General features: G+C 37.8%; 1 protein-coding gene across 1 annotated transcript; it reads right to left on the bottom strand.

The window, feature by feature from the left end:
* Window positions 1–24411: 24411 nt before the first annotated feature.
* LOC130071095 (E3 SUMO-protein ligase ZBED1-like) lies at window positions 24412–27110 on the bottom strand. Its single transcript, XM_056235714.1, has 3 exons — window positions 25893–27110; window positions 24772–25270; window positions 24412–24470 (listed from the first exon to the last, which is right to left on the bottom strand). The coding sequence occupies exons 1-3, from the start codon at window positions 27108–27110 to the stop codon at window positions 24412–24414; spliced, it is 1776 nt and encodes a 591-aa protein (XP_056091689.1).
* Between the last annotated feature and the right edge of the window lie 44979 nt (window positions 27111–72089).

The following is a 72089-nucleotide window of genomic DNA, read 5'->3' as shown; positions in this document are numbered from 1 at the left end:
GACATCGACGAGCAGATTTCCCAGGAGAACCTTCGTCATCCCGCTCCGCCGGGAGGTCCAGAGGGGCGCGTCTTCGTACCTCTCCATCTTCGTGCCGCCCTTCTGGACTCAGCTCATACCGCTCCGGGCTCTGAACATCCAGGTAGCAGGCGTACCCTCTCGCTCCTCAGTAATCGGTACTGGTGGCCGTCCATCTCACGGGATGTTTCAAGGTAGGTTCGGGGATGCTCAGTCTGTGCCATTACCAACACCCCCAGAAGACTCCCGGAGGGCAAGCTCGTGCCACTTCCTATCCCACAACGACCGTGGTCCCACCTTAGAATTGATTTCATGACGGACCTTCCCAGATCCAGTAACCACACTTGTGTCCTCGTCGTTGTGGATCGCTTTTCGAAGGCTTGCAAGCTGATCCCATTGCCTGGACTTCCAACTGTGTTTGAGGCCGCAGAGGCCCTCTTCAATCATGTGTTTCAAAACTTCGGCATCCCCGAGGACATAGTGTCAGACAGAGGTCCACAGTTCATTTCAAGGGTTTGGCAAGCCTTCTTCAGACTCCTCGGGGTTACTGTCAGCTTATCTTCTGGATACCACCCTCAGACAAATGGCTAGACTGAGCGGAAGATCCAGGAGATTGGACGACATCTCAGGATCTATTGCCACCAGTACCAGGACAGCTGTAGCCGGTTCCTTCCCTGGGCGGAGTACGCCCAGAATTCCCTTCGGCAATCCACCACTGGGCTCACCCCCTTTCAGTGTGTCCTGGGTTATCAACCTCCACTCTTCCCTTGGTCGGGTGAGCCCTCTGAGGTTCCAGCTGTCGATTACTGGTTCCATCAGAGCGAGAGGGTATGGGACTCGGCTCACGTGCACCTCCAGCAGGCAGTGCGGAGGCACAAGGACCAAGCGGATCGTCGACGTGTTGAACCTCAGCAGTACCAGCCTGGACAAAAGGTGTGGCTTTCGACCAGGGACATCCGCCTCCGCCTGCCCTGCCGTAAGCTGAGTCCTCGATACATCGGTTCTTTCACCGTGCAGAGGCAGCTGAACGAAGTCACCTTCAGGCTTGACCTTCCTCCACAATACAGGATTTCACCATCTTTTCATGTGTCACTGTTGAAGCCCTTCATTGAACCTGTCACTTCTCCTCCCACAGAAACCATCCCAGAGGACGTACCTCCTCCTCCGGTTCCAGTCGAGCAAGAGCCCATCTACCGAGTCAGGTGAGTGTATCGGCCACTTTATTAGGTACACCTGTCCAACTGCTCGTTAACACTTAATTTCTAAGCAGCCAATCACATGGCGGCAACTCAGTGCATTTAGGCATGTAGACATGGTCAAGACAATCTCCTGCAGTTCAAACCGAGCATCAGTATGGGGAAGAAAGTTGATTTGAGTGACTTTGAACGTGGCATGATTGTTGGTGCCAGAAGGGCTGGTCTGAGTATTTCAGAAACTGCTAATCTACTGGGATTTTCACGCACAACCATCTCTAGGGTTTACAGAGAATGGTCCGAAAAAGAAAAAACATCCAGTGAGCGGCAGATCTGTGGGCGGAAATGCCTTGTTGATGCCAGAGGTCAGAGGAGAATGGCCAGACTGGTTCGAGCTGATAGAAGGGCAACAGTGACTGAAATAACCACTCGTTACAACCGAGGTATGCAGCAAAGCATTTGTGAAGCCACAACACGCACAACCTTGAGGCGGATGGGCTACAACAGCAGAAGACTCCACCGGGTACCACTCATCTCCACTACAAATAGGAAAAAGAGGCTACAATTTGCAAGAGCTCACCAAAATTGGACAGTTGAAGACTGGAAAAATGTTGCCTGGTCTGATGAGTCTCGATTTCTGTTGAGACATTCAGATGTTAGAGTCAGAATTTGGCGTAAACAGAATGAGAACATGGAACCATCATGCCTTGTTACCACTGTGCAGGCTGGTGGTGGTGGTGTAATGGTGTGGGGGATGTTTTCCTGGCACACTTTAGGCCCCTTAGTGCCAATTGGGCATCGTTTAAATGCCACGGCCTACCTGAGCATTGTTTCTGACCATGTCCATCCCTTTATGGCCACCATGTACCCATCCTCTGATGGCTACTTCCACCATGTCACAAAGCTCTAATCATTTCAAATTGGTTTCTTGAACATGACAATGAGTTCACTGTACTAAAATGGCCTCCACAGTCACCAGATCTCAACCCAATAGAGCATCTTTGGGATGTGGTGGAACGGGAGATTCGCATCATGGATGTGCAGCCGACAAATCTGCGGCAACTGTGTGATGCCATCATGTCAATATGGACCAAACTCCCTGAGGAATGCTTCCAGCACCTTGTTGAATCTATGCCACGAAGAATTGAGGCAGTTCTGAAGGCAAAAGGGGGTCCAACCCGTTACTAGCATGGGGTACCTAATAAAGTGGCCGGTGAGTGTATATATATATATATATTTATATAAATTACATAATTTAAAAGAAGATAATTCAATGCCTGTGTGACTGAGTATTCGCTGAGTTACAGTTCATTTTCAGATGCGTTTCAGAATGGACTTCACTGACAGAAAGAAGGCAAAACTCGCATCATGTTTATTTTTCTTTATTTGGCAAAAATCACAACACTTTGTTTTTATTGTGAGTATACACAAAAAAATAGACACTTAACGGGATCGAATGATGTATAACACTTGTGTGATGTATATCACATGTTAGATCAAAATCAACGGAGTATTTTGAGTCTCTTTTGCACTGTTAAGAAAAAAAGCGAGCTGGTCACGCCGGCATGATCACCGACCACAGTGGGTTAATAGGGAGCCAATGCAGTGTTGACAGAACCGGGCCAATATGGTCATTCTTCCTGGTGCTGGTAAGAACTTTAGCGGCTGCATTTTGGACCAGCTGTAGTTTATTTATTAAACGTGCAGGGCAACCACTCAGTAGAGCATTACAATAATCTAGCCTTGATGTCATGAACGCAACTAATTGTTCTGCATTTTTAATTGAGAGCATATGTAGTAATTTAGATAATTTTTAGATGAAAAAATGCTGTTTTACAGATACCGTATTTTCCGCACTATAAGGCGCACCGGATTATAAGGCGCACCTTCAATGAATGACCTATTTTAGAACATTTTTCATATATTGGGCGCACCGGATTATAAGGCGCATGAGATACTGCAGTCAAACGTTTGACTGGGTTTGCGTTATGCATCCACTAGATGTGCTAAAGGGAATGTCAACAAAACAGTCAGATAAAGTCAAACTTTATTAAGCGTTCTGACAACTCCGTTCACACCCATGGTAACGTTGTTCAAACGTTAAAGGAGAACTCCGGTCAATTTTAACATTGAGCTCATTTTTTTGTAAATTTGGAGTGCTGTCAGTACAGATAACAACGACAAAAACCGGTGTTGCCTACATCGTGTTATCCTCTTTTTAAAATATGCACCCTGTTGACTTAAACGGGACAAGTTTTAAACCTGCTTTTAGCCTCTTAACAACCTTAACGTGTCATTACAAGCAATGATGTTTTCGTCAGTGATGACGATAACGAAATGATTTCGTTGACGCACTTTTTTTTTATGACGATAACGCGACGATGACTAGCTAAAAATGGCTCTAATGTGACTAAAACATGACGAGACGTTTTCGAGTTTTCGTTGACGAGACGAGACGGAACGTAAATGATAATAAGTCTGACGTTCACAATGCATGTCATTTCTGCCTGTTTTGCGTGCAATCTGTCTGTATTGAGCTAAAAAAAAAAGTATCAGCAATGCTGCCGTTTCCTATCCTTGTTTTGGGTAACGCGCAGCACCCGGCCGCAACGCGCGCACCAGATTCAACACAACAACAACACAGGTTTTATCGTAGTTTAGTCAAGTCAATGGAGTCGGACAAAAACTACGATAAAACCTGTTGGAAAGCATCTTTTGCAGCGATTTTTGTGTGAGCATATCAGTGAACATCCCTGACCACTCGGTGAGTTTCACGTCTTTGTAAAGTAAAGTTTAATGCGTTTTATATGAATGATTGTTCCAGTGCACAGACGTGTAGGTGGGGGGTAAACCTAAAATTCTCGGGACAACAGCATTTGTCCAAATTTTAATCTTAACCGTTCTATTTCATCAGAAACTATCTTAAAACAGGGCTTTAAGTGTAAAATACCGAACTAACCATTTAAATTCCAAATTGTTTACAGTATTCAGGAATTGTCTTATTCATTTTTATGTTCAACACACTTCAAGTGTCATGTTTGTTTCATACTTTATATTCAAGTATGCATTCCTAACAACCTATGTTCAATGCACCGTATTTTTTTTATTTATTTTTTATTATTTTGTTTCAGAATGTTTGCAACTTTTCAGTTTGCACAAGTTAAAGATAGACAGGGTTTTATGATGTTTGTGTTTACAAATAATATGCATCTTGTTGTTGCACTGGCAGACAAGTTGAAGATCATAAGTATGTGTTCCTCAATAGCTTATATTTTGGGCACGTTGTTCATTGCACTTTAGCAATTTCTCAAATAAAGCCACAATTGCCAAAGTAAGTGTTTTTATTCCTGGCTTTTTTGGAGTAAAACAGTGATTCCACTGTTACCACTTTATCTGTGTGTAATGTTGTAGTAGCTCAATTTTTTTTGCTGTTTAAACTTTAAACCATTCCTTTATTACTGTGATTACTGGTGAAAATAGCATTTAATATTCATGGAAAAAATATAACTTGAAATATGGGGATAAAAGGTTTCTGCCCAATGTGACAATGAAGTACAGCTTGGCAATGGCAGCACTGCATCTCCATCAATGAGAAAGTCTAGTTTATTATGCAAAGGTTTAAGGTTAGCTGTTGTTTTATGAATTGCAACACTTGCTACAACATGTCAAACCTAAGCCCATTTCCAATACTTTTTGACCTAAATGAATTTTTTAAAGACTAATTTTTTTTTTTTTTTTTTTACTTAAATTGACTAAAACTTTACTAAAACCTTTTTGTGTTTTTGTCGACTAAAACTTGACTAAAACCTTTTTGTGTTTTCGTCGACTAAAACTTGACTAAAACTATTAAGTTTATAAGTGACTAAAATGTGACTAAAACTTAAAAGCATTTTCGTCCAAAACACTAAGACTAAGACTAAAACTAGAAGGGCTGCCAAAAACAACACTGATTACAAGTGCACAGCCATGTGAGTGAACACGGTGAATCTGACTGCAGTAAATGTGAAAGATATGAATAAAAATGATGTTTATTCAGCCAGCTCACATACCCGTATTTTCTTCCTGTTTTCGGTCGAAGTCCACAGTAGGCGATTGTCGAGTGCGCGCGCGCGATCATTGGTAACTAAGCAACAGTGGAGACTCAGACTGTCAGCTGTCAGCCGATGACGGTGCTGTGTGGTGTTCTGAGAATATCAGCTCAAATGGATAGTTCATCCGAATCAGATGTTGAACACACGGAGGAGGTTTGATCGCGCGAGCGCGAACTCGACGATCGACTACTGTGGACTTCGACCGAAAATAGGAAGTAAATACGGGTATGGGAGCTGGCTGAATAAAGAGATTATTCCTGCCTTCGTGAAAACTCGGATCACAGTTGAGACTGATATATCAGCCCAGGCATCCACGATCCATTGGCAGATAGTGGCGTAAGTCGCCCGGCGCTGTCTCCCCGTCTTGGTGAACGTGTGTTCACCATCCATATATAAGGTGCTCCGGATTATAAGGCGTACTGTCGTTTTTTGAGAAAATTAAAGGCTTTTAAGTGCGCCTTATAGTGCGGAAAATACGGTACTAGATGTGGCTTTCAAATGAAAGATTGGTATCAAAGAGCACACCCAGGTTCCTAACCGACGACGAGGACTTGACAGAGCAGCCATCAAGTGTTAGACAGTTTTCTAGGTTATTACGTGAGGAAGTTTTTTGTCATCTTCATTTATATAGCGCTTTTAACAATGGATTGTTTCAAAGCAGCTTTACAGAGATAAACATATCATTTAAGGTAACAGATTGTTTTTGCGTTATAGCGGTTCTTGAATAATGTTACTTCCAGCTAAAGTTAACTTTGATTGATTCACCTCCGTCGAAATGATCAGACTTTAAACGCGAACCTGTGATTAACGCAGACGGCGTTCACATGCTCATTCAGAATTCTATAGTTATGTGCTTTTTAAAATATGTGCGCAGGTTTGTAATTCATACAACCCAGCCTAAACAAACTACTTTTCTTGCCTAAAAATTTTGATACAGAATTTTGTTTTATTTTATCACTTCGGGGTACGCGAGCCGGAATTCACAATGCTTTATCTGGAGAGTGGGAAAGGGATCCTCCATAGGGAGAGGATAGAGGATACTTCAGCACTGCATTGTCATCGGGTCCAGGCAAAGCCCTCTCGTCAGATCTGGACACGGCCTGGATCCGGCAGGCTGCGGGAAAACCTCGGGATAAACAAAGACACTAATATTAGCGTAGATGCCCTTCTTCTTATGATGTAGCGAGTACATCAAGATTTAAGGGAAGTGTTCCCAGTTCCGGCTGACCTAATCTATGCAGCCTAACATTGAATTTATAGAAGTCTATAATGTATTATGTGTATGCTAGGTCAAAGAGATGTGTTTTTAGTCTAGCTTTGAACTGACAGAGTGTGTCTGCTTCCCGGACAATGGTAGGAAGACTGTTCCAAAGTTTTGGTGCTAAATAGGAAAAGGATCTACCGCCTGCAGTCGATTTAGATATTCTAGGTATTATCAACTGGCCGGAATTTTGAGATCGCAATAGACGTGAAGGACTATAATGCGTTAAGAGCTCGCTCAAGTACTGCGGAGCTAAACCATTTAGTGCTTTGTAGGTAATCAACAATATTTTAAAATTTATACGATGTTTAATAGGGAGCCAATGCAGTGTTGACAGAACCGGGCTAATATGGTCATATTTCCTGGTTCTGGTAAGAACTCGAGCTGCGGCGTTTTGAACTAGCTGTAGTTTGTTTATTAAGCGTGCAGGGCAACCACCCAGTAGAGCATTACAATAATCTAGCCTTGAGGTCATGAACGCATGGACTAATTGTTCCGCATTTCCCAATGAGAGCATATGGCGTATTTTAGATATATTTTTAAGATGGAAAAATGCAGTTTTACAGATACTAGACACGTGGCTTTCAAAAGAAAGGTTGGTATCAAATAGCACACCCAGGTTCCTAACCGACGACGAAGACTTGACAGAGCAGCCATTAAGTGTTAGACAGTATTCTGGGTTATTACGTGTGGAAGTTTTTTGTCCAATAATTAGAATCTCTGTCTTTTCAGAATTTAGTAGTAGGAAATTACTAGTCATCCAATTTTTTATATTAGCTATGCATTCCGTTAATTTTGTGAATTGGTAAGTTTCGTTGGGTTTTGAAGAAATATACAGCTGAGTATCATCGGCATAACAGTGAAAGCTAACTCCATGTTTCCTAATGATATCTCCTAATGGTAGCATGTACAGAGTGAACAGCAGCGGTCCTAGTACTGAGCCTTGTGGTACGCCATACTGAACTTGTGATCGATAAGACATCTCTTCATTTACTGCTACAAACTGATAACGGTCAGTTAAGTATGATTTAAACCATGCTAATGCAATTCCACTAATGCCAACATAGTTTTCTAGTCTATTTAAAAGAATGTTGTGGTCAATGGTGTCAAATGCAGCACTAAGATCGAGTAACACTAATAGAGAGATACAACCACGATCGGATGATAAGAGCAAATCATTTGTGACTCTAATGAGAGCTGTCTCAGTGCTATGGTACGGTCTAAATCCGGACTGAAAATCCTCGCAGATATCATTTCTTTCTAGAAAGGAACATAGTTGTGAAGATACTGCTTTTTCTAATATCTTTGACAGAAAAGGCAGATTCGAGATCGGCCTGTAATTGACTAATTCTGTAGGATCAAGTTGTGGTTTTTTTAACAAGCGGTTTTATCATAGCCAGTTTAAAGGTTTTTGGTACGTATCCTAGAGACAAAGATGAATTAATGATATTAAGAAGAGGATATATGACCTCTGGAAACATCTCTTTCAGTAGCTTAGTCGGTATAGGATCTAACATACAAGTTGTCGATTTAGATGAATTAACGAGTTTGCAGAATTCTTCTTCTCCTATAGCAACAAATAAATCAAATTTTTCCTCAGGGAGACTACAATGCACTTCCTGATGCGATACTGTGGTAGACGGTTGCATAGTTTTAATTTTGTCCCTGATATTATCAATCTTATAAGTGAAGAAGTTCATAAAGTCATCACTGCTGTGTTGCTTTGACACTTCTGAGCTTGAAGCTTTCTTTTTCGTTAGTTTAGCCACTGTTTCAAATAAATACCTAGGATTATGTTTATTTTCTTCTAATAGGTTTGAAAAATAAGCAGATCTAGCAGCTTTTAAAGCCTCTCTGTAAGCAATCGAGCTCTCTTTCCACGAAATCCGAAATACCTCTAGTTTAGTTTTCTTCCAGTTGCGCTCCATTTTTCTGGCTGCTCTCTTAAGGGCCTGAGTGTGCTCGCTGTACCACGGCATTGGACTATTTTCTTTAATCTTCTTTAAGCGCAACGGAGCAACTGCGTCTAAAGTGCTGGAAAAGAGAGAGTTAAACGTTTCTGTTGCAATATCAAGTTCTTCTAAGCTATCCGGGATGCTGAGATGATGAAACTGATTAAGAAGATTATTGATAAAGCAATCTTTAGTGGCAGAAGTTATAGGTCTAACGTATTTATAACACGGAGTCGGCTTTGCAGCCTTGGCTAAATGTAATTTACATGAGACTAGATAATGATCTGAGATGTCATCGCTCTGCTGCAGAATTTCAACGGCATCAATATCTATTCCATGTGATAATATTAGATCTAGAGTATGATTACGACAATGAGTAGGTCCTGACACGTGTTGTCTAACTCCAATTGAGTTTACAATGTCTTTAAATGCCAATCCCAAAGCATCTTTTTCATTATCTACATGTATATTAAAATCACCAACAATTAGTACTTTATCTGCAGCCAATACTAAATCTGATAGAAAGTCCGCAAATTCTTTGATAAAATCTTTATGGTGCCCTGGTGGCCTGTATACAGTAGCCAGCATAATTCTCAAATGTGATTTATCGTTTACACTATATATTTTTACATTAAGCACCAATACTTCAAAAGAAGTATATTTAAAGCTACATTTCTTAGTGGTTTTGAAAATATTACTATAAATTACAGCAACACCTCCCCCTTTGCCTTTCAGACGAGGTTCATTTTTATAACTGTAATCTTGTGGGGTTGACTCATTTAAAATAATGTAATCGTTTGGTTTTAGCCAGGTTTCTGTCAAACACAGCAAATTAAGATTATAATCTAAAATCGTATCATTAACTATGAGAGATTTTGAAGTAAGGGATCGAATATTCAGCAACCCAAGCTTTATCATTTGCTCATCTGTATTATATCTGTTTTTTATTTGTTGAACATCAATTAAATTTTTAACCTGACGTTTTTTGGATTTCCAAATTCGGGGAACAGACACAGTCTCTATATGATGATATCTAGGTGAAAGAGGCTCTATGTGATGGGATTTATCTGACCTTGGTGACGTGAGGCCGCTAGCAGACGGTCGGTTTAGCCAGTCTGTCTGCTTCCTGACCTGAGCCCCAGATTGTCATGTTTTATCTCTAAGACTATGAGCCAAATTACTAGAGAGAAGAGCAGCACCAGCCCAGGAGGGATGGATACCATCTCTTTTCAACAGATCAGGCTTGCCCCAAAAACTTTTCCAATTGTCTATGAATTTTATATTATTCAGCGGACACCACTTCGACAGCCAACCATTCAGTGAGGCCAATCGGCTAACTATCTCATCACTCCTGCGTACAGGAAGGGGGCCAGAGCAAATTGCAGTGCCTGACATCGTACTTGCGAGTTCACACACCTCTTTAATATTAATTTTGGTGATCTCCGACTGGCGGAGTCGAACATCATTAGTGCCGACATGAATAATGATCTTAGAGAATTTACGATTAGCATTAGCCAGCACTTTTAAATTTGCTTTGATGTCAGGCGCTCTGGCTCCCGGCAAACATGTGACTATGGTGGCTGGTGTCTCTATTTTCACGTTCCGTGTGATCGAATCACCAATTACCAGGGCACAATCAACAGAATTCTCAGTGGGTGTTTCACTGAGTGGGGCAAATCGATTTGTTATGGGAATAGGAACGGAAGAGTGGTTCTTTGATCCGCGACTAGAGCGGTGATCTCTCACGGTCACCCATCTGCCCTGCTGCACGGGCTCTACTTCAGCCGGAACCGAATCATGTAAAGAGTTCACTATGCTAGGCGCATCCAAAACACTATCTAAAGCTCTAGCATTCTTACCATCCTCAATTCAAGTTTGGATGCGTGTCTCTAGTTCTGAAATCTTCTCCGTCAGCCTGACTGTCTCCTTGCATTTATCACATATAAATCCTATATTGCCATCGGAGAAGGCTATACTAAACATATGACATGTGACACAGGTGACAATAACAGGACAAGAAGACATTACTCACCGTGTTTGTTAACTGATTTCTTACTTACCTGGACTTTATGAACTCAAAGGCGCGGGCGCGCGAGAGAAAATAAATATATAAATGAGCGCACGGGTGGCGCGTTAGCAGGCTAACGTTAGCGAGTTACTAGCGTGCTGTGTTAAAAATAACGGAAGCTAGAGATGTAAGGTTAATCTGAGATGTTGGGTAAGCTGTATTTAGTAGTATAAACAACTAGATAGTAAATGATGGCTCAAAACATAAAGAAATACGAGGCTCAGGCGGAGCTTACAGCCTCGAAGCAAACAAACACACAGCAGGCAGCGAGGCAGACAGGAGCAATCGATCCTGTGTCCAATAATTAGAATATTTATTTCAATATTTTTCAGAATTAAGTAGTAGGAAATTGCTAGTCATTCATTTTTTTATATCAGCTATGCATTCCGTTAATTTTGTGGATTGGAAAGTTTTGTCAGGGCGTGAAGAAATATAAAGCTGAGTATCATCAGCATAACAGTGAAAACTAATGCCATGCTTCCTAATAATATCTCCTAAGGGTAGCATGTACAGAGTGAACAGCAACAGTCCCAGTACTGAGCCTTGTGGTACGCCATACTGAACTTTTGACCGATAAGACATCTCTTCATTTACTGCTACAAACTGAAAACGGTCATATAAGTATGATTTAAACCATGCTAGTGCAATTCCACTAATGCCAACATAATTTTCGAGTCTATTTAAAAGAATGTTGTGGTCGATATGTCAAATGCAGCACTAAGACCGAGTAACACTAATAGAGAGATACAACCACGATCGGATGATAAGAGCAAATCATTTATGACTCTAATGAGAGCTGTGTCAGTACTATGATACGGTCTAAATCCTGATTGAAAATCCTTGCAGATACTGAGATGCTGAAACTGATCAGGAAGATTATTTATAAAGCAATCTTTAGTGGCAGAAGTGATAGGTCTAACATATTTGTAACACGGAGTCGGCTTTGCAGCCTTGGCTAAATTAAGTTTACACAAGACTATATAATGATCTGAGATGTTATAACTCTGCTGCAGAATTTCAATGGCATCAACATTGATTCCATGTGATAATATTAGATCTAGAGTATGATTACGACAATGAGTAGGTCCTGACACGTGTTGTCTAACTCCAATAGAGTTAAGAATGTCTTTAAAGGGTCATGAAACCCTAAACCAAATTTTCTGAGATTTTATCAGAGGTATGTGTGTTGAACACCATTGAAGACAATGTTAGCATCTGTTAGATTTAATAGTAGGGTGAAAATGGTTAAATTTTAGTTTCTTTCTGCTATTTTCGTCTTCCGGGTTTAAAATCTTCATCGCAGGCTGTGACGTGGCAGAGCACAGTATAGTGCGTTGATGACTCATCGGTGTCTCATAATTATTTATGAGAATTATTAATGATCCTATGAGAAGACACTGTCTCTTAATTATTCATGACACCACGTGGATCTTTCCAGTGACAGACATGTCAAACTGTGATATCGCGTAGTAGATGAGAGATTTGTTTTCGTGGTGCAAAAGTCCAATTGGGTTGAATGTTTCCCCGCGATGCTGCCCGGGCTAGACTCTGGCTCCGGGCGGTTGGTTTTCCATCAACCACGGACACATCTGAACGTGTGTGCCGCAAACATTTTTGAGCTTCGAGAATTGGAGAATGGTGGACTTCGCCTTGTTGACAACCAATGCAGGTTGCGTCTTGCGAGTGATGCGGTACCAAGTCCCGAGGACTTTTCTATCCCTTCAGAGGTGTGTGTGTGTGTGTGTGTCTAAAATGAGAAGTCATCCACCTCCACAGAGCCATATTATTATGGGGGTTCAGGGGGCGCGTAGATCTAGGCTATGCACGGAACTTTTTTTTAAGTGGAAAATTAATAATTTTCAAATATATGTATAGTGTCTATAAACAACTATATATTTTATAATGACATTATAATTATACATGTAGCCTACATTAATATGTTCTCAATAGAATTATGATTACTGTAGGCTTACTAGGCTAATATAGCAGGGCATTCAGTTACTTTTGAAAGGACAATAATAAAGTGTCATATTTCATAAGACTTTAACTTTGCCAGCTATAAAAAAAAAAATCTAGCATTTCCTCACGTTTTACCACTGCTTTTAGTGACAGTCGATATGCATGGGATACTGGCGATGACAGTGATGGCCTTACCACACCCCTTCTCACAGCCATCCACGCCCATTTAAATTGCATTTTTCAAAAAGATTGTGAGCTAGACTTGAGCTGAAAGAGGGGGGTTTCATGACCCTTTAAATGCCAATCCCGATGCATCTTTTTCGTTATCTACATGTATATTAAAATCACCAACAATTAAGACTTTATCTACAGCCAGTACTAACTCTGATAGAAAGTCAGCAAATTCTTTGATAAAGTCTGTATGGTGCCCTGGTGGCCTGTATACAGTAGCCAGCACAAATCTCAAACATGATTTATCATTTACACTAGATATTGTTACATTAAGCACCAACAATTCAAAATAATTATATTTGAAACTAGACTTCTTAGTAATTCTGAAAATATTACTATAAATTACAGCAACACCTCCCCCTTTGCCTTTCATACGAGGTTCATGTTTATGACCGTAATCTTGGGGGGTGGACTCATTTAAAGTAATGTAATTGTTTGGTTTTAGCCAGGTTTCTGTCAAACACAGCACATCTAGGTTTATAGTCTGTAATCATATCATTAACAATAAGTGCTTTTAAAGTAAGGGATCGAATATTCAGCAACCCAAGCTTTATCAGACTGGCTAAACCGACCGTCTGCTAGCGGCCTCACGTCACCAAGGTAAGATAAATCCCATCACATAGAGCCTCTTTCACCTAGATATCATCATATAGAGTTGATGTTCCCCGAATTTGGAAATCCAAAAAACGTCAGGTTAAAAATGTAATTGATGTTCAACAAATAAAAAACAGATATAACACAGATGAGCAAATGATAAAGCTTGGGTAGCTGAATATTCGATCCCTTACTCCAAAATCACTCATAGTTAATGATATGATTTCAGATTATAATCTAGATGTGCTGTGTTTGACAGAAACCTGGCTAAAACCAAACGATTATATTACTTTAAATGTGTCCACCCCACAAGATTACAGTTATAAACATGAACCTCGTCTGAAAGGCAAAGGGGGAGGTGTTGCTGTAATTTATAGTAATATTTTCAAAACCACTAAGAAATCTAGCTTTAAATATACTTATTTTGAAGTATTGGTGCTTAATGTAAAAATATATAGTGTAAACGATAAATAACATTTGAGAATTATGCTGGCTACTGTATACAGGCCACCAGGGCACCATAAAGATTTTATCAAAGAATTTGCGGACTTTCTATCAGAATTAGTATTGGCTGCAGATAAAGTACTAATTGTTGGTGATTTTAATATACATGTAGATAATGAAAAAGATGCATTGAGATTGGCATTTAAAGACATTGTAAACTCAATTGGAGTTAAACAACACGTGTCAGGACCTACTCATTGTCGTAATCATACTCTAGATCTAATACTATCACATGGAATAGATGTTGATGCCGTTGAAATTCTGCAGCAGAGCGATGACATCTCAGATCATTATCTAGTCTCATGTAAATTACATTTAGCCGAGGCCGCAAAGCCGACTCCGTGTTATAAATATGTTAGACCTATTACTTCTGCCACTAAAGATTGCTTTATCAATAATCTTCCTAATCAGTTTCATCATCTCAGCATCCCAGATAGCTTAGAAGAACTTGATATTGCAACAGAAACTTTTAACTCTCTCTTTTCCAGCACTTTAGACGCAGTTGCTCCTTTGCGCTTAAAGAAGATTAAAGAAAATAGTCCAACACCGTAGTACAACGAGCACACTCAGGCCCTTAAGAGAACAGCCAGAAAAATGGAGCGCAACTGGAAGAAAACTAAACTAGAGGTATTTCGGATTTCATCGAAAGAGAGCTCGATTGCTTACAGAGAGGCCTTAAAAGCTGCTAGATCTGCTTATTTTTCAACCCTTTTAGAAGAAAATAAACATAATCCTAGGTATTTATTTGAAACAGTGGCTAAACTAACGGAAAAAGAAAGCTTCAAGCCCAGAAGTGTCCAAGCAACACAGCAGTAATGACTTTATGAACTTCTTCACTTATAAGATCGATAATATCAGGGACAAAATTATAACTATGCAACCGTCTACCACAGTATCGCTGAATCAAATGATTTTAAAGCATTATAGTCCTTCACGTCTATTGCGATCTCAAAATTCCGGCCAGTTGATAATACCTAGAATATCAAAATCGACTGCTGGCGGTAGATCCTTTTCCTATTTAGCACCAAAACTTTGGAACAGTCTTCCTACCATTGTCCGGGAAGCAGACACATTCTGTCAGTTCAAAGCTAGACTAAAAACACATCTCTTTGACCTAGCATACACATAATACATTATAGACTTCTATAATTCAATGTTAGGCTGCATAGATTAGGTCAGCCAGAACTGGGAACACTTCCCTTAAATCCAGATGTACTCGTTACATCATAAGAAGAATGGCATCTACGCTAATTTTAGTGTCTTTGTTTATCCCGAGGTTTTCCCGCAGCCTGCCGGATCCAGGCCGTATCCAGATCTGATGAAGGAGCTTCGCCTGGACCCGATGACAATGCAGTGCTGAAGTGTCAACTATCCTCTCCCTATGGAGGATCCCTTTCCCACTCTACAGATAAAGCGTTGTTGAAAATCCGGTTCGCGTAACCCGAAGTGATAAAATAAAACAAAATTCTTTATCTAATGTATAGGCAAGACAAGTAGTTTGTTTAGGCATGGATTGTAGGGAAATTACACAAACCTGCGCACATATATTCAAACGAATATAACTATAGAATCAATTCTTAATGCGCATGTGAACGCATGTGAACACCATCAGGTCACAGTTTCGCGTTTAAAGTCTGTTTAGAGAGAACGCCGTCATCTTAGTGGCCCCTAATTTGATAACAAATGATAATTTTGCTGGAAGTGAATCAATCAAAACTAACTTTAGCTGGAAATAACATTATTCAAAAATCGCTATAAAGCCAAAACAATCTCTGTTACCGTAAATTGTATGTTTATCTCTAAAGCTGCTTTGAAACAATCTACATTGTTAAAAGCGCTATATAAATTAAGATGACTTGACTGCAGAGGAATAATCGAGACTGATTTAATTAAATTTTTTATATTATTTTTAGTGCTGGGCAAGTTAACGCGTTATTATCGCGTTAACGCATTTATTAATTAATGCCGACAATTTTTTTATCGCGCGTTAACGCAGTTTTTTTTATTATTATTATTTTGAAAGTCCGTTGCTCACTGGCTCTGAATACACATAGGCCTACAGTCAAACCATGATCACAGGAGGGGTGGGATGTTGGTCAGCCAGCAAATAACCCACCCAAACAAGCAGTGGAGAGGCTTTGGCAGGTTCTCTCAGGTGAACAGAAAGGGAGACAGCGCCCCGCGAGTGAATGACAGGCGCTCTATGGATAGTAACCATGCAACGGCTTCTGTGCGCTACGCAGCTGTAGTCTTTTTAACTTAAATTAAAATTATACATAACTTTACCTGATAGGCCTGCGTTTAGTTTAGCGGGGATGCTCTGCCATGTGAATTCCCTCCTGTTGATGTCCTGATAACTATTTAGATTCTGGAAACTCACAAACAGCGAGCCAAGGATCAGTCTCTCTTCCAATGATTTGTGCTGCGCGTCGTGTACAAAAAGTTAGACAATTCAACTTCGGCAACGCGCGGGCGCGTGCGTGAGGCAAGCATGACCGCAACAGTTTCACAGGAACGCACCCGCTTGTCGCTGCACCTGTGCTCGACCACTTCACCTCACTCTAGGCTGATTTATACTTCTGCGTCGGACTTAAGCCGGAGCCTCTACGCTATAGACTACGCGTTGGTTTTCATTTATAAATCTGCGTCGTTGACGCGCAATTACACATGCAGAGGGAGAGTGTGAAACCCGGGGAGCGGTTCTAGCAATCACAGCGCTTGCAGTACGCGTAGAATTGACGTTACATTTTTGGAGAGATGCACGTCAGGGTACGCGCGCTACACAGCTACGGCGTGAGTTCGATGCAGAAGTATAAATTGGGCTTTACCTCTGTTTAATGTAATCTTACGTGGGAAACCATGGCATGCCATGACCAAACCTAAGCTGCTATCAGAGAAGTAACGTTGGTCGACTTATATCTGTAGTAGTGATCATGACCCTTTGACTACATAGACTGTTTCTGCTGCTCCCTGATTCAAGATACCTGTTCAAAAAAAAGAAAAAAAAAGAAAAGAAAACTGGACTCTTTTTAACAAGCTAGATAAAAGGTAATGCCCTGGCAGTGGCAAATAGCTTTGTTTAAATATTTGATTTGATTACGTTAATGTTTAAGTTGAGATTTACAAGAAATATTTTATTGATACTGTGTAAAGGGAATACTGCTGGTATAAAAGCACCTTATTTGTTTAAAGTTTTTGCAAACCACATGTTATTGCACTTTTGTAGCAGTACATTTAAATCAAAAGTGCGCAATACACTACTTTAGAATTCATTATTCAATATTGCGCGTAACAATGCGATTAATCGCGATTAATCGCAAGAAATCATGCGATTAATCGCGATTAAATTTTTTAATCGTTGCCCAGCACTAATTATTTTGTTTATTTTTGTAAAATTTTTGTCTACAGTATAATGCTCTCCAATCATTCCACTTAAAAACAGAATGATACGACTCATTTGTGATGATCAAACCAATTATTTTTTTAATAATCGTCTATAGGCTGGAAATATACTTTTATTTAAACAACTTCAATTTGATCTAATTATTTATGATTGCAGTGTAAAGTAAGTGTTCACAATACTCTATTAATGGTTGTAAACTAAGATTTGTGTCTTTAGAAGAAGTATCTGTGCTGAATTTTAAATGCACTACAAGTAAAAAGTTTTGGATCGGTAAGATTTTTAATGTTTTAAAAGGAAGTCTCTTCTGCTCACCAAGGCTGCATTTATTTGATTTAAAAAAAATAAATTAAATAAAAAAAAAGGTCACAGTTATGGAAAGGCAGGACATTTACCGAACATGCGCTAAGGGCTGCCAATCACAACACAGAACGTTTCATATTTCGGAAGGATTGACTTCATACACTGAACAAAATTATAAACGCAACACGTTTATAATTTGGGGGGTCCAAAAAAAGTCAGTATCTGGTGTGACCACCATTTGCCTCACGTAGTGCAACACATCCCCTTCGCATAGAGTTGATCAGGTTGTTGATTGTGGCCTGTGGAATGTTAGTCCACTCCTCTTCAATGTCTGTTGCATTGTTACATGCATCCTGCCACTGTAAATTGGCCTGTCAATCATTTGTCACAATTAAAATCCTCTACATTTAATTTAATTTCCAACCATATTGGAGAGAAAAGTAGTAGCACGTTGCTCTACCAGTCGCAGGTCTTTCATGCGTAGAACTCTCCTCATGTGTTTGAATAATGAAGCATTTAAAAGTTAATGGCCAAACAGATAGTGTTGCTTTCGTCAACGAAAATTATGACTAAATATCGTCGTCAACGAACCTTTATCACGTGACGAAAACGAGACGAGACGCAACGTAAATGCTGGTCATGTGACGATGACTATAATTAAATGTATAATGCAATATTGTTGACGAATAAAAACAAGACTAAAATGTCTCTTAATTTTCGTTGACCAAAACGAGACGAAATGTTATTCAACGTTATTTCGTCTCGTTAACTTGCATTATTATTATGCAGCATTTCTGTTTCGTGTGTCACTTCAGGGGCTGCATCAGATCGCACTGCGCAGACGCAGGCGACTTCACATCCTCAAGCCCCACTCGCGGCATTATTTAGAAGATGCAGCTGCGTGAGTTACAGCTGTTTCACACATACTCCGTGTGTAGTGCTTATGCGGTGCGTGTCGCGGTGTTTATGCAGGAGCAGCACGAGCCATTGTGCTTTCACATGTGCTCCGTTTGCAGTGCGAATGAACTGATCTACGGCTGTACCACAATCACAACATTTATTCTCTATTTTTTATTTCAAATCAATATTTTTAGCCTACATCCATTATGTCGCGTTGTTGAGGTACTGTGTAGATCTCTGCTCTGCTGTTATGCACGCACCGCTCCTTGCCGGACCGTATCCGCGTGCGTGTGAGCGCTCTAACCATAGGCTCTACATGGGTGCGGGGAAAAAATACGCACCACATACGCACTGCAAACGGAGTATGTGTGAAACATGCGTTAGCATAAACGACAACAAACAAAGTTAAGTCTGACACAGAGAAAGGGATTCGTCTTTGGGAGAAAAAGAAGAAATGACATTTGGAAAAACTTTCATTTCATCATGTGTGTAGGCTACTTCTAACATGTTTGGTTGGTAAAATAAATATGTTGTAAATTCAAATCAGAGCGTCTTCCGTGTCTGGAATGGATGTATTCTTGAGTCTATAAGGTAACAATAATATAATAAGATAACTATAAGACGATAAGATTGTTTGAAATGGGTTTGGCTAAAAGAAAATTTTGGTTTCGCTTATACTACTAGGTACTTATACTATATTGACTGGGTTAAATAGAATTGCATTACTAAAAAGAGACTAAAATACAATTTTCATTGACTAAAACTAGACTAAAATGTCATCAGTTTTCATCGACTAAAACTAGACTAAAATGTCATCAGTTTTCGTTGACTAAAACTAGACTAGACTAAAAAGAGTATGAACGTGACTAAAACTAATAAAAACTAAAATGACAGCTTGACACAAAGACTAGACTAAAACTAAAATTAAAACAGGCCGCCAAAAACAACACTACTAACAGATCTTTATAAAAGTCCACATTGTTGTTGCGGATGAAATATAACATGGATAACATGAAAACTATTTTTTGTCAGATAAAATGTTGATTATTAGTCACTCAAACCCCTTTATCTAAACCTCTCTATTTAACAGTCGGACCCGCACACGCACCATGTTTGTAGTTCTGAACTGAACATCCGGGGACTTCTGGCACACTCTTTTCAACATTTTATGCTTTGGGACACACTTATTGTATCTCACATACTATTTAAGATGGATAGTATGCACATTGGGACGCAGGGTTTACTATCCCATAAGGCCGCTGGAGAAGATTTGTAAATGGCCTTGAAGCGACGCAACTGACGTTGGTAGGTCATGTGATAGGGGCAACAGGGCGAATACGCCCAGATTCACCCTATACACACTTTCATAATATATAGAACATACTACACTCACCGGCCACTTTATTAGGTACACCTGTCCAACTGCTCGTTAACACTTAATTTCTAAGCAGCCAATCACATGGCGGCAACTCAGTGCATTTAGGCATGTAGACATGGTCAAGACAATCTCCTGCAGTTCAAACCGAGCATCAGTATGGGGAAGAAAGGTGATTTGAGTGACTTTGAACGTGGCATGATTGTTGGTGCCAGAAGGGCTGGTCTGAGTATTTCAGAAACTGCTAATCTACTGGGATTTTCACGCACAACCATCTCTAGGGTTTACAGAGAATGGTCCGAAAAAGAAAAAACATCCAGTGAGCGGCAGTTCTGTGGGCGGAAATGCCTTGTTGATGCCAGAGGTCAGAGGAGAATGGCCAGACTGGTTCGAGCTGATAGAAGGGCAACAGTGACTGAAATAACCACTCGTTAAAACCGAGGTATGCAGCAAAGCATTTGTGAAGCCACAACACGCACAACCTTGAGGCGGATGGGCTACAACAGCAGAAGACTCCACCGGGTACCACTCATCTCCACTACAAATAGGAAAAAGAGGCTACAATTTGCAAGAGCTCACCAAAATTGAACAGTTGAAGACTGGAAAAATGTTGCCTGGTCTGATGAGTCTCGATTTCTGTTGAGACATTCAGATGTTAGAGTCAGAATTTGGCGTAAACAGAATGAGAACATGGAACCATCATGCCTTGTTACCACTGTGCAGGCTGGTGGTGGTGGTGTAATGGTGTGGGGGATGTTTTCCTGGCACACTTTAGGCCCCTTAGTGCCAATTGGGCATCGTTTAAATGCCACGGCCTACCTGAGCATTGTTTCTGACCATGTCCATCCCTTTATGGCCACCATGTACCCATCCTCTGATGACTACTTCCACCATGTCACAAAGCTCTAATCATTTCAAATTGGTTTCTTGAACATGACAATGAGTTCACTGTACTAAAATGGCCTCCACAGTCACCAGATCTCAACCCAATAGAGCATCTTTGGGATGTGGTGGAACGGGAGATTCGCATCATGGATGTGCAGCCGACAAATCTGCGGCAACTGTGTGATGCCATCATGTCAATATGGACCAAACTCCCTGAGGAATGCTTCCAGCACCTTGTTGAATCTATGCCACGAAGAATTGAGGCAGTTCTGAAGGCAAAAGGGGGTCCAACCCGTTACTAGCATGGGGTACCTAATAAAGTGGCCGGTGAGTGTATACTCTTTTATACTCTTTTAAAACTTAAAAAGAGAGAATGCTTTTTCGGGCACAGCCTTACGCCGGGTTCACACCGGACGCTGAAGCGACGCGGAACGGAAAATCACGCGCGGTCTGGCGCCTGCCTGTTCACACCAGACGCGTATTCTTCGCGGAGGTCGACAAGCGCTTCTGCTCAGTTGTTGTTTATTCAGAGCTATTTTTTTACATCATGGGTAAGTAAATAACCTCATAATATAAATACACCATGTTTCTGTAACCAAGAAGTTTGTACACTTATTTTATTAATCCGTTGTTGAGACACACACGCAGCCAGAGAGAGAATATGGTAGACAGTTATAGTAGTGTATATATACCGTTGAAATATACATCCTCTCTTCAAATTTATTAAATCTATTTTCCTCTTCCTGTTTCCCAGTGCGAGTAGACAGGAGGAGAGCCCTTGCCCTATAACTTTTGATTATAGGGTATTATAGGGTATTTTAATTTAAAAATTGCTTATATTTTGACAATTGACCGGATGGTCGAGTGTTTCTTGGTGTAACTTCCTGCCGGAATTGACGCGGATCACTCGCGGCTCGCGAAAAAAATAGACCAGACGCCGAAACTGGCGCTTCACGGCGCGTGCCGGCTGCGCCGCATTGCGGCGCTCCGCGTCTGGTGTGAACGACACCATAGGTTAACATGGGCGCCGAAAGGAAGCGGCCTCCGTTCCGCGTCGCTTCAGCGTCCGGTGTGAACCCGGCGTTACTCTTCTTTAACAGTCGGAAGCAAAGCATGCTGGGAATTCGAACTCTGCTGTAAGTCATTCTGTTTGAGTTCTATTTAATATAATCAGTTAATGAGTTCACATAACTTTTTTTCTATTAAGCACAATTAACTAAGTAATGTCTGAGTAAAATGAACTAGTTTCATTTAGTAAATTTGACCAATATGGCTGCTGCAAAAGTTCCCATAGGATTTATCTTGGTTTCATTTTTACATAACAAAAACCAGCTGTTTTAACAGGGGTGTGTATACTTTTTATATCCATTGTATGTTGTTTTTTACACTTGCCAGAAAGAAGCAGAGAAACAGAAACACAAATATTCTTTGTAAAGATTTAAAACCAGTTCAAGTGAATGAATTGGCTGGGCTGCAGGTGTCAGAGCTCAAGAGGGCATGGAGGACAGAGATAAAAAGTTTTTTTTTTTATGTAAAACAGTTTAAGCTTTACAGAATAGGCTAAATCACATAAAGACTAACAAAGACATATCTTAATACAGTAGGTCCTATTTTGTTTAATCTACTGTGAAAATGTAAAAAGTGACTGGCTAGTATGAAATAAGTCTGTAATGTCTACCAAGTTATGTTCTAAAACTGCATTAGTATAGTGTAGATGCTGGCTCTGTGAGTTCCACCCAAAAAAAGTTGTTTAAAATCAACAGGATCTGATACATGTGGACAAGAAAAAATATCTCTTACTTCACACCCTTAACTATTTTTATTTGTATATCTGAAATATCTTGATGTCAAGCCTATCTCCTCCCTGCCCTATTAACTGTGACTTTACTTTTATTTCACTTTGCCCCTATTCTAAAAAGCCTATGGGATTGTATACAAATGCCTTGGTAAGATAGTGAAGCATGAATGAGTCACTGCAGTAACACTGTTCACTCATGGACTCCACATAAATCAAACAATAGCATTTATAACCTCTTCATTGCCCCTTCTATCAAATAAGAACAGAGAGTAATCCAGAATCCAGATAACAAGTGCCACAGCACTTTACTGTGAAGTTGTGAAATAAGCCCATGCTTTTGAGTAATGTTTACTGTAATAATGTGATTAGATAGTTCATTGTAAAGCTGCCAAGTATGGTATGGACAGGAAGTTGTTTACACCACTCATTATTACATCACGTTCAACAATAAAAAGTAGTAAACAATAAAACAATAAATGGATGGTGATTCAATCACACCTTGTGATTCTCACGTGGGCCCTTGAATACCCTAACCTGAAGGGTCACTCATTTAAAAAGAAAAACTCAATTAAAAAGCCATGTAAATCACACTGTTACGCTTTTAAAAGTCTAATTACTAAAGCTTAACATCTTTATGCAACATATATACATTTTGGCAACTTAATTGCACTTGAATAATATACTCCACTCTTATTTGTACAGTAGACGAAACAAGGAAGCAATATGTGCAAGACCCCTAAAGACGTGCATTTCTAAAACAGCAACAAACTAGTGTCCAGCAAAAATGTGCTCCTTAAAGGGATAGTTCAGCCAAAAATGAAAATTAGCCCATGATTTACTCACCCTGAAGCCATGCTAGGTGTATATGACATTCTTCTTTCAGACGAATACAATCGGAGAGCTATATTAAAAAATGCCCTGTCTCCTCCAAGCTTTATAATGAGAGTGAATGGCTGGAGAAAACTTGAAGCCCAAAAAAAGTGCATCCATCCATTATAAAAGTAATCCATATGGCTCCAGGGGGTTAATAAAGGCTGTGAAGCCATGCGTTTGTGTAAGGAAAATACCCATATTTAAAACTTTATAAACTATAATCACTAGCTTCCGACAGACGGTGGACGGTGGACTAACCCCTGACCCAATGCAAAACGTAATGACGAACGCGGAAGCTCAGAGGAAAGAGCAAAACAAAACACTGGTCGTGAATTTTGAAGATAAATGTTAGAGGATTTCTGTATAATAGAAGAGGAGCTTCAGTTTGTTGCACAGCCCTCACTCAAAAAAATGATATGTTGGCTTTAATTAACTTTTTTATGTAACCAGGTTCCATAAATTAACTTTTTTATGTCAACTGGTTCCACATAACTGGGTTACGTTAAACAAACATAATTTGTTCATGTAACTTCAACATCATGGAATTAAGTCATTTTAAGCGACCCAATTAAACTCTGAGCAGAGTGTTAAATGAACACTGAAGCAGTGTTAAAGTTAATGACATAATTAAGTGAATAATTTAGTGATGATTGAGCATTACTGAAGACACCTGATGTTAACAAGCAGAATCACTGAAGGAGAAAACCGGAATTTTAGGTCACCATTAGGTTGATCAGTGTTTGTTTTAGTTGGGCTCTTGACTAGGGATGGGCATTCGATTAAATTTTCTTAGTCGATCGTCGGGAGAATTAACGATCGACTATCGATTAATCATTAATATTTTTTATAATAAAATTAATTATTTAACTTTTAGAATTCAAAGAAAACAAAAATACAGCGTGTTTTTCCTCGATGAGACCTTTATTGCAAAATCAACTTGTGGAAGACAGTTAAACTACGTTCAGTCAGGCAAAATGAACATATATGCGCGTGCATATGCGGTGCTCTAAAGCAGCGGAACCTGCAACTGCGAGCCGGCGTTCTTAAACCGAGACCTCATTTGTTCTAAAATAATAATAATGAAAAATCATGTTAAACAATAACTTAACCAAAAAAACATAATAATACTTAGATCTGATAGGTTTTGTCAAAATGTAACTCAAAACTATCCAAGCCAGAAGAAAGAGGATGAGATAGCCTTCCTAACAATTAGGCTAACTTAACAAATTAGGCTACTTAAAGCCTCGTGAAAAATAACTAACGTTAGTAACTCGCATACAAATTCTGCACCAGTCTACTGATTTTTGTTGAGAAATATTAACATGTTGACATGATCTGGCGTCAGACGCGACCGCAACCTGGTGACCGTCAGTCCTGCAGCCGAAAACACCCGCTCTGCGGGGACTGATGTTGCCGGGATGCACAGGGTAGCTCCGCGCTAACTTGGCCAGCCCGGGGAATCTTAATTCGTTCACTTTCCACCAGTCTGTAGGTGTGCAATTCAGCGGTGGGGGAGTCTCCCTCAGAAAGTTCTGAAGTTCTGCTTCGATGCTTGCCTCGCATTGAGTAGTAGTAGGCCTACTATAGTGATCCCCAAGGAGTTGTGCCATAGCAGATGACTGGGAGGTCGTGACTTCAGTGTTAGCGCTCCCCTCGTCCGTGTCAGACAACGCAGCCTCGACCGCCCCAGCCTGTGGGATAGCCGCCCTATCGGTCCCCTGACTCCCCACCGCCTCTCCCAGTTCAACCAGTTTCACATTAGCAGCCAGTCTCTGTGCTGGTGTAAGAAAGCCCAGGTGCTTGTGACGAGGGTCCAGCATTGATGAGATCATGGGGGCGAATGACACAAACTCATCAGACTCAATCTGTATAAATATATGATGGGAAATCAATAATCAGGAAAAAAATGCTTTTTACAAAACGAAATATTAAAATGATTATTCTTATGGAGTAACAGTTTTATTCTTTGCGGGGCTTGTTGATTAAATCTAAATAGGTAACGAATAAACGAATAAATGTTGTTATATTTTTGTTGTTTATTTTATGAATAAAAAATATTAAAATGAATATTTTATGGAGTAAGAGTAACAGTTTTATTCTTCGCGGGGCTTATTGTTTAAATCTAAATAGGTAACGAATTAACGAATAAATGTGTTATAATAACTTCTTTTTTATGAATAAAATAAATATTAAAATTAATATTTTTATGGAGTAACAGTTTTATTCTTCACGGGGCTTATTGCTTAAATCTAAATAGGTAACGAATTAACGAATAAATGTGTTATAATAACTTCTTTTTTTATGAATAAAATAAATATTAAAATAAATATTTTTATGGAGTAACAGTTTTATTCTTCGCGGGGCTTATTGCTTAAATCTAAATAGGTAAAACAACGCAGATAACAGGAAAGTATCCATGTAATTATGTGTAAACTAAGATAAAAAGATGTAGCTTACATTCATTCGTTGGATGAGAGAGGAACGCACTTTTGTCTTGAACTCGATGAGTCTGGGCCCGTCTCCTTCACTGCGCATGAGGTGGATATTGATGAGGCCGAAGGTGACGGGATAAGTGTTCGAGATGGAGACGTCTTTCTCTGCAGACATAACCGTGGTGGCACATTTAAGTGCTGACAGTACGGGCTGTGTGTCCTCCATCAGCTGCCAGTACTCGTCCTTCAACTCCAGGATCCTGGCATCTTGAAGCTTGGTCACGGTTCGGTCCGACAGCACAGCAACAACAGCCCACCGCTGCTCCACCAGCCGATCAAACATCTCGCACACGGAGTTCCACCGTGTTTTACACGACTGGGTAAGCCGGTGAGTTGCGAGGCCCATTTGCTCCTGTTTCTTTTGCAGCGCTTTGGTTGCTGCAGTGCTGTGATTAAAGTGGCTAACGAGTTTACTAGCCGCTGATATTACCCGATAAAGATACAGTGCAAATCCGTCATTTATGGCCAACTGGAGGGTGTGTGCAAAGCAGGCAACGGAAATCCAGGGCACTCTGGTGTGACTGTTGGCAGCTACAATATTGGCCGCGTTGTCATGAACGCATGCAATAACTCGGCCTTCAAGTCCCCACTGCTCTACCGCTCCATTCATTTTCTCAGCGAGGTGGTCAGCTGTATGCCGGCCTGGCAGACTTTCTGTGAGCAGGACCGCTGAGATCATTTGCCAGTCATCACTAATGTAGTGGCAGGTTATGGTGATGTAGCTCTCAGTTGTTAAAGCGGTCCAGCAGTCTGTAGTTAGAGCAACTCTCTCAGCTTTGCTCAATTCTTTTAACAGCTGCTGCTTTCGTTCTTCGTAGCGAGTTTCTACCAGTCTGGTGATGGTACGTCGTGATGGAATTTGATATGCTGGTTCTAAAAAATGTATCAGTTCTCGAAAACCATTGCCCTCAACAATACTTAAGGGCAGAATATCCATCTCAATGAACTTGCAGATCCCTTGGGTAATTTTCTCTGCTCGTTGTGCATCACAGCTCCGAGTCCGAGCTAACGCCGACTTGATGCTAGGTTGAGACTGAGAGCAGGATGCACCGCCACCGACATTAACCAGGGACGGATGCACTTTGTTTAAGTGGTACATCATTTGAGTCGTGGACGTGTTGTACTTATACACAGCATCGCAATGTTTGCAGTGAACTATTTCGCTTTTTAAATCAAAATGGTCCCACGCCACACTTCGCCGTGACCTCTTCATGATTATTGTTTTGAAATTAAAACGGAAGATCACAGATAACCGAGTAGCCTATATGGTGTGAAATATTGCCCCCGGGTGGTAAAATGTTTAATTGCTGCCACACAGTGAAATTCATTTAATTGCATCAAGACTCACACTACGAAACGCAACCTGCATCAGATTTATATATAAAAAAAAAAAATCATTCGATAATCGATAACAAATTAACGGGATCGACGAAATCCTTAACGATCAATTATCGATCGTCGATTAATCATGCCCATCCCTACTCTTGACCCTCACATTATTAACTTTAGATTATATTTGGCTGTTGTACATGAGTTATAACAGCCAGATGATCAAATAGAAAAGGTGATCCGATGGTGTTGGATGGGTTTTAACATAATCATTATATCACAATCATTTGACCTGAACCACTGAACTCATATAGAACCCAATTTCTGAATTAAGTTTACTTTATGGATTATAGCAGCACTGTCATTGTAGAGCATACCATTTTTAGCCTTTTCAATTAAATCCAAATGATCAAATCAATAAAAAGTAAACAAAGAGGAACTTCTAAAATAAAATAAAAATTAGGCACACACAGACATCAAGATTCAGCCTGTGAATCTCAACAATGGTGACACTTATAAAGCATGTTGCAGTTCATTCTGGGTGCCATCAAAACTCATTCATGGCTCCCATCATGCATTGCTGCATGAATAAATAATGAGCTTAGGGTGATCTGTTTGTCACCATTGCTGAGATTCATACGTTAATTCTTGCTGTCTGTGTGTGCCTGCATACATTTGTTTTTTAGAAGTTTTTTTTTAATTGATTTGATTATTTGGATTTCATTAAAAATGCTAAAAATGGTATGCTCTACAATGATAGTGCTGCTATAATTCATAAGGTAAACTTAACTCAGAAATTGGGTTCTATATGAGTTCAGGTCAAATGATTGTGAAATAATGATTATGTTAAAACACAACCAACACCATCAGATCACCTTTTCTATTTGTTCTTCTGGCTGTCATAACTCAAATACAGCAGCCAAACAAAATCTAAAATTAACGATTTAAGGGTCAAGAGCCCAACTAAAACAAACACTGATCATAATAATGGTGACCTAAAATTCCGGTTTTCTCTTTCAGTGATTCTGCTTGTTAACATCAGGTGTCTTCAATAATGCTCAATCATCACTAAATTATTTACTTAATTATCTAATTAACTTTAACACTGCTTCAGTGTTCATTTAACACTCTGCTCAGAGTTTAATTGGGTCGCTTAAAATGACTTAATTCCGTGATGTTGAAGTTACATGAACAAATTATGTTTGTTTAACGTAACCCAGTTATGTGAAATCTGTTTACATAAAAAAGTTAATTAAAGCCAACATATTTTTTGAGTGTATTTGTTTAAACCGCGAGATGTGTCTAAGCTTACGATACTCCTACGTCATACATGCGCCACGGGTTAGTCTTGTGGCGCAAGTCGACTTGCGTAGTATGCGTACGGTCGTCTGGCGGAAGCTAGTTATTTTAGATTATAAAGTTATAAATATGGGTATTTTTCTTACAAAAACCCATGGTTTCACTTCTGAAGGCTTTTATTAACCCCCTGGATCCATGTGGAGTATTTTTATCATGGATGGATGCACTTTTTGGGGCTTCAAATTTTCTCCAGCCATTCAAGTCAAGTCAAGTCACCTTTATTTATATAGCGCTTTTTAACAATACAGATTGTATCAAAGCAGCTTCAAAGTGATAACATGAAAATAATACAACAAAGTTTGTTTCTAGAAGAAAATTGTGTCATCGTCCACCTTAAGTAAGGCAAATCAATAATATAGTTTATTAAAGCTGCAAGCAGCATTTAGCGGTGTTCAAGCAGTTAAGGCCTTTAAGGCCGTTAAGCACAAAAGCATCAAAAGACATTAAGTTTTATTAAGCATACATTTAACCACTGACATAATAGATGGAAAACACCATTTAAAGCCAATACAGGCAATTTACCATAGGAAATATATAGTTTTAAAGCTTTTTAACAGTTATAGCGCCACCTATGGTCCAATCTCCATAAAACTTTGCATGCTTGTTAATGATGTTATGTCACATATGCTCATCAATTTTTGTCAAGTTCTGAGTTTTCATTTATGATTTATAGGCTTTTGAGTGTATTTTGACACGCCCCTTTTCTAAATGACCCTGTTACAGTGAACCAAAGGGCAAAGTTCAACTTTTTTTTGATAATTATTGATCTAGAGAGTCCAGAGAATTGTCCTAGACTGGTCTGGTTTTGATCGGGCGAAAAACCAGGGACTAGTTCGCAAAAGTAGGTTTTTAACATATTCGTGAATATTTAATGAACGATTTGATTGACAGCAATGGTTCTAGAGGCAAAGTTGTTCACCATGAGGAGATCTATCAAATGATATGCATTTTGGGGGGATGTGTACAACACCACGTGATTACAGAGCCGTAAAACTCGTTAGCGCCAACTAGTGGCCGATTTCTTTCAAAACTCTTACAGACCTCTTAGGCCATGAGTCGAACATGCCCATCGAGTTTCGTTCCGATTGGCCTCTGTTAACCTCGTCTCAAATTCATTGGTCAATGGCGGCCATGTTTTTTGAGATACGTCAATGTCCTCATAGACATACATGGGGCCTTGGACCAAGACACTGCATACCAATTTTCAAGTCAATCGGACTAACGGTCAGTCCTTTATATGTTTTTTTCATGTTATAGCGCCACCTAGTGTTCGATCATCGCGATTTTTTTACTGTGACCTCAGATTGAACTCATGCACACGTGTACCAAGTTTGGTGAGCCTATCTAATTTACTTCTGGAGTTATAGCCATTTTAGAAAAATAGGCTCCTCCCACAACGTTATTTTTGCGCCCCCTAGCGACCGGAAATCGAAATTTCAACTTTTTTTCGATTATAATTTATGTTCAGACTCCACAGAACATTTGTGCACTGGTTTGGTTCCGATCGGGCAAAAAATCAGGGACTAGTTTGCAAAAGTCGTTTTTTGACAAAATTCAAAATGGCGGAAAATTTATCATGACGCAAATGAAATCGGAGATATACGTTTTTTAAGTCAGGAGTCCAGCTTTCCAATGATATAAGACACTTGAGTCTACGACTTACGGTCTAGGAGTTATGAGCAGTTTTGCGCAATTGGTTGCTATAGCGCCACCTATGGGCCAATCGGGCTCATAATTTGATAAGCTCTCCTCGATTTTTGTACTACCATCTGACAAAGTTTCAAGTCTCTAGCATTTACGGTTTGGGCTGCACGATGCGTTTTACGGCGGAAGAATAATAATAAAAATTAAAGCTGCAAGCAGCATTTAGCGGTGTTCAAGCAGTTAAGGCCTTTAAGGCCGTTAAGTACTTAAAGCATCAAAAGACATTAAGTTTTATTTAGCATACATTTAACCACTGACATAATAGATGGAAAAGACCATTTACAGCCAAAACAGGCAATTTACCATAGGAAATATATGTTTTTAAAGCTTTTTAACAGTTATAGCGCCACCTATGGTCCGATCTCCATAAAATTTTGCATGCTTGTTAACGATGGTATGTCACATATGCTCACCAATTATTGTGAAGTTCTGAGTTTTTATTTAGGATTTATAGGCTTTTGAGTGTATTTTGCCACGCCCATTTTCTAAATGACCCTGTTATAGCAAACCAAAGGGCAAAGTTCAACTTTTTTTCGATAATTATTGATCTAGAGAGTCCATAGAATTGTCCTAGACTGGTCTGGTTCCGATCAGGGAAAAAACCAGGGACTAGTTCGCAAAAGTAGGTTTTGGACAAAATTGGCCATAACAAATTTTTTTTTGCTCAAATCGAGAATCCGAGATATATATCTTGTCCGTCTTGAGCCAAGGAACACAGTGGTGCAAAAAGCTTGATTCCAAGTCAAACGGTCTAGGAGTTATGAGCAATTTAGTACTTTTGGTTGCTGTAGCGCCACCTATGGGCCAATCGGGGTCATACTCTGATAGGTTCTCCCCAAACTGAGGCCCTAGCACCTGGCCAGGTTTCAAGTCTCTAGGCCTTACGGTTTGGGCTGCACGATGCGTTTTAGGTTTTTTTTTTTTTTCAAATAGCAATTACAATAGGTTTTCAGCACTTCGTGCTTGAACACCTAATTAAAGCTGCTAGCAGCATTTAGCGGTGTTCAAGCAGTTAAGGCCTTTAAGGCCGTTAAGCACAAAAGCATCAAAAGACATTAAGTTTTATGTAGCAAGCATGATTTACCATGATATACTACATTTCAGTGTGATTTTTCATGATTTACCATGTTCCAGTATGATTTAACATGAATCTAACATGATTTTCCATAGTTTACCTTGATATACCATGTTATATGATGATTTACCATGATATAGCACATTCTAGAATAATTTACCAGGATTCTAGCATGATTTACCTTTTTTACTATGATTTACCATGTTTCTGGCATTATTTACCATGATTTACCACGTTGATAGCAATTATATGAAGCATAAGAACAATTGAAGTGATAAACTCTGACAAAATATGAATGTGTTATAAGAGTAATTGTTATATAAGTGATTTTATAGTGTCTATACAAAAAAAAGACTATTAATAAGAAGAGTGGCCAGCAGAGGGCAGTAGAAGACCACTTATTGGCTCACTTTCATTTTCAACTACTTTGTTTCTCCAGTATTCTCCACTGAAGCAAACCATTTTTTTCATGTTAACTCCATAATGCATGCTTACACACACACACACACACACACACACACACACACACACACACACACACACACACACATTTTTGGGATATGTTATTGTAAAAATCAGTTTTAATGGTATATGAGCATTTCACATATTTCTTTGCAATGTAATAATATAAAACTAATTAAAGAAAATGCTTTAAGCATTTGTTTGTTAGCCAATGCTGAAAGCTGATAAAAAAAGATTAAAAATGTCTAATGCTGCTGCTCCATCTAGTGGACAACAGTGCTATTACAGCCTACTTATACAATAGGCCATGTTTTTCATATAATTTAATCTACACACGCTCATTCTGATGTAGATAGAGACATTTGGAACTTCAGGAGCCAATGTGACTCAATTGTCACTTCAATAGACGATTTTTGACTAAATGTTATTGTAAATGTTAAAATAGTGAATTTATAAAGTCTAAATATTAATTATAGTTGAGTAGTGTGACAAAATGACTTTTTTTAAACAGCAGGGGGCAGTAAAATACCACTTATTGGCTGTTAGCCTTTTTCAAGCTGTTATAGCTGTTCTTGACCTTTTTTTAAGAAGCTATGAGCATTTATTGAAAAGATATTGGCTTTCGCTCAAGGCTACATATTGAAGTGACCCTATTATAGTCATCCAAATGAAGAAGTTATACATTTTCCTATAATTATTGTTCTAGAGAGTACAGAGCAATAGATGAATTTTGACAAAATGTGATTGTAAATGTTAAAATAATGATTTAATAAAGTCTAAATATCAATTATATATAAAAATATTAGAGAGTAGTATGATGAAATGACAGCAGGGGGCAGTAAAATACCACTTTTTGGCTGTTATAGCCATCCAAGCTGTTATAGCTGTTATAGCCATCCGATTTACACTCTATTATAGCCATCCAAATGAAGTAATTATACCTTTTCTGATAATTATTGATCTAGAGAGTCCAGATAATTGTACTACACTGGTTTTAAACATTAAGATATGAAAATTATACGATCATAGATGGAAAAGACCATTTACAGCCAATACAGGCAATTTACCATAGGAAATGTATGGTTTTAAAGCTTTTCAACAGTTATAGCGCCACCTATTGTCCGATCTCCATGAAACTTCGCATGCTTCTTCACCATGGTATGACACATATGCTCATCAATTTTTGTGAAGTTCTGACTTTTTATTGATGATTTATAGGCTTTTGAGTGTGTTTTGACACGCCCCTTTTTATAAATGATCCTGTTATAATAAACCAAATGGCAAATTTCAACTTTTTTTCAATAATTATTGATCTAGAGAGTCCAGAGAATTGTCCTAGACTGGTCTGGTTCCAATCGGGCGAAAAACCAGAGACTAGTTCGCAAAAGTAGGTTTTTAACATATTCGTGAATATTTAATGAACGATTTGATTGACAGCAATGGTTCTAGAGGCAAAGTTGTTCAGCATGAGGAGATCTATCAGATGATATGCATTTTGTGGGGATGTGTGCAACACCACGTGATTACAGAGCCGTAAAACTCGTTAGCGCCAACTAGTGGCCGATTTCTTTCAAAACTCTTACAGACCTCTTGGGCCATGAGTCGAACATGCCCATCGAGTTTCGTTCCGATTGGCCTTCGTTAACCTCGTCTAATAGGTGCTCAAATTCATTGGCCAATGGCGGCCATGTTTTTTGAGTTACGCCAATTTCCTCATACACATACATGGGGCCTTGGACCAAGCCACTGCATACCAATTTTCAAGTCAATCGGACTAACGGTCAGGTGGCCACACCCCTTTTTATGTTTTTTTAATGTTATAGCACCACCTAGTGTTCGATCGTCGCGATTTTTTTACTGTGACCCCAGACTGTCCTTATACACATGTGTGTCAAGTTTGGTCAACCTATCTAATTTACTTCTGGAGTTATAGCCGTTTTAGTAAAATAGGCTCCTCCCACAACCTTCATTTTGCGCCTACTAGCGACCCTGAATCGAAAATTCTACTTTTTTTCAATAATTATTAATATTCAGACTCCAGAGAATATTTCTGCACTGGTTTGGTTCCGATCGGGCAAAAAACCAGGGACTAGTTCGCAAAAGTAGTTTTTTGACAAAATTAAAAATGGCGGAAAATCCATCATGGCGGAAATAAAATCGGAGATATACGTTTTTTTCGTCAGGTGACCAGCTTTCCAATGATATAAGACACTTGAGTCTACGACTTACGGTCTAAGAGTTATGATCCGTTTTGCGCAATTGGTTGCTATAGCGCCACCTATGGGCCAATCGGGCTCATAATTTGATAACCTCTCCTCGATTTTTGTACTACCATCTGACAAAGTTTCAGAGCTCCAGCACTTACGGTTTGGGCTGCACGACGCGTTTTACGGCAGAATAATAATAATAATAATTAAAGCTGCTAGCAGCATTTAGCGGTGTTCAAGCAGTTAAGGCCTTTAAGGCCGTTAAGCACAAAAGCATCAAAAGACATTAAGTTTTATGTAGCAAGCATTTAAACATTGACATCATAGATGAAATAGACCATGTTTTAGCATGATTTACCATGATATACCAAATTTAGTGTGATTTTTCATGATCTACCATGTTCCAGTATGATTTACCATGAATCTAGCATGATTTACCACAGTTTACCATGATTTCCCATGTTATAGGATGATTTACCATGATATACCACATTCTAGAATGATTTACCAGGATTGTAGCATGATTTACCATGATTCATCACATTGCTAGCATGATTTGCCATGATCCACCATGTAATAGTATTTTTTACTATGATTTACCATGTTTCTATCGTGATTTACCATGATTTACCACATTGCTGCATTGATGTGAAGGGCCAATAAAAATGAAGTGATAAACTCTGACAAAAAATGATTGTGTTATAATAGTTAACATGGAAAAACTGGTTTGCTTTAGTGCTTTGATTTACTGTTGAAAATCAAGTGTGTCAAAATGAGAGTGAGACAATAAGTGGTCTTCTACTGCCCTCTGCTGGCCATTCTACTTATTAATAAAGTGTTTTCACAGGTGCTTTTACACTCATATGTAGACATTTGATCACACACACACACACACACATACACACAAAGTCATTATATAAATATATTTTAATGGTCTATAAGCATTTAATGTCTTTGCAAGCTATTAATCAGATTATTCAGCATTTATTCAGAAACCTAGGACTACACACACACATTCTGTTGTAGATACAGATATTTGAACTATGTGATGGAAAAAAGAAATGTTTACTGCAATTGTCCTTCAGGATTCATATTTCTCAATGTACTACAATAGTCAGTTTACCATGGTTTGTCTTAGTTTACCTTGATGTTACCTTGTTGTGACCGAATGTTACACAATAATTTATCATGATATACCACATTCTAGAATGATTCAGCAGGATTGTAGCATGATTTACTATGATTTACCACGTTGTTAGCAATTATGTGAAGCTTCAGAACAGTAAAGTGAATTGAAAGACAAAATATGATTGTGTTATTATAGTAATTGTCACATAAGGTTATTTTTTAGTGTCTGAATATATGAATGCAAAAGCACATGTGAAAAGACTATTAATAAGTATAATGTCCAGCAGAGGGTAGTAGAAGACCACTTATTGCTATAGTACCACTTTTATTTTGAACTACTTGGTTTAATCAGTATCAGGGTTTCCGCGGGGTCATAAAAAGTCATAAAAACGTCCGGCTTTTCCATACAAGGTCATAAATTACATTTAGCCACATCTTAAATTGATATGCTCATTCATTCATTATCGCGATATAATGTTTTCTCTATAAAACGATATCAAGAGTTCGATAAATGTTAGATCATGTTTATGCGCCAAAAGCGGAACGAAACTCATTTGAACCGCGCGCGCCTCACGGAGCGTTTAACCGCTCGGCTCAAAGTCCAAACGGCAGCGTAGCGCGATCAAGCTCACTAGAGCAGACACGTTCTTTTACTGTCTATGGTTAACTTTGATCAGTCTCGATCACGAGATCCAGTGAGAAGCACTTGAATTCAGCGAAGAACACAAATGTCTCAGTGATTTAAACCAGTTTAAAGGCAGATGAAACAGCGCTGACGAACAGGAGAAACACTGTGCGCAACTATACAGTCAGAAAGCTTTTCCATCTACACATTTACATCCTTTACCATGGTTTTACTGTAACGTTAGCCTAGTAATATTAACTGCACCATGAAATGTGGGATACATATTGAATTGTATTATATTATTAATGTAGACAATGTATTAAAGGACTAATGGAATATAATTACAGTATTTATGTATTTAGGCTATAGCCTACTGTTTTTCATACATTTCATAAAGATACGTGCCATCAAAGCCAGGCAACACAAACCTGTTTCAAGACTTGAAACAATATCCCCCATTAGCACATGCAGAAACTAAGAAATTAATTTTGAAATAAAGATATTATTTTTGTTAAGGAAAAAATACAAATGTTTGAATGTTCTACCTCAGATTTGTGAAATGTTCACCTGTTTGGCAAGTGTTTGTCATGATATGTTTTGACAATAAAGAGTAGTTTAAAACCACAATTAACGCTCTGGTTTCTACAACTTTCAGTTAGGAACAAAAATCTGCCTTCAAAGTTCAAAGAAATAAAGAATTGACATTTATCGTCATAATTATCGATATTGACTGATATTATCGTGATAAGTGTTGTGTTGTTCCTGTGTTATTGATACTTAGGAAAAGGGAGCCTTCAGTTTGTTACTCTTAAGAAAATGGAACCTTTAAATAATTAAACTTATTACTTTTAATGAAAGTCAATAAAAAAAGACTTTTGAAAGGAAGTTATTTTTCGTAATTCGAGTAGGTCATAAATTTAAATAATATTGGTCATAAAAAGGTCTTAAAAGGTCTTAAATTTGACTGACTAAACCCTGCAGAAACCCTGAGTATTGTGCACTAAAGCAAACCAGTCTTTCAATGTGAATACCATTATGCATGCTTACACACACACACAAACACACAATTGTGGGTTATGATATTGTGAAAATCTCTTTTTGTGGTCCTTAAGCATTTCAGATATTTATTTGTGATGTAAAAATATTAAACTTTCTAATAAATCATTATTTAATATTATATTATAAGCATTTGTTTGTTAGCCATTGCTGAAAACTGGTTAAAAAAGATTAAAAATATCTAATGCTGTTGCTCCCTCTAGTGGACAACAGCGGTTTTACAGCCTACATAAACGGTTGAAATGAATGACAGGAAATTCGTTTTTTTTTTTACTTATATCTCGGGAACGAGAAAGTGAAAAAATCTGAAACTCAGAACTTAGATAGGGTTAGAGGAGCCCTCTTGAACAAGACCATTCCCGTGTTGCTGAGTGATTGCTGTCGGGAGTAATGTCCGTTTAAATGCATATCTTTGTGGGCTTATATCTCGGGAATGCCCAGGCCAAATCGCACCAAACTCGAATCGAAGCTAGATGAGGACGAGCCCTTTCCAACAAGCTCTTCCACAAGGATCTAGATGGTCTGGATCAAGAGTTACAGCCGTTTCAAGTTGGGGTTCTCACAGATTAGCGATCCGCGGGGGGGCGCTCCCGAGCCCCGCGACGAAAGATTTGGATCAAGATCCCCGAGAGGACCTTACCATCAAAATTTCAGCGGGCAGAGACTTTCCGTTTTCGAGTTATGAGTGAATTCGTGCTTGGGGGGGCGTGGCCCAATGTTTTACTTTCGTTTTGAGGCTTCCTGTGACAATTAATTATAGAGGCAAATTTTGTCTGATTTGTCTGAAATTTTTCAATGCCGTACAGAGTGATATTACACATGTTCTTGACCTTTTTTAAAGAAGATCTGAGCATTCATTTAAGAGATCAGCATTTACAGCCAATACAGGCAATTTGCCATAGGAAATGTATGGTTTTAAAGCTTTTTGACAGTTATAGCGCCAACTATGGTCCGATCTCCATGAAACTTTGCATGCTTCTTCACCATGTTATGACACATATGCTCACCAATTTTTGTTTAGTTCTGAGTTTTTATTTATGATTTATAGGCTTTTGTGTGTATTTGACACGCCCCTTTTCTAAATGACCCTGTTATAGCCATACGAAAAATGCAAAAGTTCAACTTTTTTTCAATGATTATTGATCTAGAGAGTCCAGAGAATTGTCCTAGACTGGTCTGGTTCCAATCGGGCAAAAATCCAGGGACTAGTTCGCAAAAGTAGGTTTTTAACATATTCGTGAATATTTAATGAACGATTTGATTGACAGCAATGGTTCTAGAGGGAAAGTTGTTCATCCTGAGGAGATCTATCAAATGATATGCATATTTTCGGGATGTGTGCAACACCACGTGATTACAGAGCCGTAAAACTCGTTAGCGCCAACTAGTGGCCAATTTCTTTCAAAACTCTTACAGACCTCTTGGGCCATGAGTCAAACATGTCCGTCGAGTTTCGTTCCGATTGGCCTCCGTTAACCTCGTGTAATAGGTGCTCAAATTCATTGGCCGATGGCGGCCATGTTTTTTGAGTTACGCCAATTTCCTCATACACATACATGGCACCTTGGACCAAGACACTGCATACCAATTTTTAAGTCAATCGGACTAACGGTCAGGTGGTCATAGCCCGATTTAGGTTTTTTGTGTGTTATAGCGCCACCTAGTGTTAGGTCGACGCGATTTTTTTACTGTGACCTCAGATTGAACTCATACACATGTGTTCCAAGATTGGTGAAGATATCTCATTTACTTCTCGAGTTATAGCCATATTAGTAAAATAGGCTCCTCCCACAACGATCATTTTACTCCCCCTAGCGACCGTGAATCGAAAATTCAACTTTTTTTCAATGATTATTGATATTCAGACTCCAGAGAACATGTATGCATTTGTCTGGTTTTGATCGGGCGAAAAACCAGGGACTAGTTCGCAAAAGTAGGTTTTTGACAAAATTCAAAATGGCGGAAAAATTTGCATACCGGAAATGAAATCGGAGATATACGTTTTGTTCTTCAGGCCTCCAGCTTTCCAATGATATAAGACACTTGAGTCTACGACATACGGTTTAGGAGTTATGAGCAGTTTCGCGCAATTGATTGCTGTAGCGCCACCTATAGGCCAATCGGGGTCATACTTTCTGAGGCTCTCCTCGATTTTTGTACTACCCTCTGACAAAGTTTCAGAGCTCCAGCACTTACGGTTTGTTCTGCACGATGCGTTTTACGGCAGAAGAATAATAATAATAATTAAAGCTGCTAGCAGCATTTAGCGGTGTTCAAGCAGTTAAGGCCTTTAAGGCCGTTAAGCACAAAAGCATCAAAAGACATTAAGTTTTATGTAGCAAGCATGATTTACCATGATATACTACATTTCAGTGTGATTTTTCATGATTTACCATGTTCCAGTATGATTTACCATGAATCTAACATGATTTTCCATAGTTTACCTTGATATACCATGTTATATGATGATTTACCATGATATAGCACATTCTAGAATAATTTACCAGGATTCTAGCATGATTTACCTTTTTTACTATGATTTACCATGTTTCTGGCATTATTTACCATGATTTACCACGTTGATAGCAATTATATGAAGCATAAGAACAATTGAAGTGATAAACTCTGACAAAATATGAATGTGTTATAATAGTAATTGTCAGAGATGGGGGACTCGAGTCACATGACTTGACTCGAGTCAGACTCGAGTCGCAAATTTAAGGACTTGAGACTTGCTTGACTAAATTAAGAAAATGACTCGACTTGACTTTGACTTGAGATCCAATGACTTGAGACTTGACTTGACTTGAACTGTATGACTCGAGAATGACTTGATATACATTTTTATATAAATCATCGCAACATCCATTGATAAACAAAATGAAAGCAACGGAACCATTGACGTCAGTCATCAGATTCTGCGCGATTGCGTGACGCTGCACAAGCCCAGAAATAGCCTACATCGCGGTGAGCGTGCTAAATACAAAAACATCTCCCTGCATCGTTTCTTTTTGGATATAAACACTAGAAAATGACCATTTTCATGCAAGAAGATTTGTTGTACGCATAATAACTGGCAAGGGATATCGGACGACCATCACAACCTCGAACAGTCGAACTTCATTCATCACGTCTAAAAGTAAGCTATGGCTTGTTTAACCTGTTTGTTATAGTTAATTTGACTATCTTTAAATCTAGAGAGAATAATATTGGTCAAAACAGCATGCCTCTTTATACACAATTATGTTTTCAAATGTAGCTTAATGTTGTCAATATTCAAATGATAATTAATGATGGTATATGTTTTGTATAACATTTGCCACATTTCTTATTAAATCATGCTTTAAAGCCAAAAATGTTGTTCTTTCCAATGACGAAAAACAATATAGAAAACTGTTAGTTTTGTCGTTTATGTTTCTCTTAATGTTATCAGGGGGTTGGTGGCAAAAATGCCAGCAGAATTAATATGCACCCAAAATTCAAAATGTGGTGGAAAAATGGCCCTAGTATGAGTTATTTTCATAATTATAACATATATAAAAAAATATTTCCAGATTATTGGCGCGATTGCAAATGTGATGATTTTATAAAACAGTTCAGTAAACAAAGAGTGAATATTGTGATGTGACATTTTAGACATAATATTCCAAATATTTTCTGTTTTTGCTCTATTTCTCCAATGACAATAGTTCCAAACAAGCCACAGAAAGAGTTATGCGTATTTGTGATTCAGGGACCTAGTTGCTTAGTTCCACAACGAATCTGTCATTTTGAACAAATCAGTTGACTGCTTCTATGACTCGTACATTAAGACGGTGATTTGGCGCCACCTATTGGCGGCCACCTATAACTTCATAATAGGCTAAATACCAACGGCTGTTATATAACTAAAGGGGATGCCAGTTTGAAGAATGCCATTTGGTGGCATAGGAACCATTATACTTGAATTGTGAATTGTTTAATACCTTTTAATGGTCTTCTGCAATGTTTGAGGCATATTTATTTTTTCATGCTTTAATGTTGGCCTAATTTCAGTTACATTTACATTTTAGGCTATGTAGTTTGAAATTGTATTTATTTTTTATTTTTTAGATTTTTATTGTAGTAACCACTCAGCTGTATGTGGAAATGCATATTTAAAAAAATATATGTTGCAAATAAAACCATAGTCCACAACTTATGTAGTTTTAACTTATTTTAATATATAAATTCAGTGAAATCATCAAACGTTTGTATGACTTGCCAGTGACTTGTGACCCAAGCTATGACTTGACTTGACTTGCTTGACATAAGGCAGTGACTTGACTTGACTTGCTTGCTTTTATAAAAAATTGACTTGGACTTGCTTGAGACTCGAAGGTTAAGACTTGAGACTTGCTTGTGACTTGCACATGTGTGACTTACTCCCACCTCTGGTAATTGTTATATAAGTGATTTTATAGTGTCTATATACAAAAAAAGACTATTAATAAGAAGAGTGGCCAGCAGAGGGCAGTAGAAGACCACTTATTGGCTCACTTTCATTTTCAACTACTTTGTTTCTCCAGTATTCTCCACTGAAGCAAACCATTTTTTTCATGTTAACTCCATAATGCATGCTTACACACACACACACACACACACACACACACACACACACACACACACACACACACACACACACACACACACACACACACACACACACACACACACACACACATTTTTGGGATATGTTATTGTGAAAATCAGTTTTAATGGTATATGAGCATTTCACATATTTCTTTGCAATGTAATAATATAAAACTAATTAAAGAAAATGCTTTAAGCATTTGTTTGTTAGCCAATGCTGAAAGCTGATAAAAAAAGATTAAAAATGTCTAATGCTGCTGCTCCATCTAGTGGACAACAGTGCTATTACAGCCTACTTATACAATAGGCCATGTTTTTCATATAATTTAATCTACACACGCTCATTCTGATGTAGATAGAGACATTTGGAACTTCAGGATCCAATGTGACTCAATTGTCACTTCAATAGATGATTTTTGACTAAATGTTATTGTAAATGTTAAAATAGTGAATTTATAAAGTCTAAATATTAATTATAGTTGAGTAGTGTGACAAAATGACTTTTTTTAAACAGCAGGGGGCAGTAAAATACCACTTATTGGCTGTTAGCCTTTTTCAAGCTGTTATAGCTGTTCTTGACCTTTTTTTAAGAAGCTATGAGCATTTATTGAAAAGATATTGGCTTTCGCTCAAGGCTACATATTGAAGTGACCCTATTATAGTCATCCAAATGAAGAAGTTATACATTTTCCTATAATTATTGTTCTAGAGAGTACAGAGCAATAGATGAATTTTGACAAAATGTGATTGTAAATGTTAAAATAATGATTTAATAAAGTCTAAATATCAATTATATATAAAAATATTAGAGAGTAGTATGATGAAATGACAGCAGGGGGCAGTAAAATACCACTTTTTGGCTGTTATAGCCATCCAAGCTGTTATAGCTGTTATAGCCATCCGATTTACACTCTATTATAGCCATCCAAATGAAGTAATTATACCTTTTCTGATAATTATTGATCTAGAGAGTCCAGATAATTGTACTGCACTGGTTTTAAACATTAAGATATGAAAATTATACGATCATAGATGGAAAAGACCATTTACAGCCAATACAGGCAATTTACCATAGGAAATGTATGGTTTTAAAGCTTTTCAACAGTTATAGCGCCACCTATTGTCCGATCTCCATGAAACTTTGCATGGTTCTTCACCATGGTATGACACATATGCTCATCAATTTTTGTGAAGTTCTGAGTTTTTATTTATGATTTATAGGCTTTTGAGTGTGTTTTGACACGCCCCTTTTTATAAATGATCCTGTTATAATGAACCAAATGGCAAATTTCAACTTTTTTTCAATAATTATTGATCTAGAGAGTCCAGAGAATTGTCCTAGACTGGTCTGGTTCCAATCGGGCGAAAAACCAGGGACTAGTTCGCAAAAGTAGGTTTTTAACATATTCGTGAATATTTAATGAACGGTTTGATTGACAGCAATGGTTCTAGAGGCAAAGTTGTTCATCATGAGGAGATCTATCAAATGATATGCATTTTGTGGGGATGTGTGCAACACCACGTGATTACAGAGCCGTAAAACTCGTTAGCGCCAACTAGTGGCCGATTTCTTTCAAAACTCTTACAGACCTCTTGGCCCATGAGTCGAACATGCCCATTGAGTTTCGTTCCGATTGGCCTCCGTTAACCTCGTCTCACAGGTGCTCAAACTTCATTGGCCGATGGCGGCCATGTTTTTTGAGATACGCCAATGTCCTCATAGACATTCATTGGACCAAGACACTGCATACCAATTTTCAGGTAAATCGGACTAACGGTCAGGTGGCCACACCCCCTTTTATGTTTTTTTAATGTTATAGCGCCACCTAGTGTTAGATCGACGCGGGTTTTTTACTGTGACCCCACACTGTCCTCATACACATGTGTGTCAAGTTTGGTGAAGATATCTCATTTCGTTCTCGAGTTATAGCCATTTTTGTAAAATAGGCTCCTCCCACAACGTTCATTTTGCGCCCCCTAGCAACCGAAAATCGAAATTTCAACTTTTTTTCAATAATTATTGATATTCAGACTACAGAGAACATTTCTACACTGGTTTGGTTCCGATCGGGCAAAAAACCAGGGACTAGTTCGCAAAAGTAGTTTTTCAACAAAATTCAAAATGGCGGAAAATCTATCATGGCGGAAATGAAATCGGAGATATACGTTTTTTAAGTTAAGAGTCCAGCTTTCCAATGATATAAGACACTTGAGTCTACGCCTTACGGTTTAGGAGTTATGAGCCGTTACGCGCAATTGATTGCTGTAGCGCCACCTATAGGCCAATCGGGGTCATACTCTCTGAACCTCTCCTCGATTTTTGTACTACCATCTGACAAAGTTTCAGAGCTCCAGCACTTACGGTTTGGGCTGCACGATGCGTTTTAGGGGAAAATAATAATAATAATAATAATAATAATAATTAAAGCTGCATGCAGCATTTTAGCGGTGTTCAAGCAGTTAAGCCTTTTAGCACATAAGCATTAAAGACATTTAGCAAGCATGTAACCACTGACATAATAGATGGAAAACTGTTTACCATGATTTACCATGATACTAGCATGATTTACCATAGTTTTACCATGATTAACCATGTTCTAGTATGATTTACCATGAATCTAGCATGATTCACAATGTTCTAGTATGCTTTACATGATTTACCCTGTTGTAGCATAATTTACCATCGTTTACCATGATTTACCACGCTCTGGTATGATTTACCATGAATCTAGCATGATTTACCATAGTTTTACCATGATTTACCATGTTCTAGTATGATTTACCATGAATCTAGCATGATTCACCATAGTTTTACCATGATTTACCATGTTCTAGTATGATTTACCATGAATCTAGCATGATTCACAATGTTCTAGTATGCTTCACATGATTTACCCTGTTGTAGCATAATTTACCATCGTTTACCATGATTTACCACGCTCTGGTATGATTTACCATGAATCTCGCATGATTTACCATAGTTTTACCATGATATTCCATGTTGTAGTATGCTTTACATGATTTACCCTGTTCTAGCATGATTTACCATTGTTTACCATGATTTACTGCGTTCTAGTATGATTTACCATGCATCTAGCATGTGTCAGTACAAATAAAGTGTTACACTCTGACAAAATATGATTGTGTTATAATAGTAATTGTTATATAATGGATTTTATAGTAAGCATGGATAATGCAGTTAACATGGAAAAACTGGTTTGCTTTAGTTCAGAATTTTGTTGAAACTCAAGGCTGTTAAAATGAAAGTGAGCCAATAAGTGGTCTTCTACTGCCCTCTGCTGGCCACTCTACTTATTAATAAAGTCTTTTTGCATTCATATCTAGACACACACACACAAACACACACACAAGTCATTATGAAAATATATGAAATGCTTATAGACCATTAAAATATATGTCTTTGCAAGCTATTAATCAGATTATTCAGGATTTATTCAGAAACATGGGACTACACACACACATTCTGTTGTAGATAAAGTGATCTGAACTGTGTCTCATTCAGGATTAACATTTGTCTGTGACACAATGCTTCAATAGATGCATTTTGACAAAATGTGAGTGTAAATGTTAAAATAGTGATTTTATAAAGTCTAAATAAGAATTATAGAATATTATTAGTTAGTAGCATGACAAAATGACTATTTTAAACAGCAGGGGGCAGTAGAATACCAATTATTGGCTTAATATGCCATTATGTTATAATTTTCACCTTTTTAACTGTTATAGATGCATTATTTCTTATCTTATTTAGAGTCACATGTTCTGACTTGTTTTTAAGAAGATCTGAGCATTCATTGAAGAGATATAGGCTTTCTTGGTCAAGGCTACATATTGAAGTGACCCTATTATAGCCATCCAAATGAAAAAGTTATAACTTTTCTGATAATTATTTATCTAGAGAGTCCAGAGAATTGTACTGCACTGATTTTGAACATTTTGATATAAATATTATATGATCATAGATGGAACACACCATTTACAGCCAATACAGGCAATTTACCATAGGAAATACATGGTTTTAAAGCTTTTCAACAGTTATAGCGCCACCTATTGTCCGATCTCCATAAAACTTTGCATGCATGTTCATGATGTTATGTCACATATGCTCACCAATTTTTGTGAAGTTCTAAGTTTTTATTTATGATTTATAGGCTTTTGAGAGTGTTTTGACACGCCCCTTTTTATAAATGAACCTGTTATAATGAACCAAATGGCAAAGTTCAACTTTTTTTCGATAATTATTGATCTAGAGAGTCCAGAGAATTGTCCTAGACTGGTCTGGTTTTGATCGGGCAAAAAACCAGGGACTAGTTCGCAAAAGTAGGTTTTTAACATATTCGTGAATATTTAATGAACGATTTGATTGACAGCAATGGTTCTAGAGGCAAAGTTGTTCAGCATGAGGAGATCTATCAATTGATATGCATTTTGGGGGGATGTGTGCAACACCACGTGATTACAGAGCCATAAAACTCGTTAGCGCCAACTAGTGGCCGATTTCTTTCAAAACTCTTACAGACCTCTTGGGCCATGAGTCGAACATGCCCATTGAGTTTCGTTCCGATCGGCCTCCGTTAACCTCGTCTCACAGGTGCTCAAACTTCATTGGCCGATGGCGGCCATGTTTTTTGAGATACTCCAATATCCTTTTACACATACATGGTACCTTGGTCCAAGACACTGCATACCAAATTTCAAGTCAATCGGACTAACGGTCAGGTGGCCACACCCCCTTTTATGTTTTTTTAATGTTATAGCGCCACCATGAGGCCAATCACCACGGTTTTTTTACTGTGACCTCGAATTGAGCTCATACACATGTGTACCAAGTTTGGTGAAAATATTTCATTTTGTTCACGAGTTATACCCATTTTAGTAAAATTAGCTCCGCCTCCTTCGAACGTTTGGGCACCCCCTAGCGACCGTGAATCGAAATTTCAACTTTTTTTCGATAATTATTGATATTCAGTGTCCAGAGAATCTTTCTGCACTGGTTTGGTTCCAATCGGGCAAAAAACCAGGGACTAGTTCGCAAAAGTAGGTTTTGGACAAAACCGGAAATAGCGAAAAAATTTGCATACCGGAAATGAAATCCTTGAGGCCTTTTTTGTTCGGCTTGAGCCAAGGATTCCAATGATATAAGACACTTGATGCTGGGACAAAGGGTTATTGAGATTTAAGCAAAATAGTCGAATTTTTTTGTTTTTTGCGCTACAGCGCCACCTATGGGCCAATCGGGCTCATATTTTGATAACCTCTCCTCGATTTCTGTGCTACCTTAATCCCAAATATCAAGTCTCTAGCTCTTACGGTTTGGTCTGCACGATGCGTTTTACGGCAGAATAATAATAATAATAATTAAAGCTGCTAGCAGCATTTAGCGGTGTTCAAGCAGTTAAGGCCTTTAAGGCCGTTAAGCACAAAAGCATCAAAAGACATTAAGTTTTATGTAGCAAGCATTTAACCATTGACATCATAGATGGAATAGACCATGTTTTAGCATGATTTACCATGATATACCAAATTTAGGCCATGCTTAAAAATATTCTTGTTTGCCGTAACCCGACCGACCCTGTCAAATTAGGACCGACCCAATTATTTATTTTTTTCCCCTTTTAGTCCGACCGACTTGCCGGTTGTAAACTTGCATTAAGACCGACCGATTTTTTTTTTACTCTTCAAACAACTAATACAAATGCAATAAAATAATATACATTTATTATAGTAAGTATTGTGAATATAAATTGCGTAGGCTACGTTCTTTCTTTTAAATAAAAACCCGTGGCGTCATCTATTATGATTATGTTTACACCATTGGTTTACGCATGTCACACTATGGCCTGTGCGTTCGCTTCGTTTCATTCACTGTCAATGGTTCGCGCTCGGTGATGATGGCTGCGGCGCGGCTGCTTGTGAAATACGTCTGTATGAGCCTACATTTAGTCGCTCATTATTCGAAATTCTTAATGGTCAAATAGGGAATCGATGTTAACGGCCTTTTCTCGGAGCCCGTCCAGCTCGTCATGACATGCCCACCGCGAACGCGCGTCACACAGCAACTGCAGGCTCTGACAAACAAACACACATAAGTGTGGGAAGCCAAACACACCGAAAGGGGGACGAAACGGCGCGGTGTGTTACAGAGTTCGCGCTGCGCTGACTTGTAATCTGCGTGGCTCAATGGACCGAGACGCGCGAGCGCGACAGACTCGACAGCGCAGGAGAAGTGTTTGCTTGCGCCAGCCAATGGTCAGAGCGGCGCGAATTAATCTCACCAGCGCCGCGCTGACCAATAAAACAGCACATCCCATACCGAAATGTACTAAATTGCACAAAAGAAAATCGACCATTCCATAATATGTCAGGACTACTTAATCGGCCTGTAGTTTCCTACAATGCGCCTAGCTATTTGACCACACTGATTTCCGTTAATAATAGCAGATGTTTATGGGTCAAATCTCTCACTCTCTCCCTGCAACTTTTTGTTACCCTCCTTTCCTGCCCCTAGACCAGAAAGGGGGCTTGTAACAGTATGGGTCAAATGTAAACGAATGGTGCCAAACGCGCTGTTTTATTGGTCGGCGCGGCGCTGGTGAGATTAGTCATTTTAATTTATTTGTTTCCCTCTGAAAATCCACTTTCATTGAAATCTAGTGGCTCCTTTTTTTCTTTTGATTCTGCCTATTTTTTTCCAAATGAATGCAGCTGGAATTAATGCAATAAATATGTTTTTTTTTTACAAAGATTTCAAATTGTTTGTGGTCTATAACCTGTATCACAATGAGGTTCGCAATGGTGCGCCCGAAGGCATGGGGGTTGAAGACCCAGTCAGTGACGTCACGATATGCAAATTTGTTTAAATTCATACCGACCTAATCACCATGACCAAAATTATCCTTTTTTTTTTACATTGAATCTTGAAAAAAAAATATATAGACCTAGCTACCGACCCTTTTTTTTTTTTTTTTGCTGTTACTGCAAACCAAAATATTTTTAAGGATGGCCTTAGTGTGATTTTTCATGATCTACCATGTTCCAGTATGATTTACCATGAATCTAGCATGATTTACCAAGGTTTACCATCATTTACCATGTTATAGGATGATTTACCATGATATACCACATTCTAGAATGATTTACCAGGATTGTAGCATGATTTACCATGATTCATCACATTGCTAGCATGATTTGCCATGATCCACCATGTAATAGTATTTTTTACTATGATTTACCATGTTTCTATCGTGATTTACCATGATTTACCACATTGCTGCATTGAGGTGAAGGGCCAATAAAAATGAAGTGATAAACTCTGACAAAAAATGATTGTGTTATAATAGTTAACATGGAAAAACTGGTTTGCTTTAGTGCTGTGATTTACTGGTGAAAATCAAGTGTGTCAAAATGAAAGTGAGCCAATAAGTGGTCTTCTACTGCCCTCTGCTGGCCACTGTACTTATTAATAAAGTGTTTTCACAAGTGCTTTTGCATTCATATGTAGACATATGCTTACACACACACACACACACACACACATGGGATATGTTATTGTGAAAATCTCTTTTAATGGTGTATAAGCATGCATTTCACATATTTCTTTGTGATGTAATAATATAAAACTATATTAAAACTAATAAAAAAATTGCTTTAAGCGTTTGTTTGTTAGCCAATGCTGAAAGCTGATAAAAAAGATTAAAAATGTCGGTAACACTTTACAATAAGGTTCATTTATTAAACATTAGTTAATGTATTAATTAACATGAACTAACCATGAGCAATACATTTGTTACTGTTTTTGTTCATCTTTGTTAACACTAGAATGGCCACGACGGTCATTTTGACCGTTTTGAATTTTATATCTGCAATAACTTTGTTGAAAAAAAAAAAAAATCCTGCTGGTACCTGACTTTTCCTAAAAGTGTCTGTATTTTCATTTAAAATGTTTTTAATATAAATTACACATAAGGCAAACAAACAAATGAACATATTTACCTATTTCGGCCATAGACGGTCATATTGACCGCACTGAATTTCGCGGTATTCTTTTGTTACATTTCTCGCGGTTGACCTTTGTCTATTAGGAAATAATCAGAAGATTCAATTGCAAAATGACAGATATGTTTATTGAGAGCTGGTCAGATGCTGGGAGAGTTAAGGTGTGCAAATGTCCGGTATGAAGCCCTTGGCAGCACAGGGACGCTGGAGTGAGTGCTGAACCAGGAGTGTTGAACACGGGATGACACACGGAAAACGTATACAGGCAGGGAACAAACACGCAGGAAAAATCCACAACGATCTGACAAAGGGCCTTTCTCAATCTGTGTTCTTTTCTGTACTTGTGTCCTTGTGTTCTTGTGAAACGTCATCTTTTGTGGCCCAAGTACTGTCCCAATACACAAGTTTGCATTTTGGCAAGAACAGTTAAAAATCCCGGATGTGTTCTTGACACGCCCATTTTACCAAGGATGCATCGGTTGGTAACTTGTGTTGACTTGACGGCAGAAATATCCCAGCATTCAATTCGGCATTCGAGGAAGGAGAGGCAGGTCAATACAGTATTTCGTTTTTCTACAATTACGTACACTATTTCATCACTAAATTCACTTCTGAGAACATTTGATGCGAGAAATCAACTGTGTAGATTTCAAATATTGGCATTTTTACGAAAATGTATGGCTAATCGAAAATGTGCTCAAACGTTTTCGGAAGTGAGAATCTCCATAAGCGCCTGCGGGTGTAACGTCAGCTATCGAGCCAACCGGCCAGTTTGCTCACAGACTCGTTTTTCCCCACAGCCAAGAGACCATTGCAGCCTGGCTGTTATCGTCAATAATTCTCGTTATGTTTGGGTACTGCAGACGGTGTCTGTGCGGGGGTATTATTGCGCAATACCAGCAAGAACACATCGTCTCAAACTGTCAGCAGCGTTCTGTGTGCTCGTTAGCTTGTGAGTTCATTCTTCCAAGAACAACTAGCAAGAGCGTTCTCCCCAAGAACACAAGTCCGTTCTTTGCATTCTTGGTTTTGAGAAACACCCAAAGACTAGGCGAGAACAGTAACACTGAAAAGGGTCGAATCGCTGATCAGTTGCAGCTGGCGCGTTGATCAGAGCGCACGTGCTGATCAGCTGCATTGATCAGCGACCACGCACACACACACACAACAAGACGAGAAAGGAGACAGCGAATTCATAAACCATGACATTGTCTCTCTCACTGTCAAAAGAATATCTAAATAAGATACTTTTAGTTGTTATTATCTTGTTCTGAGTTATGTTGAAGGGATATGGAAATATAGCTCTGTTGTGAATAGGCCCTATGCGATAATTACGGGCTACTGATATTATTATTTATAAATGTATAATTAAACTTTTTAAAATGTACAGTTTGGTGTTGTTTTGTTTTTAAAAGATATCCTAATACAACAAATGCATTAATCTCTCAATTGGGTATTTATCATTAAAGATATAGAGTTTGCAATCTAACGGTCAAAATGACCGCTTGTGGCAGTTCTAGTAGTTATGGAATTCTGGCACTTCTAGTGTTAACGTTAGTTAATACAAATCCAGCTGTTCATTGTTAGTTCAGGCAAAGAACGTATATTGACAAGAAGTGAAAGCCAATAGAACGTTCCATTGCAACACCAGCGCCCAGCAGCAGCCCTACGCGTCCGCCATTTTGGGGTGAAAGCGACTCGGCAGTCATATATTATACATATATTTAGTCCAGTGCAGAGGTCATTTTTAGGTTGAAATAATTAGGTGATTATTTTAATTCACAACAGTTAACGTTATATCCATTAAAAAGAAGTTGCTACTAGGCTTTTCCCCCACATAACTTGAGACAGGGAAGTTCAAGGATTTAATTAATTATATTAATCTCTACATTAAGTTTGACAGGTAAGAAGAATAAAGTGATGTAAGTTCATAAAGTTATAACGTTAGACCGTTTCCCAGGAGGTACACATAACCTTACATACAAAAATAAGTTCAATGAAATAAATGAATTCAGCAAATAAATGTAATTGTACTAAAATGTAAATGTTGGACAATAAATATATAACAGCAATAGAATAGCTTTACAGTAAACTGTTTTTTTGCAGTACTATTTTATATTAATGACCGTTAAAGCAAGCCTATGTAAACAAAAAAACACAGATAACGGACACACCAATGCATCATGTTAAGATCATCATGTTTGTAGCACGATCCAGGGGATTAAAACGTACAAAATATATTTCAGGCCTAGTGGAGTTGGTAACTAATAATAGTAGTAAATGTGTAAAGTTGCATAAAAATGCAAGAAAAACTACCTAAAAAACTGTTATCTGTGCTGTTGCCCAGTAACTCCAGTTGGAATTTTCACCCCAAAATGGCGGCCGCGCCACCTAGTGGCTGTTACCAGAAAAGCATCGGAGTTTCGCCTCTTGTTCTTCTATACTCTTTGGTTCAGGTTAGTTCACAGTGCATTAACTAATGTTAACAAGATTTTAATAAAGTATTTGTAAATGTTGAAATTAACATTAACAAAGATTAACAAATGCTGAAGGAGTATTGTTCATTCTTAGTTAATGTTAACTACATTAGTTAACATTAACTAAGAATGAACAATACTCCTTCAGCATTTGTATAATGCTGCTGCTCCATCTATTGGATAACAGTGGTATTACAGACTATATACAGTTGAAATAAATGAATGGAAATTTGGTTTTCACTTATATCTCGGGAACGAGATAATGAAAAAATTATCTAAAGATTGGGGGCGTTCCCGAGCCCCGCGACGATAGATTTGGATCAAGAACCCCGAGAGAACCTTACCATCAAAATTTGAGCGTGCAGCGACTTTCTGTTTTCGAGTTATGAGTGAATTTGTCCTTGGGGGGCGTGGCCCAACGTTATACTTTCGTTTTCAGCCTTCCTGTGACACAATTGTAAATAGTAATAAATAAAATAAATAAATGCAGTCCATAATACTCCAATAGATGAATTTGGACAAAATGTGATTGTAAATGTTGAAATAATGATTTTAGAAATTCTAAATATGAATTATAAAACAATATTAGGGAGTAGTATGATGAAATGACTGCAAGGGGCAGTAAAATACCACTTTGGTATTTTTTTAATAAAAAAATAGCTTTAAGCATTTGTTTGTTAGCCAATGCTGAAAGCTGATTAAAAAAAAAGATTAAAAATGTCGGTAACACTTTACAATAAGGTTAATTTATTAAACATTAATGTATTAATTAACATTAACTAACCATGAGCAATACATTTGTTACTGTTTTTGTTCATCTTTGTTAACGTTAGTTAATACAAATCCAGCTGTTCATTGTTAGTTCATGTTAGTTCACAGTGCATTAACTAATGTTAACAAGATTTAAATAAAGTATTTGTAAATGTTGAAATTAACATTAACAAAGATTAACAAATGCTGAAGGAGTATTGTTCATTCTTAGTTAATGTTAACTACATTAGTTAGCATTAACTAAGAATGAACAATACTCCTTCAGCATTTGTATAATACTGCTGCTCCATCTATTGGACAACAGTGGTATTACAGACTATAAACAGTTGTATAAATAAAAACTTTCGTTTTCAGCCTTCCTGTGACACAATTGTAAAGAGTAATAAATAAAATAAATAAATGCAGTCCATAATACTCCAATAGATGCATTTTTACAAAATGTGATAGTAAATGTTAAAATAATGATTTTAGAAAGTCTAAATATGAACTATAACAATATTAGGGAGTAGTATGATGAAAATGACAGCAGGGGGCAGTAAAATATCACTTATTGGCTGTTAGCCATGCTTGACCTTTTTTTAAGAAGCTATGAGCATTCATTGAAAAGATATTGGCTTTCGGTCAAGGCTACATATTGAAGTGACCCTATTATAGTCATCCAAATGTTATACATTACAAGTTATACATTTTCTGATAATTATTGTTCTAGAGAGTACAGAGCAATAGATGAATTTGGACAAAATGTGATTGTAAATGTTAAAATAATGATTTAATAAAGTCTAAATTTCAATTATATATAACAATTTTAGGGAGTAGTATGATGAAATGACAGCAGGGGGCAGTAAAATACCACTTATTGGCTGTTATAGCCATCCAAAATGTTATAGCCATCCAATTTACACTATTACAGCCATTCAAATGAAGAAATTACACCTTTTCTGATAATTATTGATCTAGAGAGTCCAGATAATTGTACTGCACTGGTTTTAAACATTAAGATATGAAAATTTTACGATCATAGATGGAAAAGACCATTTACAGCCAATACAGGCAATTTACCATAGGAAATATATGGTTTTAAAGCTTTTTAACAGTTATAGCGCCACCTATGGTCCGATCTCCATGAAACTTCGCATGCTTCCTCACCATGGTATGACACATATGCTCATCAATTTTTGTCAAGTTCTGAGTTTTCTTTTATGATTTATAGGCTTTTGAGTGTATTTTGACACGCCCCTTTTCTAAATGACCCTGTTACAGTGAACCAAAGGGCAAAGTTCAACTTTTTTTTGATAATTATTGATCTAGAGAGTCCAGAGAATTGTCCTAGACTGGTCTGGTTTTGATCGGGCGAAAAATCAGGGACTAGTTCGCAAAAGTAGGTTTTTAACATATTCGTGAATATTTAATGAACGATTTGATTGACAGCAATGGTTCTAGAGGCAAAGTTGTTCAGCCTGAGGAGATCTATCAAATGATATGCATATTTTGGGGATGTGTGCAACACCACCTGATTACAGAGCCGTAAAACTTGTTAGCGCCAACTAGTGGCCAATTTCTTTCAAAACTCTTACAGACCTCTTGGGCCATGAGGCAAACATGCCCATCGAGTTTCGTTCCGATTGGCCTCCGTTAACCTCGTCTAATAGGTGCTCAAATTCATTGGCCGATGGCGGCCATGTTTTTTGAGTTACGCCAATTTCCTCATACACATACATGGCACCTTGGACCAAGACACTGCATACCAATTTTTAAGTCAATCTGACTAACGGTCAGGTGGTCATAGCCCCATTTAGGTTTTTTGTGTGCTATAGCGCCACCTAGTGTTAGGTCGACGCGATTTTTTTACTGTGACCTCAGATTGAACTCATACACATGTGTTCCAAGTTTGGTGAAGATATCTCATTTACTTCTCGAGTTATAGCCATTTTAGTAAAATAGGCTCCTCCCACAACGATCATTTTACTCCCCCTAGCAACCGTGAATCGAAAATTCAACTTTTTTTCAATGATTATTGATATTCAGACTCCAGAGAACATGTATGCATTTGTCTGGTTTTGATCGGGCGAAAAACCAGGGACTAGTTCGCAAAAGTAGGTTTTTGACAAAATTCAAAATGGCGGAAAAATTTGCATACCGGAAATGAAATCGGAGATATACGTTTTGTTCTTCAGGCCTCCAGCTTTCCAATGATATAAGACACTTGAGTCTACGACATACGGTTTAGGAGTTATGAGCAGTTTCGCGCAATTGATTGCTGTAGCGCCACCTATAGGCCAATCGGGGTCATACTTTCTGAGGCTCTCCTCGATTTTTGTACTACCATCTGACAAAGTTTCAGAGCTCCAGCACTTACGGTTTGTTCTGCACGATGCGTTTTACGGCAGAATAATAATAATAATAATAATAATTAAAGCTGCAAGCAGCATTTTAGCGGCGTTCAAGCAGTTAAGGCCTTTCAGGCCGTTAAGCACAAAAGCATGAAAAGACATTAAGTTTTATGTAGCAAGCATGATTTACCATGATATACTACATTTCAGTGTGATTTTTCATGATTTACCATGTTTCAGTATGATTTACCATGAATCTAACATGATTTTCCATAGTTTACCTTGATATACCATGTTATATGATGATTTACCATGATATAGCACATTCTAGAATAATTTACCAGGATTCTAGCATGATTTACCTTTTTTACTATGATTTACCATGTTTCTGGCGTTATTTACCATGATTTACCACGTTGATAGCAATTATGTGAAGCATAAGAACAATTGAAGTGATAAACTCTGACAAAATATGAATGTGTTATAATAGTAATTGTTATATAAGTGATTTTATAGTGTCTATATAGAAAAAAAAGACTATTAATAAGAAGAGTGGCCAGCAGAGGGCAGTAGAAGACCACTTATTGGCTCACTTTCATTTTCAACTACTTTGTTTCTCCAGTATTCTCCACTGAAGCAAACCATTTTTTTTCATGTTAACTCCATAATGCCTGCTTACACACACACACACACACACACACACACACACACACACACACACACACACACACACACACACACACACACATTTTTGGGATATGTTATTGTGAAAATCAGTTTTAATGGTATATGAGCATTTCACATATTTCTTTGCAATGTAATAATATAAAACTAATTAAAGAAAATGCTTTAAGCATTTGTTTGTTAGCCAATGCTGAAAGCTGATAAAAAAAGATTAAAAATGTCTAATGCTGCTGCTCCATCTAGTGGACAACAGTGTTATTACAGCCTACTTATACAATAGGCCATGTTTTTCATATCATTTAATCTACACACGCTCATTCTGATGTAGATAGAGACATTTGGAACTTCAGGAGCCAATGTGACTCAATTGTCACTTCAATAGACGATTTTTGACTAAATGTTATAGTAAATGTTAAAATAGTGAATTTATAAAGTCTAAATATTAATTATAGTTGAGTAGTGTGACAAAATGACTTTTTTTAAACAGCAGGGGGCAGTAAAATACCACTTATTGGCTGTTAGCCTTTTTCAAGCTGTTATAGCTGTTCTTGACCTTATTTTAAGAGGCTATGAGCATTTATTGAAAAGATATTGGCTTTCGGTCAAGGCTACATATTGAAGTGACCCTATTATAGTCATCCAAATGAAAAAGTTATACATTTTCCTATAATTATTGTTCTAGAGAGTACAGAGCAATAGATGAATTTTGACAAAATGTGATTGTAAATGTTAAAATAATGATTTAATAAAGTCTAAATATCAATTATATATAAAAATATTAGAGAGTAGTATGATGAAATGACAGCAGGGGGCAGTAAAATACCACTTATTGGCTGTTATAGCCATCCAAGCTGTTATAGCTGTTATAGCCATCCGATTTACACTCTATTATAGCCATCCAAATGAAGTAATTATACCTTTTCTGATAATTATTGATCTAGAGAGTCCAGATAATTGTACTGCACTGGTTTTAAACATTAAGATATGAAAATTATACGATCATAGATGGAAAAGACCATTTACAGCCAATACAGGCAATTTACCATAGGAAATACATGGGTTTAAAGCTTTTCAACAGTTATAGCGCCACCTATTGTCCGATCTCCATGAAACTTTGCATGCTTCTTCACCATGGTATGACACATATGCTCATCAATTTTTGTGAAGTTCTGAGTTTTTATTTATGATTTATAGCCTTTTGAGTGTGTTTTGACACACCCCTTTTATAAATGACCCTGTTATAGCGAAGCAAAGGGCAAAGTTCAACTTTTTTTCGATAATTATTGATCTAGAGAGTCCAGAGAATTGTCCTAGACTGGTCTGGTTCCGATCGGGCGAAAAACCAGGGACTAGTTCGCAAAAGTAGGTTTTTAACATATTCGTGAATATTTAATGAACGGTTTGATTGACAGCAATGGTTCTAGAGGCAAAGTTGTTCAACATGAGGAGATATATTAAATGATATGCATAATGTGGGGATGTGTGCAACACCACGTGATTACAGAGGCGTAAAACTCGTTAGCGCCAACTAGTGGCCGATTTCTTTCAAAACTCTTACAGACCTCTTGGGCCATGAGTCGAACATGCCCATAGAGTTTCGTTCCGATCGGCCTCCGTTAACCTCGGCTCACAGGTGCTCAAACTTCATTGGCCGATGGCGGCCATGTTTTTTGAGATACGCCAATATCCTTTTACACATACATGGCACCTTGGACCAAGACAATGCATACCAATTTTCAAGTCAATCGGACTAACGGTCAGGTGGCCACACCCCCTTTTATGTTTTTTTAATGTTATAGCGCCACCTAGTGTTAGATTTACGCGGTTTTTTTACTGTGACCTCAAATTGAGCTCATACATATGTGTACCAAGTTTGGTGAAAATAGTTCATTTCGTTCACGAGTTATACCCATTTTAGTCAAATTAGCTCCGCCTTCTTCGAATGTTTGGGCACCCCCTAGCGACCGTGAATCGAAATTTCAACTTTTTTTCGATAATTATTGATATTCAGTGTCCAGAGAATCTTTCTGCACTGGTTTGGTTCCAATCGGGCAAAAAACCAGGGACTAGTTCGCAAAAGTAGGTTTTGGACAAAACCGGAAATAGCGAAAAAATTTGCATACCGGAAATGAAATCCTTGAGGCCTTTTTTGTTCGGCTTGAGCCAAGGATTCCAATGATATAAAACACTTGAGGCTGCGACAAAGGGTTATTGAGATTTAAGCAAAATAGTGCAATTTTTTTGTTTTTTGCGCTATAGCGCCACCTATGGGCCAATCGGGCTCATACTTTGATAACCTCTCCTCGATTTCTGTGCTACCTTAATCCCAAATATCAAGTCTCTAGCACTTACGGTTTGGGCTGCACGATGCGTTTTAGGGCGGAATAATAATAATAATAATAAAAATCAGCACAATTACAATAGGTTTTCAGCACTTCGTGCTTGAACACCTAATAACTAGCAGCATTTAGCGGTGTTCAAGCAGTTAAGGCCTTTAAGGCCGTTAAGGACAAAAGCATCAAAAGACATTAAGTTTTATGTAGCAAGCATTTAACCATTGACATCATAGATGGAATAGACCATGTTTTAGCATGATTTACCATGATATACCAAATTTAGTGTGATTTTTCATGATCTACCATGTTCCAGTATGATTTACCATGAATCTAGCATGATTTACCACAGTTTACCATCATTTACCATGTTATAGGATGATTTACCATGATATACCACATTCTAGAATGATTTACCAGGATTGTAGCATGATTTACCATGATTCATCACATTGCTAGCATGATTTGCCATGATCCACCATGTAATAGTATTTTTTACTATGATTTACCATGTTTCTATCGTGATTTACCATGATTTACCACATTGCTGCATTGATGTGAAGGGCCAATAAAAATGAAGTGATAAACTCTGACAAAAAATGATTGTGTTATAATAGTTAACATTGAAAAACTGGTTTGCTTTAGTGCTGTGATTTACTGGTGAAAATCAAGTGTGTCAAAATGAAAGTGAGCCAATAAGTGGTCTTCTACTGCCCTCTGCTGGCCACTGTACTTATTAATAAAGTGTTTTCACAAGTGCTTTTGCATTCATATGTAGACATATGCTTACACACACACACACACACACACACATGGGATATGTTATTGTGAAAATCTCTTTTAATGGTGTATAAGCATGCATTTCACATATTTCTTTGTGATGTAATAATATAAAACTATATTAAAACTAATAAAAAAATTGCTTTAAGCTTTTGTTTGTTAGCCAATGCTGAAAGCTGATAAAAAAGATTAAAAATGTCGGTAACACTTTACAATAAGGTTCATTTATTAAACATTAGTTAATGTATTAATTAACATGAACTAACCATGAGCAATACATTTGTTACTGTTTTTGTTCATCTTTGTTAACACTAGAATGGCCACGACGGTCATTTTGACCGTTTTGAATTTTATATCTGCAATAACTTTGTTGAAAAAAAAAAAATCCTGCTGGTACCTGACTTTTCCTAAAAGTGTCTGTATTTTCATTTAAAATGTTTTTAATATAAATTACACATAAGGCAAACAAACAAATGAACATATTTACCTATTTCGGCCATAGACGGTCATATTGACCGCACTGAATTTCGCGGTATTCTTTTGTTACATTTCTCGCGGTTGACCTTTGTCTATTAGGAAATAATCAGAAGATTCAATTGCAAAATGACAGATATGTTTATTGAGAGCTGGTCAGATGCTGGGAGAGTTAAGGTGTGCAAATGTCCGGTATGAAGCCCTTGGCAGCACAGGGACGCTGGAGTGAACGCTGAACCAGGAGTGCTGAACACGGGATGACACACGGAAAACGTATACAGGCAGGGAACAAACACGCAGGAAAAATCCACAACGATCTGACAAAGGGCCTTTCTCAATCTGTGTTCTTGTCTGTACTTGTGTCCTTGTGTTCTTGTGAAACGTCATCTTTTGTGGTTCAAGTACTGTCCCAATACACAAGTTTGCATTTTAGCAAGAACAGTTAAAAATCCCGGATGTGTTCTTGACACGCCCATTTTACCAAGGATGCATCGGTTGGTAACTTGTGTTGACTTGACGGCAGAAATATCCCAGCATTCAATTCGGCATTCGAGGAAGGAGAGGCAGGTCAATACAGTATTTCGTTTTTCTACAATTATGTACACTATTTCATCACTAAATTCACTTCTGAGAACATTTGATGCGAGAAATCAACTGTGTACATTTCAAATATTGGCATTTTTACGAAAATGTATGGCTAATCGAAAATGTGCTCAAACGTTTTCGGAAGTGAGAATCTCCATAAGCGCCGGCGGGTGTAGCGTTAGCTATCGAGCCAACCGGCCAGTTTGCTCACAGACTCGTTTTTCCCCACAGCCAAGAGACCATTGCAGCCTGGCTGTTATCGTCAATAATTCTCGTTATGTTTGGGTACTGCAGACGGTGTCTGTGCGGGGGTATTATTGCGCAATACCAGCAAGAACACATCGTCTCAAACTGTCAGCAGCGTTCTGTGTGCTCGTTAGCTTGTGAGTTCATTCTTCCAAGAACAACTAGCAAGAGCGTTCTCCCCAAGAACACAAGTCCGTTCTTTGCATTCTTGGTTTTGAGAAACACCCAAAGACTAGGCGAGAACAGTAACACTGAAAAGGGTCGAATCGCTGATCAGTTGCAGCTGGCGCGTTGATCAGAGCGCACGTGCTGATCAGCTGCATTGATCAGCGACCACGCAAACACACACACAACAAGACGAGAAAGGAGACAGCGAATTCATAAAACGTGACATTGTCTCTCTCACTGTCAAAAGAATATCTAAATAAGATACTTTTAGTTGTTATTATCTTGTTCTGAGTTATGTTGAAGGGATATGGAAATATAGCTCTGTTGTGAATAGGCCCTATGCGATAATTACGGGCTACTGATATTATTATTTATAAATGTATAATTAAACTTTTTAAAATGTACAGTTTGGTGTTGTTTTGTTTTTAAAAGATATCCTAATACAACAAATGCATTAATCTCTCAATTGGGTATTTATCATTAAAGATATAGAGTTTGCAATCTAACAGTCAAAATGACCGCTTGTGGGAGTTCTAGTAGTTATGGAATTCTGGCACTTCTAGTGTTAACGTTAGTTAATACAAATCCAGCTGTTCATTGTTAGTTCAGGCAAAGAACGTATATTGACAAGAAGTGAAAGCCAATAGAACGTTCCATTGCAACACCAGCGCCTAGCAGCAGCCCTACGCGTCCGCCATTTTGGGGTGAAAGCGACTCGGCAGTCATATATTATACATATATTTAGTCCAGTGCAGAGGTCATTTTTAGGTTGAAATAATTAGGTGATTATTTTAATTCACAACAGTTAACGTTATATCCGTTAAAAAGAAGTTGCTACTAGGCTTTTCCCCCACATAACTTGAGACAGGGAAGTTCAAGGATTTAATTAATTATATTAATCTCTACATTAAGTTTGACAGGTAAGAAGAATAAAGTGATGTAAGTTCATAAAGTTATAACGTTAGACCGTTTCCCAGGAGGTACACATAACCTTACATACAAAAATAAGTTCAATTAAATAAATGAATTCAGCAAATAAATGTAATTGTACTAAAATGTAAATGTTGGACAATAAATATATAACAGCAATAGAATAGCTTTACAGTAAACTGTTTTTTTTTGCAGTACTATTTTATATTAATGACCGTTAAAGCAAGCCTATGTAAACAAAAAAACACAGATAACAGACACACCAATGCATCATGTTAAGATCATCATGTTTGTAGCACGATCCAGGGGATTAAAACGTACAAAATATATTTCAGGCCTAGTGGAGTTGGTAACTAATAATAGTAGTAAATGTGTAAAGTTGCATAAAAATGCAAGAAAAACTACCTAAAAAACTGTTATCTGTGCTGTTGCCCAGTAACTCCAGTTGGAATTTTCACCCCAAAATGGCGGCCGCGCCACCTAGTGGCTGTTACCAGAAAAGCATCGGAGTTTCGCCTCTTGTTCTTCTATACTCTTTGGTTCAGGTTAGTTCACAGTGCATTAACTAATGTTAACAAGATTTTAATAAAGTATTTGTAAATGTTGAAATTAACATTAACAAAGATTAACAAATGCTGAAGGAGTATTGTTCATTCTTAGTTAATGTTAACTACATTAGTTAACATTAACTAAGAATGAACAATACTCCTTCAGCATTTGTATAATGCTGCTGCTCCATCTATTGGATAACAGTGGTATTACAGACTATATACAGTTGAAATAATGAATGGAAATTTGGTCTTCACTTATATCTCGGGAACGAGATAATGAAAAAATTATCTAAAGATTGGGGGCGTTCCCGAGCCCCGCGACGATAGATTTGGATCAAGAACCCCGAGAGAACCTTACCATCAAAATTTGAGCGTGCAGCGACTTTCTGTTTTCGAGTTATGAGTGAATTTGTCCTTGGGGGGCGTGGCCCAACGTTATACTTTCGTTTTCAGCCTTCCTGTGACACAATTGTAAATAGTAATAAATAAAATAAATAAATGCAGTCCATAATACTCCAATAGATGAATTTGGACAAAATGTGATTGTAAATGTTGAAATAATGATTTTAGAAATTCTAAATATGAATTATAAAACAATATTAGGGAGTAGTATGATGAAATGACAGCAAGGGGCAGTAAAATACCACTTTGGTATTTTTTTAATAAAAAAATAGCTTTAAGCATTTGTTTGTTAGCCAATGCTGAAAGCTGATTAAAAAAAAGATTAAAAATGTCGGTAACACTTTACAATAAGGTTAATTTATTAAACATTAATGTATTAATTAACATTGACTAACCATGAGCAATACATTTGTTACTGTTTTTGTTCATCTTTGTTAACGTTAGTTAATACAAATCCAGTTGTTCATTGTTAGTTCATGTTAGTTCACAGTGCATTAACTAATGTTAACAAGATTTAAATAAAGTATTTGTAAATGTTGAAATTAACATTAACAAAGATTAACAAATGCTGAAGGAGTATTGTTCATTCTTAGTTAATGTTAACTACATTAGTTAGCATTAACTAAGAATGAACAATACTCCTTCAGCATTTGTATAATACTGCTGCTCCATCTATTGGACAACAGTGGTATTACAGACTATAAACAGTTGTATAAATAAAAACTTTCGTTTTCAGCCTTCCTGTGACACAATTGTAAAGAGTAATAAATAAAATAAATAAATGCAGTCCATAATACTCCAATAGATGCATTTTTACAAAATGTGATAGTAAATGTTAAAATAATGATTTTAGAAAGTCTAAATATGAACTATAACAATATTAGGGAGTAGTATGATGAAAATGACAGCAGGGGGCAGTAAAATATCACTTATTGGCTGTTAGCCATGCTTGACCTTTTTTTAAGAAGCTATGAGCATTCATTGAAAAGATATTGGCTTTCGGTCAAGGCTACATATTGAAGTGACCCTATTATAGTCATCCAAATGTTATACATTACAAGTTATACATTTTCTGATAATTATTGTTCTAGAGAGTACAGAGCAATAGATGAATTTGGACAAAATGTGATTGTAAATGTTAAAATAATGATTTAATAAAGTCTAAATTTCAATTATATATAACAATTTTAGGGAGTAGTATGATGAAATGACAGCAGGGGGCAGTAAAATACCACTTATTGGCTGTTATAGCCATCCAAAATGTTATAGCCATCCAATTTACACTATTACAGCCATTCAAATGAAGAAATTACACCTTTTCTGATAATTATTGATCTAGAGAGTCCAGATAATTGTACTGATCTGGTTTTAAACATTAAGATAAGAAAATTTTACGATCATAGATGGAAAAGACCATTTACAGCCAATACAGGCAATTTACCATAGGAAATATATGGTTTTAAAGCTTTTTAACAGTTATAGCGCCACCTATTGTCCGATCTCCATGAAACGTTGCATGCTTCCTCACCATGGTATGAAACATATGCTCATCAATTTTTGTCAAGTTCTGAGTTTTCATTTATGATTTATAGGCTTTTGAGTGTATTTTGACACGCCCCTTTTCTAAATGACCCTGTTACAGTGAACCAAAAGGCAAAGTTCAACTTTTTTTTGATAATTATTGATCTAGAGAGTCCAGAGAATTGTCCTAGACTGGTCTGGTTTTGATCGGGCGAAAAACCAGGGACTAGTTCGCAAAAGTAGGTTTTTAACATATTCGTGAATATTTAATGAACGATTTGATTGACAGCAATGGTTCTAGAGGCAAAGTTGTTCACCATGAGGAGATCTAAAAAATGATATGCATTTTGGGGGGATGTGTGCCACACCACGTGATTACAGAGCCGTAAAACTCGTTAGCGCCAACTAGTGGCCGATTTCTTTCAAAACTCTTACAGACCTCTTAGGCCATGAGTCGAACATGCCCATCGAGTTTCGTTCCGATTGGCCTCCGTTAACCTCGTCTCATAGGGGCTCAAACTTCATTGGTCAATGGCGGCCATGTTTTTTGAGATACGCCAATGTCCTCATAGACATACATGGGGCCTTGGACCAAGACACTGCATACCAATTTTCAAGTCAATCGGACTAACGGTCAGGTGGCCACACCCCCTTTTATGTTTTTTTAATGTTATAGCGCCACCTAGTGTTAGATCGAAGCGGTTTTTTTACTGTGACCTCAAATTGAGATCATACATATGTGTACCAAGTTTGGTGAAAATATTTCATTTCGTTCACGAGTTAAACCCATTTTAGTAAAATTAGCTCCGCCTCCTTCGAACGTTTGGGCACCCCCTAGCGACCGTGAATCGAAATTTCAACTTTTTTTCGATAATTATTGATATTCAGTGACTAGAGAATCTTTCTGCACTGGTTTGGTTCCAATCGGGCGAAAAACCAGGGACTAGTTCGCAAAAGTAGGTTTTGGACAAAACCGGAAATAGCGAAAAAATTTGCATACCGGAAATGAAATCCTTGAGGCCTTTTTTGTTCGGCTTGAGCCAAGGATTCCAATGATATAAGACACTTGAGGCTGCGACAAAGGGTTATTGAGATTTAAGGAAAATAGTGCAATTTTTTTGTTTTTTGCGCTATAGCGCCACCTATGGGCCAATCGGGCTCATACTTTGATAACCTCTCCTCGATTTCTGTGCTACCTTAATCCCAAATATCAAGTCTCTAGCACTTACGGTTTGGGCTGCACGATGCGTTTTAGGGCGGAATAATAATAATAATAATAAAAATCAGCACAATTACAATAGGTTTTCAGCACTTCGTGCTTGAACACCTAATTAAAGCTGCAAGCAGCATTTTAGCGGTGTTCAAGCAGTTAAGGCCTTTCAGGCCGTTAAGCACAAAAGCATGAAAAGACATTGTTTTATGTAGCAATCATGATTTACCATGATATACTACATTTCAGTGTGATTTTTCATGATTTACCATGTTCCAGTATGATTTACCATGAATCTAACATGATTTTCCATAGTTTACCTTGATATACCATGTTATATGATGATTTACCATGATATAGCACATTCTAGAATAATTTACCAGGATTCTAGCATGATTTACCTTTTTTACTATGATTTACCATGTTTCTGGCGTTATTTACCATGATGTACCAAGTTGATAGCAAAAAAAGTTAAAAAATGTCTAATGCTGCTGCTCCATCTAGTGGACAACAGTGCTATTACAGCCTACTTATACAATAGGCCATGTTTTTCATATCTTTTAATCTACACATGCTCATTCTGATGTAGATAAAGACATTTGGAACTTCAGGAGCCAATGTGACTCAATTGTCACTTCAATGGACGATTTTTGACTAAATGTTATTGTAAATGTTAAAATAGTGAATTTATAAAGTCTAAATATTAATTATAGTTGAGTAGTGTGACAAAATGAATTTTTTTAAACAGCAGGGGGCAGTAAAATACCACTTATTGGCTGTTAGCCTTTTTTCAAGCTGTTATAGCTGTTCTCGACCTTTCTTTAAGAAGCTATGAGCATTTATTGAAAAGATATTGGCTTTCGGTCAAGGCTACATATTGAAGTGACCCTATTATAGTCATCCAAATGAAGAAGTTATACATTTTCCTATAATTATTGTTCTAGAGAGTACAGAGCAATAGATGAATTTTGACAAAATGTGATTGTAAATGTTAAAATAATGATTTAATAAAGTCTAAATATCAATTATATATAAAAATATTAGAGAGTAGTATGATGAAATGACAGCAGGGGGCAGTAAAATACCACTTATTGGCTGTTATAGCCATCCAAGCTGTTATAGCTGTTATAGCCATCCAATTTACACTCTATTATAGCCATCCAAATGAAGTAATTATACCTTTTCTGATAATTATTGATCTAGAGAGTCCAGATAATTGTACTGCACTGGTTTTAAACATTAAGATTTGAAAATGATACGATCATAGATGGAAAAGACCATTTACAGCCAATACAGGCAATTTACCATAGGAAATGTATGGTTTTAAAGCTTTTCAACAGTTATAGCGCCACCTATTGTCCGATCTCCATGAAACTTCGCATGCTTCTTCACCATGGTATGACATATATGCTCATCAATTTTTGTGAAGTTCTGAGTTTTTATTTATGATTTATAGGCTTTTGAGTGTGTTTTGACACACTCCTTTTCTAAATGACCCTGTTATAGCGAAGCAAAGGGCAAAGTTAAACTTTTTTTCGATAATTATTGATCTAGAGAGTCCATAGAATTGTCCTAGACTGGTCTGTTTCCGATCGGGCGAAAAACCAGGGACTAGTTCGCAAAAGTAGGTTTTTAACATATTCGTAAATATTTAATGAACGGTTTGATTGACAGCAATGGTTCTAGAGGCAAAGTTGTTCAACATGAGGAGATCTATCAAATGATATGCATATTGTGGGGATGTGTGCAACACCACGTGATTACAAAGCCTCAAAACTCGTTAGCGCCAACTAGTGGCCGATTTCTTTCAAAACGTTTACAGACCTCTTGGGCCATGAGTCGAACATGCCCATAGAGTTTCGTTCCGATCGGCCTCCGTTAACCTCGTCTCACAGGTGCTCAAACTTCATTGGCCGATGGCGGCCATGTTTTTTGAGATACGCCAATATCCTTTTACACATACATGGCACCTTGGACCAAGACACTGCATACCAATTTTCAAGTCAATCGGACTAACGGTCAGGTGGCCACACCCCCTTTTATGTTTTTTTAATGTTATAGCGCCACCATGAGGCCAATCACCGCGTTTTTTTTACTGTGACCTCGAATTGAGCTCATACACATATGTACCAAGTTTGGTGAAAATATTTCATTTCGTTCACGAGTTATACCCATTTTAGTAAAATTAGCTCCGCCTCCTTCAAACTTTTGGGCACTCCCTAGCAACCGTGAATCGAAATTTCAACTTTTTTTCGATAATTATTGATATTCAGTGACCAGAGAATCTTTCTGCACTGGTTTGGTTCCAATCGGGCAAAAAACCAGGGACTAGTTCGCAAAAGTAGGTTTTAGACAAAACCGGAAATAGCGGAAAAATTTGCATACCGGAAATGAAATCCTTGAGGCCTTTTTTGTTCTGCTTGAGCCAAGGATTCCAATGATATAAGACACTTGATGCTGGGACACATGGTTATTGAGATTTAAGGAAAATAGTGCCATTTTTTTGTTTTTTTGTGCTATAGCGCCACCTATGGGCCAATCGGGCTCATATTTTGATAACCTCTCCTCGATTTCTGTGCTACCTTAATCCCAAATATCAAGTCTCTAGCTCTTACGGTTTGGTCTGCACGATGCGTTTTAGGGCGGAATAATAATAATAATAATAATTAAAGCTGCAAGCAGCATTTAGCGGTGTTCAAGCAGTTAAGGCCTTTAAGGCCGTTAAGCACATACGCATCAAAAGACATTAAGTTGTATATAGCAAGCATTTAACCACTGAGATCATAGATAGAATAGACCATGTTTTAGCATGATTCGCCATGATTTATCCTGTTCTAGCATGATTTACCACAATTGAACATATTCTAGTATGATTTAATACGATTCTAGCATGATTTACCATGTTATAGGATGATTTACCATGATATACCACATTCTAGAATGATTTACCGCAGGATTGTAGCATGATTTGCCATGATACACCATGTAATAGTATTGTTTACAATGATTTACCATGTTTCTATTGTGATGTACCATGATGCACCATATTGCTAGCATTAATGTGAAGTGTCAATAAAAATGAAGTGATGAACTTTGACAAAATATGATTGTGTTATAATAGTTAACATGGAAAAACTGGTTTGCTTTAGTGCAGAAAACTGGTGAAAATCAAGTGAGTCAAAATGAAAGTGAGCCAATAAGTGGTCTTCTACTGCCCTCTGCTGGCCACTGTACTTATTAATAAAGTGTTTTTTACAAGTGCTTTTGCATTCATATGTAGACATATGCTTACACACACACACACACACACACACACACACACACATGGGATATGTTATTGTGAAAATCTCTTTTAATTGTGTATAAGCATGCATTTCACATATTTCTTTGAGATGTAATAATACAAAACTATATTAAAACTAATAAAAAAATAGCTTAAAGCGTTTGTTTGTTATCCAATGCTGAAAGCTGATAAAAAAGATTAAAAATGTCGGTAACACTTTACAATAAGGTTCATTTATTAAACATTAGTTAATGTATTAATTAACATGAACTAACCATGAGGAATACATTTGTTACTGTTTTTGTTCATCTTTGTTAACACTAGAACGGCCACGACGGTCATTTTGACCGTTTTGAATTTTATATCTGCAATAACTTTGTTGAAAAAATAAATAAAATCCTGCTGGTACCTGACTTTTCCTAAAAGTGTCTGTATTTTCATTTAAAATGTTTTTAATATAAATTACACATAAGGCAAACAAACAAATGAACATATTTACCTATTTCGGCCATAGACGGTCATATTGACCGCACTGAATTTTGCGGTATTCTTTTGTTACATTTCTCGCGGTTGACCTTTGTCTATTAGGAAATAATCAGAAGATTCAATTGCAAAATGACAGATATGTTTATTGAGAGCTGGTCAGATGCTGGGAGAGTTAAGGTGTGCAAATGTCCGGTATGAAGCCCTTGGCAGCACAGGGACGCTGGAGTGAGTGCTGAACCAGGAGTGCTGAACACGGGATGACACACGGAAAACGGATACAGGCAGGGAACAAACACGCAGGAAAAATCCACAACGATCTGACAAAGGGCCTTTCTCAATCTGTGGTCTTGTCTGTACTTGTGTCCTTGTGTTCTTGTGAAACGTCATCTTTTGTGGCCCAAGTACTGTCCCAATACACAAGTTTGCATTTTGGCAAGAACAGTTAAAAATCCCGGATGTGTTCTTGACACGCCCATTTTACCGAGGATGCATCGGTTGGTAACTTGTGTGAACTTGACGGCAGAAATATCCCAGCATTCAATTCGGCATTCGAGGAAGGAGAGGCAGGTCAATACAGTATTTCGTTTTTCTACAATTACGTACACTATTTCATCACTAAATTCACTTCTGAGAACATTTGATGCGAGAAATCAACTGTGTAGATTTCAAATATTGGCATTTTTACGAAAATGTATGGCTAATCGAAAATGTGCTCAAACGTTTTCGGAAGTGAGAATCTCCATAAGCGCCGGCGGGTGTAACGTTAGCTATCGAGCCAACCGGCCAGTTTGCTCACAGACTCGTTTTTCCCCACAGCCAAGAGACCATTGCAGCCTGGCTGTTATCGTCAATAATTCTCGTTATGTTAGGGTACTGCAGACGGTGTCTGTGCGGGGGTATTATTGCGCAATACCAGCAAGAACACATCGTCTCAAAGCAGCGTTCTGTGTGCTCGTCACCTTGTGAGTTCATTCTTCCAAGAACAACTAGCAAGAGCGTTCTCCCCAAGAACACAAGTCCGTTCTTTGCATTCTTGGTTTTGAGAAACACCCAAAGACTAGGCGAGAACAGTAACACTGAAAAGGGTCGAATCGCTGATCAGTTGCAGCTGGCGCGTTGATCAGAGCGCGCGTGCTGATCAGCTGCATTGATCAGCGACCACGCACACACACACACAACAAGACGAGAAAGGAGACAGCGAATTCATAAACCATGACATTGTCTCTCTCACTGTCAAAAGAATATCTAAATAAGATACTTTTAGTTGTTATTATCTTGTTCTGAGTTATGTTGAAGGGATATGGAAATATAGCTCTGTTGTCAATAGGCCCTATGCGATAATTACGGGCTACTGATATTATTATTTATAAATGTATAATTAAACTTTTTGAAATGTACAGTTTGGTGTTGTTTTGTTTTTAAAAGATATCTTAATACAACAAATGCATTAATCTCTCAATTGGGTATTTATCATTAAAGATATAGAGTTTGCAATCTAACGGTCAAAATGACCGCTTGTGGCAGTTCTAGTAGTTATGGAATTCTGGCACTTCTAGTGTTAACGTTAGTTAATACAAATCCAGCTGTTCATTGTTAGTTCAGGCAAAGAACGCATATTGACAAGAAGTGAAAGCCAATAGAACGTTCCATTGCAACACCAGCGCCCAGCAGCAGCCCTACGCGTCCGCCATTTTGGGGTGAAAGCGACTCGGCAGTCATATATTATACATATATTTAGTCCAGTGCAGAGGTCATTTTTAGGTTGAAATAATTAGGTGATTATTTTAATTCACAACAGTTAACGTTATATCCGTTAAAAAGAAGTTGCTACTAGGCTTTTCCACATAACTTGAGACAGGGAAGTTCAAGGATTTAATTAATTATATTAATCTCTACATTAAGTGTGACAGGTAAGAAGAATAAAGTGATGTAAGTTCATAAAGTTATAACGTTAGACCGTTTCCCAGGAGGTACACATAACCTTACATACAAAAATAAGTTCAATGAAATAAATGAATTCAGCAAATAAATGTAATTGTACTAAAATGTAAATGTTGGACAATAAATATATAACAGCAATAGAATAGCTTTACAGTAAACTGGTTTTTTTTGCAGTACTATTTTATATTAATGACCGTTAAAGCAAGCCTATGTAAACAAAAAAACACAGATAACGGACACACCAATGCATCATGTTAAGATCATCATGTTTGTAGCACGATCCAGGGGATTAAAACGTACAAAATATATTTCAAGCCTAGTGGAGTTGGTAACTAATAATAGTAGTAAATGTGTAAAGTTGCATAAAAATGCAAGAAAAACTACCTAAAAAACTGTTATCTGTGCTGTTGCCCAGTAACTCCAGTTGGAATTTTCACCCCAAAATGGCGGCCGCGCCACCTAGTGGCTGTTACCAGAAAAGCATCGGAGTTTCGCCTCTTGTTCTTCTATACTCTTTGGTTCAGGTTAGTTCACAGTGCATTAACTAATGTTAACAAGATTTTAATAAAGTATTTGTAAATGTTGAAATTAACATTAACAAAGATTAACATAGTTAACATTAACTAAGAATGAACAATACTCCTTCAGCATTTGTATAATGCTGCTGCTCCATCTATTGGACAACAGTGGTATTACAGACTATATACAGTTGAAATGAATGAATGGAAATTTGGTTTTCACTTATATCTCGGGAACGAGATAATGAAAAAATCTGAAACTCAGAACTTAGATAGTGTTAGAGGAGCTCTGTTGAACAAGACCATCCCGGTGTTGATGGGTGATTGGGGCCGTGGAGTAGGCCTAATGTCCATTGAAATGCATATCTTTGTGGGCTTATATCTCGGGAATGCCCAGGCCAAATCGCACCATACTCGAATCGAAGCTAGACGAGGACAGGGCCTTTCCAACAAGCTCTGTCACATGGATCTAGGTAGTCTAGGTCGGGAGTTACAGCCGTTTGAAATCGTGGGTCTCACGAATTAGCGATTCGCGGGGGGGCGTTCCCGAGCCCCGCGACGATAGATTTGGATCAAGAACCCCGAGAGAACCTTACCATCAAAATTTGAGCGTGCAGCGACTTTCTGTTTTCGAGTTATGAGTGAATTTGTCCTTGGGGCGCGTGGCCCAACGTTATACTTTCGTTTTCAGCCTTCCTGTGACACAATTGTAAATAGTAATAAATAAAATAAATAAATGCAGTCCATAATACTCCAATAGATGAATTTGGAGAAAAAAAAATTGTAAACGTTGAAATAATGATTTTAGAAATTCTAAATATGAATTATAAAACAATATTAGGGAGTAGTATGATGAAATGACAGCAAGGGGCAGTAAAATACCACTTTGGTATTTTTTTCATAAAAAATAGCTTTAAGCATTTTTTTTTA

The sequence above is a fragment of the Rhinichthys klamathensis genome, unplaced genomic scaffold, assembly GCF_029890125.1.
Source record: "Rhinichthys klamathensis goyatoka isolate OS25496 unplaced genomic scaffold, OSU_Roscu_1.1 h1tg000019l_1, whole genome shotgun sequence".
NCBI lineage: Eukaryota > Metazoa > Chordata > Actinopteri > Cypriniformes > Leuciscidae > Rhinichthys > Rhinichthys klamathensis.
This window is presented reverse-complemented; position numbering and strand designations above follow the sequence as displayed.

Bases quoted from the DNA above. Each gene is read 5' to 3' on its own strand.
- LOC130071095 (XM_056235714.1), bottom strand. From the start codon at position 27,110: ATGAAGAGGTCACGGCGAAGTGTGGCGTGGGACCATTTTGATTTAAAA. The intron at 25,271-25,892 runs GTGCGTTCCTCT...ATATTTATACAG, and splicing joins TCATCGAGTTCAAGACAAAA to ATTGAGTCTGATGAGTTTGT. The intron at 24,471-24,771 runs GTCACCAGGTTG...TTATTATTTTAG, and splicing joins TTTCGGCTGCAGGACTGACG to AACAAATGAGGTCTCGGTTT.